The sequence below is a fragment of the Zingiber officinale genome, chromosome 2B, assembly GCF_018446385.1.
Source record: "Zingiber officinale cultivar Zhangliang chromosome 2B, Zo_v1.1, whole genome shotgun sequence".
In the NCBI taxonomy this organism is placed as follows: domain Eukaryota; kingdom Viridiplantae; phylum Streptophyta; class Magnoliopsida; order Zingiberales; family Zingiberaceae; genus Zingiber; species Zingiber officinale.
The window spans coordinates 143,082,745-143,154,833 of record NC_055989.1 but is presented as its reverse complement, the minus strand read 5'-3'; the positions used below and the strand labels follow the sequence as shown (position 1 = coordinate 143,154,833).

The 72,089-nt window shown below is 39.8% G+C and overlaps 4 protein-coding genes across 5 annotated transcripts in view; 2 read left to right on the top strand and 2 right to left on the bottom strand.

Moving 5' to 3' along the window:
* Positions 1 to 23,232: 23,232 nt before the first annotated feature.
* On the top strand, positions 23,233 to 34,832 carry LOC122047530 (3-oxoacyl-[acyl-carrier-protein] reductase FabG-like). The gene is made up of 4 exons (XM_042608886.1): positions 23,233 to 23,368; positions 31,753 to 31,952; positions 33,627 to 33,856; positions 34,435 to 34,832. Exons 1-4 carry the CDS (start codon positions 23,277 to 23,279, stop codon positions 34,711 to 34,713), a joined length of 801 nt encoding a protein of 266 aa, XP_042464820.1. The 5' UTR covers positions 23,233 to 23,276; the 3' UTR covers positions 34,714 to 34,832.
* Positions 34,833 to 46,978: 12,146 nt separating this feature from the next.
* Positions 46,979 to 47,981, bottom strand: LOC122049623 (protein HVA22-like). Its single transcript, XM_042610986.1, has 5 exons — positions 47,848 to 47,981; positions 47,724 to 47,750; positions 47,534 to 47,659; positions 47,286 to 47,439; positions 46,979 to 47,197 (listed from the first exon to the last, which is right to left on the bottom strand). Exons 1-5 carry the CDS (start codon positions 47,892 to 47,894, stop codon positions 47,186 to 47,188), a joined length of 366 nt encoding a protein of 121 aa, XP_042466920.1. The 5' UTR covers positions 47,895 to 47,981; the 3' UTR covers positions 46,979 to 47,185.
* Positions 47,982 to 58,172: 10,191 nt separating this feature from the next.
* LOC122047529 (probable histidine kinase 3) lies at positions 58,173 to 70,758 on the top strand. Of its 2 annotated transcripts, none has more exons than XM_042608885.1 (13): positions 58,173 to 58,574; positions 58,646 to 58,817; positions 60,948 to 61,453; positions 61,660 to 61,941; positions 65,679 to 65,848; positions 65,955 to 66,167; positions 66,272 to 66,458; positions 66,542 to 66,593; positions 66,665 to 66,894; positions 66,984 to 67,082; positions 67,160 to 68,265; positions 68,588 to 68,958; positions 70,389 to 70,758. In XM_042608885.1, the coding sequence occupies exons 3-12, from the start codon at positions 61,034 to 61,036 to the stop codon at positions 68,850 to 68,852; spliced, it is 3,024 nt and encodes a 1,007-aa protein (XP_042464819.1). In that variant the 5' UTR covers positions 58,173 to 58,574; positions 58,646 to 58,817; positions 60,948 to 61,033; the 3' UTR covers positions 68,853 to 68,958; positions 70,389 to 70,758. The 2 variants fall into 2 exon arrangements, with proteins under 2 accessions (XP_042464819.1, XP_042464818.1); XM_042608884.1 differs by having other exon boundaries at positions 60,912 to 61,453.
* A 343-nt stretch (positions 70,759 to 71,101) lies between these two features.
* LOC122048802 (probable mediator of RNA polymerase II transcription subunit 26b) overlaps positions 71,102 to 72,089 on the bottom strand; it is a 1,016-nt gene continuing 28 nt past the window's right edge. Inside the window, exons 1-5 of the mRNA XM_042610327.1 lie at positions 71,860 to 72,089; positions 71,710 to 71,778; positions 71,554 to 71,636; positions 71,273 to 71,474; positions 71,102 to 71,194 (exon numbers count right to left, since the gene is read on the bottom strand). The exon at positions 71,860 to 72,089 is cut by the window's right edge and continues 28 nt beyond it. Of these exons, the coding sequence (XP_042466261.1) occupies positions 71,102 to 71,194; positions 71,273 to 71,474; positions 71,554 to 71,636; positions 71,710 to 71,778; positions 71,860 to 72,089 (677 nt within the window). The remainder of the gene's footprint in view (positions 71,195 to 71,272; positions 71,475 to 71,553; positions 71,637 to 71,709; positions 71,779 to 71,859) is intronic.

Here is a 72,089-nt window from a genome sequence, read left to right as displayed (position 1 = left end):
GTTTATTTGGATATAAAATATAAAAATAAATTTTACTTTGATCTGTATAATCAATCTTAATCGACAATGTTGATTAAACTTTATTCATGTATCGTTAGCAACTACGAAACCGTATCTACTACATAGTTGTAATAGCTACACTTTTATAATTACTACAATGCACCCCATATGTAAGATTTAAGTGAAAAATATAAGTGAAAGATAATAATAAAAATATTATAGTGGAAGACAGTTGAGTCATTTTACAAGGTAAGCTGGTTGAATGTAGTAGTATCCTTTTGTTAAAAAAAATTAAAGTGAAACATCCTTTGACGATTTGGAAAAAGAGGGTTTTTGATTTTTGTCCAATTTTTATTAAACCCCTTCTTTATATGTAGTGGATTATTTTTCATTTATCAGTTGATTGTTATATATCCAGTCGATTTTTGATTTTTTATGCTCTATTTGTGAACTTTAGCCGACCGTGCTAATCAACTACAAAAATTTTATGTTGGGTTATCACAAATTTGGTCCAACAATTGATTAATCCTAATGCATCAGTAGAATGACTCAAAATGATGAAGATTTTAAAATGCCACAACTCTCAATTTAGGCTATAGGATTTAGGTTTGAGAGTATAGTTACACTTAGAAGGATTCAAAGGGTGCAATGAGCTTTATTTGAAAAAATTTATGGTATCTAAGATTATTAGCGACTTTTGATCAAAATTAGTTGATGGATCTATAGTATGTAGAATTTCTAAATATAGATATAGTTTAAACTTAGGGAATTCTATAAATGCATCGGTAGTGTTGGTAAGTAAGTATGACATGCCTAAGTCTTCTAATAAGATTGTGCCAAAACATCTCAAAGTTGTGAAGAATTCAAAATCCTACAACATCCACTCTAGACTATGAGGATATAGTTATAATAAGGATGTTGGGACCGAAAAGTAGCTAAAGGGTTGCTTGTTTCTTCAAGATGTGCAGCGGAAAATACAGAAACAAACCACACAACGCTAACAATGTTGGTTTACTTGGTATTCACCTCACAAGAGGTGACTAGTCTAAGGATCCACACCTACACACACACCCTCCACTAATAAAACTCTCCTTTATGGTAACTACCAATGGCGGAGAAGCCCTACAAGACTCAATACAAGAAGAAAGGGAAAGGTAATGAAATACAAGCTTACAAGCTTACAATGAGAGCAAAAACCCTAACCCTAGTTTCTTCTTCTTGCTTGATCCGCCTCTTGACTTGGAAGAACCTCCAAGAGTCTTCAAGAACTGGCGATCTCGAGCTTGAGAAGAGCTGTGGAGAAGCTGGTGAAGGTCTGAAATGAATCGGTGAAGAACTGCTGAAGGAGACGCCCGCCTGCAGCTCAAATACGACGCAACGCTCGGATCCCGATCGATTCGAAAACTCCCAATCGATCGGGGAGGCTTTGGATCGATTCACGGATCGATCCAGAGCGCCTCTGTGCTCTGGAAAAATGCCTGGATTGATCCACGGATCGATCCGGCGCTTATCGCGTGAAGCAGCAGCGTCCCAATCAATCGGCTGATCGATTGGGACCTCTGGATCGATCCACTGATCGATTCAGAGGCTCTGGATCGATCCACTGATCGATCCAGCTCTTGGTTTTTGCCCAAAACCAAGTCCCAAGCCTCTCAAACCAACATCCGGTCAACCTTGACCTGTTGGTACATCATACCTAGCATCTGGTCACTCCCTTGACCTGCCAGAACTCCCCACCAAGTGTCCGGTCAAACCCTTTGACCCACTTGGACTTTTCTCTTCGTGCCAAGTATCCGGTCACTCCCTTGACCTTACCTGGACTTCCACCAGATGTCTGGTTAACCTTGACCCATCTGGATTTCCTCGTGCCAAGTATCCAGTCAATCCTTTGACCTACTTGGACTTCCCAACACCAGATGTTCGATCATCCTTGATCCATCTGGATTTTCCCTTGCCTGGCTTCACTCACCAGGGCTTTCACCTGGCTTCACTCACCAGGATTTCCTTCTGCCTAGCTTCACTCACTAGGACTTTCCATCTGCCTAGCTTCACTCACTAGGACTTTCACCTGGCTTCACTCACCAGGATTTCCTTCTGCCTAGCTTCACTCACTAGGACTTTCACCTGGCTTCACTCACCAGGATTTCCTTCTTCCTAGCTTCACTCACTAGGAGTTTCCAGTCAGGTATCCGGTCACTTTTGACCTACTTGACTCTTCTTCATTCATACTGATCAGTCCCTGATCAGAATCTCCCCATATGAACAACTGCACCTGCATTGTCCATGTGTCTACATGTATTGTCAAACATCGAAACTATGACCAAGACTCAAGCTTGGTCAACTCAGTCAACCTTAACCTAAGGGATATTGCACCAACAATCTCCCCCTTTTTGATGTTTGACAATACCTTTAAGTTTGGACCATTCTGAGTTAAGCAAATCCCATAGCCTTAACTCCATTCATGCCAAAGTATGAATGTTGGTTCCCTTCATTCTCCCCCTATGACCTCCCCCATAGGTAATGAAGGTCTAACTTAAACCACACATTCTCCCCCTATTGGCACACATCAACCCGTGCCTCAATTCTGGGCACACTTCAACAAATGCCCCATTGTTGAAAACTCTCCCCCTGAAGAGTTGCTCATCGTTGTTCACAACTTCACTCGTTGTGACCAACACGATAATGAAGGACTCATTCCCTTCATTTTCAACCAATGCTCGCCCTGGAGTATTAACATGGTCTAATAACCCAAATGAAGGTCTCATACCCTTCATTTATCCTTAACCCTACATTCTTCCTCAATGTAGGCAAATGCCCATCCTTGAGCATTATCCACTTAACGGAAGGTTAACCACCTTCCAAGGTTCATGAAAAATAATTTTCATGCCTTTAAAGAGTCCCTCCCCCTAAAGACATGATGGTAACTTCTGTCATTGCACCAACAATGACTTGGAATCCCTAATCCTTTAGGAAACCCAAATTTAGAAGCTTTGAGGTTCAAATATTCAAAATTTGAAACAAACCTCACCCTAGACTTCAATATAGTCTTCCTTAACCAATCCATCCTTGTTTTCAACACGAAAACACCCTTTTTATGTATACAAATATATTTTGAGGAGTTTGGAATGGTTACGTAGACTAAAACAGGTTCAAAATGCTGAAATCAGACTTTCCCGGCCAAAATCAGCACCTTGGATCGATTGGAGTTGGGCTCCAATCGATTGAACCTTTCTGAATCGATCCACTGATCGATTCAGGCCTTGTGGATCGATCGGCTGATCGATCCAGCAAGCTTATGTTCGTGAGAAGCTTGCTCCCAATCGATCCACTGATCGATTCAGGCCTTGTGGATCGATCGGCTGATCGATCCAGCAAGCTTCTGTTCGTGAGAAGCTTGCTCCCAATCGATTAAGCCCCTTCAATCGATCGGGTGATCGATTGAGGTCTAAAAGTTGCTGAAATTCAATTTCAGTCAACTTCAGAAACCCCTAGAAAATTCTATAAAATTCCAAAAATCGTGAAAAGTTGTGTAGACATTGTTTAGAGCATATATTATCATGGAAAAATAGTTTTCTATGAAAATACTTCATGTTTTTCAAAGATTGACACAAACTTGAAAACTTACAAAAACTTTAGTGTTTTCTTCAAGTTTGTGTCTAACTATTCAATGGTGATTACTATCAAAAGATAGCTTTCACCAAGGTTTTCCAAAATTGTTTTTTTTTTAAAACATTTTCAAAACCAATATCCCACCATGTTCCTTGGGCTTAATGCACATGACTTGTACATTAGCTTTCCCAATGATGGGAAAACACATAACTATGTGTTTTGATGAATCTAAAACTCAAAAGAATGCACTAAATCAACATCTTGAGTTTTGTTCATCTTCCTAACATCTCACTTGTATCTAATGTGCACTAAAACACATACAAGCCACCTTATAGTCCTTGTGAGATGTGAGATTTTGGTTTTGCCCTATTCTAGGGATCATGCATATATATCTAGACATTTTAGAGATATTAGACATCCACCTAGAATGTCACTTGTTAATAAGTATTGTTAAATGTCATTTGTCCTTAATTACAAGGAATTAAGCTTAATGCATGAATATGTTATGGCATACATCAAAAAGAAATAATTTTTCAAACGAAAATATCCTATAACTACATGATGTATGAATGTCATGACATGGTATTTTTTTGGATTTTTAATAATAAAACATGAATGCAAAAATAGACATGATGTCATGACATATGATGGGCAAACAATCATGGTAAGGTTTAGCATAAATAAAATATACCTAGATTGCCTATCTAAGTATCCTTAACCACTTAGCTATCTCCACTTGTTCTAACTTAAAACGTTAAACCCAGATTGCCCTAAATGCTTAAAAGAAATGCCAAAACCTAAATTGACATTTCTATTTCTCTTGATTTGTTTATGCCACTTAAAAATTAAGCATATCATCAAATGTTGGCATATTCCATTTTTCCTCAAGAGTAATCACATAAATCAAGGCCCGGATTGCCTTAAATTTCTAAGAGAATACCAAAATCCCAACTTGGTATTTCTCTAGGTTTTCCCAATTTATGTCATTTTAAGATAAAATCAATTTTTCCACCATTAGGCACATTTTACTCTTTCAAAGAGTAAATAATAATTCAATTTCATTTTCAAAGGTTAACAAAAACCTTGAAAATGCTCCTTGAGTGTCAATTTCCTCAAAGTTGGGTTAACTACCCTTCTAATCGGAGTTGACACTCTCTAACCCATCTATGGGGTAGAGAAGATGCTCCTAGGAACCCAACACCTATTGGTGCTCCTTGGATGCTCTAGGTACTCACTAGGGATAACTTCCCTAGATACCTTCCTAGTGACCTTGTTGGGCTTCTTAGAAGCCTTGGTCACATTTTCTAGGTCAACTCTAGGGATAGCCTCCCTTGTGACCTTGTTAGTGACTTTCTTAGACTTCTTAGAAGTCTTAGTCCCTTTGGTTGCAAAGATACTTCTAGGGATATCTTCCCTTGTATTTTTGGCTTGCCCACTAGACTTAGGGCTTGTTCCATAACTATATGGAACCCTATGATAACTAGGCACATCCTTTTTAGCTTTGGGTTTGTATCCCAAACCTCTATGGCCATTGGATGACTTTTGTACCCCTAAACCTAGGTTATGCTCATTTTGCCCTAATAGGATATTTTTCATCCTTTTTAAGGTCTTTTCAATTTTATCAAGCCTTGATCTCAAGGCTTGATTTTCTACCATTAAATCCTTAGATTTTGGTTTTTCATTAAACCCATGAGCATTTTTATTTCTAGGCTTATAACTAAAACCCTTAGTTTTCTTACCTAGATTTTCATCTACCTTCTTAACCCTAGGTGTGGTAGTTTTAGCATGAAAAGCTATATGTTTTTCCTTAACACTATCATGCTTCCTATTTTCATGGTAAATAGCATTAAAATGATAGAAATTAGAACTATCATGCTTTTTACCATAACGTAAAGGGGTAGGCTCAATAAACGTTACCTTCTTCTTTACCTTGGAGGCTCCCCCTTGACTAGTGCCTCCTTGAGCCTTGACCATCTTCTTCCCCTTGGGGCATTGACTTCGGTAATGCCCTTTTTGTTGACACAAGAAGCACACAATGTGCTCCTTGCTCTTCTTTGTCCCGGGGGTGGTCTCCTTGGGCTTCTCCTTGCCCTTTTGTGTCACTTGACCCTTCTTCTTGGCCAAGTTAGGACACTTGCTCTTGTAGTGCCCACTTTCCCTACACTCAAAACATATTATATGATTTTTATTTTTAATTGAAACATTTATACCTTCTTGTGTAGGGATGACATTTTCTCCTTTGGATCCGGAGGTTGAGGCTTCCTCTTGATCCGATGATGATGCTCCTCCATTAGATTTTGCTTGACTTGTAGAGGTGGAAGCCTCTTCTCCATTTGACCCGGATGTAGAAGCTTCTCCTTCTTCTTGATCCGGCATCACCAAATATTGCTCCCCCTCAATCCTAGAGGTGGAGGCTTCATCATCTTGTACATGAAACAAGGAGTATGCTCCCTCCTTGTTCTCTTCATTGCACTCCCTTGAAAATGAAGCTTCTTCTTGGACTTCTTCTTCGGAGGTTGAGCATCTCTCAACCTCGGAGTCCTCCTCTTGGTCTTGCTCCAAAGAGTCACCCTCTCTGGATTCTTCTTGCTCTTGTACAGTGGAGGGGATCTCTTCATGAAGTTTGGCCAACTTACTCCATAATTCCTTTGCATCTTCAAATTCTCCAATTTTGCAAAGGATGGTGCTTGGCAATAAATTGACCAAAAGCTTGGTCACTTTGTCATTGGCCTCGCACCTTTGGACTTGCTCTTGGATCCACTTGCTCCTCTTGAGAACTTTGCCCTTTGAGTTTGTTGGAGTCTTGAAGCCTTCCATAAGAGCAAACCATTGCTCTATCTCCATCATAAGAAAATTTTCGATTCTTGATTTCCAAGAATCGAAGCTCGTGGAAGTGTATGGTGGAGCCACCCTCGCGTCGAATCTGAGCCCATCTCGGAATTCCATTGTAGAAGTTGAGCTTTTGAATTTCTTTGACTTTGACAATTTTGCTTCAACTTCTTCACCCTCTAGCTCTTCTTGTTATACTTGACCCTTCCGGCGATGATTCCAGTGAAGAGCGGCCTCGCTCTGATACCACTTGTTGAGACCGAAAAGTAGCTAGAGGGGGGTGAATAGCTCGTCGCGTGCTAGATGCTCGTCGTTGCTTGTTTCTTCAAGATGTGCAGCGGAAAATACAGAAACAAACCACACAACGCTAACAAGGTTGGTTTATTTGGTATTCACCTCACAAGAGGTGACTAGTCCAAGGATCCACACCTACACACACACCCTCCACTAATAAAACTCTCCTTTATGGTAACTACCAAGGGCGGAGAAGCCCTACAAGACTCAATACAAGAAGAAAGGGAAAGATAATGAAATACAAGCTTACAAGCTTACAATGAGAGCAAAAACCCTAACCCTAGTTTCTTCTTCTTGCTTTGATCCGCCTCTTGACTTGGAAGAACCTCCAAGAGTCTTCAAGAACTGGCGATCTCGAGCTTGAGAAGAGCTGTGGAGAAGCTGGTGAAGGTCTGAAATGAATCGGTGAAGAACTGCTGAAGGAGACGCCCGCCTGCAGCTCAAATACGACGCAACGCTCGGATCCCGATCGATTCGAAAACTCCCAATCGATCGGGGAGGCTTTGGATCGATTCACGGATCGATCCAGAGCGCCTCTGTGCTCTGGAAAAACGCTTGGATCGATCCACGGATCGATCCAGCGCTTATCGCGTGAAGCAGCAGCGTCCCAATCGATCAGCTGATCGATTGGGACCTCTGGATCGATCCACTGATCGATTCAGAGGCTCTCTGTTCGCTAGGAAAGGCCTGGATCGATCCAGCTCTTGGTTTTTGCCTAAAACCAAGTCCCAAGCCTCTCAAACCAACATCCGGTCAACCTTGACCTGTTGGTACATCATACCTAGCATCTGGTCACTCCCTTGACCTGCCAGAACTTCCCACCAAGTGTCCGGTCAAACCCTTTGACCCACTTGGACTTTTCTCTTCGTGCCAAGTATCCGGTCACTCCCTTGACCTTACCTGGACTTCCACCAGATGTCTGGTTAACCTTGACCCATCTGGATTTCCTCGTGCCAAGTATCCAGTCAATCCTTTGACCTACTTGGACTTCCCAACACCAGATGTTCGATCATCCTTGATCCATCTGGATTTTCCCTTGCCTGGCTTCACTCACCAGGGCTTTCACCTAGCTTCACTCACTAGGGTTTTCCATCTGCCTAGCTTCACTCACTAGGGCTTTCACCTGGCTTCACTCACCAGGATTTCCTTCTGCCTAGCTTCACTCACTAGGACTTTCCATCTGCCTAGCTTCACTCACTAGGACTTTCACCTGGCTTCACTCACCAGGATTTCCTTCTGCCTAGCTTCACTCACTAGGACTTTCACCTGGCTTCACTCACCAGGATTTCCTTCTTCCTAGCTTCACTCACTAGGACTTTCCAGTCAGGTATCCGGTCACTTTTGACCTACTTGACTCTTCTTCATTCATACTGATCAGTCCCTGATCAGAATCTCCCCATATGAACAACTGCACCTGCATTGTCCATGTGTCTACATGTATTGTCAAACATCGAAACTATGACCAAGACTCAAGCTTAGTCAACTCAATCAACCTTGACCTAAGGGATATTGCACCAACAAAGGAGACTCCTCGGAGTGCGTTGATTTTGGTTTAAAGAGATTTTGAGATGTCTAAGATCGCCGGCTAGCTTTAGCCATTAGCAGTGTTTGAGATTTTAAAATTTTCGTATATTTGAACCAAGGGAGACTTAAGAATTCATCAGTGGTATTGATGATGAATATAATACATCTAGGTCCTCTAATGAGTTTGTGTCAAATTGTTTCAAGATTGGAAAGATTTTAAAATCCCACAGCACTAAATATTAGAATTCAAGTATGAGAGTGTGGTTACATTCAAGAGGATTCAAGGAGTACAATAAACTTGATTTGAAGAAATTTTTGGGTGTCTAAGGTTATAAGTGAGTTTTGGTTAAAAACTCACTATGATCCTATAGTATCTAGAATTTCAAAATTTTGACATAGTCATAATTAAGAGAGTCATAGGAACCCTTTGATAATATTGGTGAGTAAGTCTGACAACCTTATGCACTTTAATGAGCTTGTATAAAATTGTCTTAAGATTGTGATATTTTAAAATCTCACAACTCTCAATTTAGATCATAGAATCCAAGTTTGAGAACATGATTACACTCAAGAGGTTTTTAGGAGTGTAATAATACTAGTTTGAAGTGATTATGAGGTTCCTAAAGCCAAAACTCCTTAATGACGGTATGGTATCTAGAATTTTAAAATTTTAACATGATATAAATCAAGAAAGTCGTAGAAACTCTTTGATAGTGTTAGTGAGTAAATATAACCAGCTTAAACATTTTAATGAGTTTATGTTAAATTATCTTAAGATCGTGAAAATTTCAAAAACTCATAACTCTCAATTTATATCATGGAATCTAGAAATGAAAGCATAATTATACTCAAAAGACTTCATAGAGTGCAATAATCTTAGTTTAAAATTGATCCGGTGGTAAGAACGGGGGACCCTCGTTAGCAGGAGGTCAACGACACGTGGAGGTCCATGGTCAAGAGGGTCAACCCCAAGGTCGTTCCGAGCAGATAGAGGTCATGCCGAGCAGACTGACGGACCGACCGAACATCCGGCCAGGGGTCTCCCAGGCCGGACGAAAGACAGCCCGACAGGGGTCGGGTTTCCGATGCTCAAGGTAAAAGAGTTTTTGGGTCGAGCGGACAAGTCGCTCGGCCGAACCACAGGGCAATAAGGCGCAATCCCATCCGAGCACATGAGCATGGCTTCCCCGCCCGGTCCGAGGTATGCTCGTTCCCGGAGGCCATGAGCGCCGAGCGGCCGATCCGATCGGCCCGGGAACAGGCAGGAGGTGCAAAGGGACAAAAGGGACCACTGGTAACATCATCCTCGAGACACCTGCCGCCGACAAACAACATGGTCGGCAGGCGGAGCGGACAAAGTATCGTACGGTGGAAGTTTCCACCGTCCCGTTAGGGATACGCTCGGACGATTACGAAATGACGTCAGACATGCTTTTCTGACACAACCCTACTGAGGTATGTTTGGGGAAGCGTGCACGCATCGAGAAGCGTGCCCTATATAAGGACCCCCAGACTTCGACGGAGGTATGCGATTCTCATCACTGTAGCCACAGTAGCGTTACCTTGCTCCTCTTCTTCTTCACTGCCTGACTTGAGCGTCGGAGGGTCGTCGCCGGGAAACCCCTCCCGGCTCGGCTTCTTTGCAGGTTCACCGAAGATCCACATCACCAGTCGAAGATAGCGGAGAGCGCCACGTCCCTAGTGTCCACCGACTCAGCGCTCGGACAGGATCAAATTGGCGCCGTCTGTGGGAACGTTCCTGAATCCGAGCAGAGACGATGGAAGAAGCTGGACGCCAACTCATGGTGACACTCTCTCTCGAAGAACTAGACGCGCTCATCCAAGCGCGGGCGGCCAAGATAGTCGAGCAACAGCAGAAGGCTCAAGCCGATCGAATAGCGCAACAGGCAACGTCGGCGTCGGGCGGCACTAGAAGACCGCCCGGAGCAACTCTCAATATGGGGCCAGAACAAAGGTCCGACCGGCACTCAGGTGGATGCCCCGCCCGCCCCGATACCTTTCCATAGGGCTCTATTCCAAACACCCTCGGAGGTCGCGCAAGCCAACCTCGACCAGGGCTCTTCATCCGATGAGGCTCCCCTCCGCGACGCAAGGAAGGGCAAGGCGCCACGGACAGACTCGTCACCCGAGCGGATCAATAGGCAATTCTCCGAGGCCATCTTGCGTGACCCACTACCAAGGCATTACGCGCCCCCTGCGATCGGGGAATACAACGGGACCACCGACCCGGACGACCATCTGGGTAAGTTCGACAACACAGCTACTTTGCATCAATACACAGATGGTGTGAAGTGCCGGGTGTTCCTCACCACCCTTGCTGGATCGGCACAACGATGGTTTCGGAGACTACCGAACGGATCCATCACGAGCTTCAAAGAGTTCCGCACGACCTTCCTCCATCACTTCGCGAGCAGTAGGCGCTACCAGAAGACCAGCGTCAGTCTGTTCGCCATCAAACAAGGCTCGAAGGAGTCGCTCCGAGCCTACATCCAGCGTTTCAATCAGGTGGCCATGGATATCCCAACGGTCACTTCAGAAACTATGATGAACGCGTTCACACAGGGGCTTGTGGACAGTGATTTCTTTCGTTCGCTCATCAGAAAGCCGCCTCGCAGCTACGACCACATGTTGAACAAGACCAACGAGTACATCAACGTGGAGGAAGCTCAGATGGCGAGGAAAAAGGAAGCACCACCCGAGCCACAAGCTCATGCCGAGTGAAAGCCGCCTTCCAATTATCAACCACCGAGGGGACCCCGCGCAGAAGCCGCCCCGCCTCATCAGCAAGCAAGGTCACATGTCGTTCAACAAGTAGTGGCCGATCGGCCTAACCCCAGGGGGAAGGTATGGACTCCCATGTTTTGTTCACTCCATCAGTCAGCAACTCACAACACCCGCGACTGTCGGAGCCTCCCCCCAATCGCTCATCCTATGCCAAGGAGCTATCGCCGTCGATCGCCCTCGCCGAATCGACGACATCAACACCAAAGCCCTGGTCGGTGTACAGAGAGAGGATCCCCTGAGCGGCAACATCATCAGCAGCCCAGGACTCAACCTCGGGCATCGCACGAGCGTCCTAGGCCATCCGCTCGGGAGGAAGAGAATAGAAGCAACGTGTCCCGAGGAGAAATTAACATCATAGCTGGTGGACCCACCGGAGGTGACTCCAACAGGGCGCGGAAGGCGCATGCAAGGCAACTCACGATCTATGCGGTTGGTTGCAGTCAAGAGCGAGCGAACGAGCCTGAGATTAGCTTTGGGCCTAGGGACCTCGAGGGAGTCGAAGTCCCGCATGATGACGCCCTCATCATCCGAGCGGTAATAGCTAACTACACTATTCACCGCATCTTTATTGATACAGGCAGCTTGGTCAACATAATCTTCTAGAAGGCCTTCGACCAATTGCAAATCGACAGAGCCGAGTTGCTGCCAATGACAACCCCCCTCTACGGGTTCACCGGTAATGAAGTTGTGCCGGTCAGACAGGTTCGACTGGCTATTTCCTTGGGAGAGGAGCCGCTCAGAAGAACGCGAACTGCTAACTTCATCGTAGTCAACGCTCCCTCCGCGTACAATATGATCTTGGGGCGACCGGCTCTCAACGAGTTCCGAGCGGTCGTCTCCACATTCTGCCAGAAAATCAAGTTCCCAGTAGAAGACCAAGTTGGAGAAGTCCGAGGGGATCAACTGGCAGCCCGGCGATGTTACGTAGAGATGGTCCGAACCGAGGCTAAATCTGCTCGGAAAGTGCCACGAGTCGAGGTAAACGCTATAACCGAAAAGTCACCTTCTCTAGTTTATGAAGAAAAGGAGGAGGTATAGATCCACCCTACCCGACCGGAGGCCACGACATTCATAGCATCCGACCTGGAGCCAGGCCAGAAGGAGGAGCTGATCGGATGTCTCCAGCGAAACTGCGATGTCTTCGCTTGGTCAACTCATGAACTGCCGGGGGTCTCGCCGAGCGTAGCGCAGCATGAACTCCACGTCTGACTGGACGCTCGGCCAGTGAAGCAGGGGAAGAGGGACTTCAGCGCTGAACAGAATGTCATCATCCGAGCTGAAGTTGAGAAACTGCTGGAGGCCGACCACATACGGGAGGTGCAATTCCCGAGCTGGCTCGCCAATGTGGTGCTGGTCTCCAAGCCAGGCAACAAATGGAGAGTCTGCATCGACTTCCGGGATCTAAACAAGGCATGCCCAAAGGATTTTTACCCTCTGCCCCGGATCGATCAGCTGGTAGACTCTACCTCGGGGTGCGAGCTGATATGTATGCTGGATGCATACCAGGGTTACCACCAAGTGCCGCTCGCCCAGGAGGATCAGGACAAAGTGAGATTCGTTACTGCGGACCGCACCTACTGCTACAACGTAATGCCGTTCGGACTCAAGAACGCTGGGGCTACCTACCAACGACTGATGAACAAAGTATTCCGGGAGCAGATCGGGCGCAACCTGAAAGTCTACGTGGATGATATACTAATCAAGTCACTCCGAACGACCGATCTTTGTACAGACATAGAAGAAACCTTCCGAACACTGAGGAGGTATAGAGTCAAGCTGAACCCCCAAAAATGTCTGTTTGGGGCAAAAAGCGAGCGCTTCTTGGGATATATCGTGACCGAGCGGGGCATAGAGGCGAACCCTAGCAAGGTGAAAGCATTGCAAGACATGCCGCCTCCCAGGAATCTGAGGGAAGTGCAACGCCTCATCGGCCGGATAACGGCATTGTCAAGATTCATCTCTAAGACAGCCGACCGGAGCTTGCCATTTTTCAAGATCTTGCGCCGAGCCACCAAGTTCCAGTGGGATCAGGATTGCGACCGGGCGTTCGAAGAGCTAAAAGTCTATCTCAACTCACTACCTGTATTGGCTAAACCAAACGTGGGTGAGCCGATCCGCATATACCTGTCATCAACCGAGCATGCTGTCGGCTCGGCACTGGTAAAGGGAGGCGGGGAGGAGCAGCCAGTGTATTTCTTGAGCCACATCTTAAAAGATACTGAGTCCCGCTATACTAGTCTCGAGAAGCTCACGTTTGCCCTAGTCCTGGCCGCACGGAGGCTCTGTCCTTATTTCTTAGCGCATACTATCATCGTTATGACAAACAGCCCGCTGGGAAGAGTACTCCTTGTTGGAGTGTATACTGAAAGCCTAAGCTTTGTAAACATTCATTATGAATAAAGAATCACATTTGGTCAAATTGTCTGCATTTAGTTGTAGTTGTTCAATTAATTTATATTGTAGATAACATAGTATGTGGTGCCACATGCAGAAGATGATGTTATCAGTACCTTATAAATTATAAACAGTAGCTCACGACCAAAATGGAAAGGAACAAACCATTAGAAGGTCGTAGTGTAATTAGGTATCAGTTTATCTTGACTGTATAATTACACTAGTACACTTAGAGTGTATTGAGTAGGACCATTTGAGGTCGTTTCTTTTATACTGACTTTATAAAGAAACAAAGACCTCGGTTATTATGGAAGTGTGTGCTCTTAATCCTAATATAATAACAAGCACATATATTTGATATTTATTTCTTTAATTTATCAATGGGTGAGATTTAGTTCGATGAATCAATAAGCCCGATAAGTTGGGAAATGACATCACTTATAGTGTGTGTTGTTGATTATAGAAGGAAACTGTGTCCTAGAGATACTAGGTTGATAATGTCCTCAAGAGGAGCTCATAAGGATTGTCATGTTAAACCCTGTAGGTGGACCTAGTCCGACATGACGATAAGGTTGAGTGGTACTACTCTTGGACTTAAATATTAATTAAATGAGTTGTCAGTAACTCACTTAATTAGTGGACATTCGATATCTTAAACACAGGGAGACTAACACGCTCATAATAAGAAGGAGCCCAAAAATGTAATTTGGGATTGGTGCGGTAGTTCAATAATAGTTCTCTAGTGGAATGAATTATTATTGATAAAATTAAGTTGTGTGTTCGGGGCGAACACGGGATGCTTAATTTTATCGGGAGACCAAAACCAATTCCTCCTCTCGGTCCCTATCGTAGCCTCTTATTTATAGAGTTCTATACCCACTTATACTCACCTTCTATACCCACCAATTGGGGGCCGGCCAAGCTAGCTTGGGAACCAAGCTAGGGCCGGCCTAGGTATAAAATTGGGTGGCCGGCCCTAGCTTGAACCCAAGCTAGTGGGGCCGGCCAAATTAAATTTAAAAGGGATTTTAATTTTAATTTTTATTATGTGGAAGAAATAATTTATTAAGGAGAATTAAAATTAAAATATCTCTCTTGTAAAAGATCTACAAAAGATTAAAGAAAGAGAATAGATCTCTTTCCTTATTTGTAGATTGGTGAGATATTTTATTTTCTCTTTAAAATTATCCACATGTTGATAAAATTAAAATTATAGAAATTTCCTTTTATCAACCATGAAGAGATTTTTAAAGAGAAATTTTATTTTTAAAATTTCCGGAAACAAATTAGGAAGTTTTAATTGTTGATTAAAACTTGTCTAATTTTTTCCTTCATTGATGTGGCCGGCCATTGGAGTTTGATTTGGGAAATTTTATTTTATTTTTCTCAATTAAATCATGTCAAAGAAATTAAGGAAATTTTATTGTAATTAAATTTCCTAATTTGCCTAAGCCAAGGAATATAAAAGAAGGGGTAGGGGTGCCTTCATGAGATACAACCTCTATTATTTTCTCTCCCTCTTTTGTTCCTTGGTGTGGCCGGCCATCATCATCATCTCCCTCTCTTCCTCTTGTGGTGGCCGAACCTCTCTCAAAGGCTTGGAGCTCTTGTGGTGGCCGGATACTACTTGGAGAAGAAGAAGGAGGAGGAGAGGAAGCTAGCATCTCTTGGAGCTTGGTTAGTGTTTTGATTTTCTTCCTTGGTGAAGCTTCTTTCTTTGTGGCCGAACCTAGCTAGGAGGAGAAGAAGGTGGTTGGTAATTTCTCATCTAGGAAGATCGTTGCCCACACAACGTCCGAGGTTAGAAGAGGAATACAATAGAAGATCAAGAGGTTTTTCTACAAGGTATAACTAGTAATTTTTCTTTCCGCATCATGCTAGTTATTTATGGAAATAATACCAAATACAAGAGGCTTACGTTCTAGAATTTTGAATATGTTTTTCGATGTTGTGTTCTTTTATTTTTTTTTTCTTTTCCTTGTGATTTGATTGTTCTTTTTGGTTAACCTAAAGTTATTTTAGGAAATTAAATATTAGATTTCTATAAAAGATTTTGTCTAGTCGGTGGTGGTTGTTCCCATATCCAAGAAGGTCGTGTGCCTCGCCACGTCAGTACTGGGAACTAATTATGGAAATTAATATTTAATGGAATTAATAACTTAAGGTGATTTGGGTCGAACGTGTTAAGTTCTGCAGGAGATCCAAGTCAAAACCTAAAAGAACAAATAGATTAAGTTTTGGATCAAACGTGTTAAGTTCCGCAGGCGATCCAAAATTTAATTTAAAAGAACACATGGTAGCTAGGAAAAGGTTCAGATCTTTGTACAAAATTTTTGTACAGTGGAACCTCTAGGTTTTCCGAGTAGCAACCAACACTCCTAAACCCTGAGGCGTCCGGACGGCTCATTAAGTGGACGATGGAGCTCAGTGAATTTGACATCCAGTATCAACCCCGCTCGGCGATCAAGGCGCAGTCTTTGGCAGATTTTGTAACTAAGGTATAGAATCCCGAGCCCGAGGCTTTGTGGAAAGTATTCGTGGACGGATCGTCCACTCGGCTCGGGAGCGGAATATGTATTTTACTACTTTCTCCTCAAGAAGAGCGGATGCACCTATCCGTCCGCCTGGATTATCGGGCAACAAATAACGAGGCGGAATATGAGGCCCTCATAGCCGGCCTACAGGCCGCGCGGCATGTGGGAGCCCACCGGGTGATGCTGTACTCTGACTCTCAATTGGCCGCTTAGCAACTCTCGGGGTCCTTCGAAATAAACAGCGCAAGGCTCCGGCTCTACGTGGAGGCCTTTGAAAAGCTCAGAACTAACTTCACCGAGGTTGTCATACAGAAGATCCTCCAAGCCGAGAACCAATCAGCGGATGAATTAGCCAAGCTCGCTAGTTCAATATCGCCGATCGTCATCCAACAGTCAATTGAGCAGGTGTCCTTGGCGGCGCACGTTGACCGGATGGAAGACCTCACGTTCCCAAATGATTGGAGAACGACCATAATAGAATTTTTGCGCTCGGAAGCCACGTCATCCGATCGGGAGGAAGCCCAGCTACTGAGGAGGAAGGCCGGCCTGTTCACGCTCATTGGGGACCAGCTTTACAAGAAGGCGTTCTCTCGCCCGCTGCTAAAATGTGTCAGCTCGGAAGATGTAGAATATATTCTCCAGGAAGTACATCAAGGATCCTGCGGAGGTCATCCGGGTGGGCGATCGTTGGCTAGGAAGATCTTGCTGGCCGGATACTTCTGGCCAACTCTACAGGAAGACGCCGCTCGGACCGTCGCTACCTGCCTTTCCTGTCAAAAGTTCCACAGCTTCTCCCATAGGCCAACGGAGAAGATGAAGGCGTCTTCTGTGTCCTGCCCGTTCGACCAATGGGGTATGGATATAGTGGGGCCTTTCCCTATGGCGACCGGGCAACGGAAGTTTTTATTAGTGGCGGTCGACTATTTCTCCAAGTGGGTTGAAGCCAAACCACTGGCCAAAATAACCGAGCAGATGGTCAAAAAGTTCATCTGGCAGCATATAATTTGTCAGTTCGGCATTCCTCGTCGGCTCATTTCGGATAACGGGCGATAATTCGTTGGTCAGGAGCTCGGAGAATGGTGCAAGGGATACGACATCGAACAACACTTCACTTCCGTGGTGTATCCTCAGAACAATGGTCAAGCCGAAGTAGCCAATCGGGAGATCCTGCGAATGCTTCGGGTTCGGCTCGATCACATGGGAGGAAGCTCGGTGGACGAGCTACCGGGCGTACTATGAGCCATCCGCACCACCCCAAAGGAGGGGACGGGGGTAACGTCGTTCCACTTGGTATACGGGGGCGAGGCGGTCGTCCCTGTCGAGGTCGGAGTAGAGTCTGATCGGATCCAAAGCTACGATGAGGATAATACCGAGCGGAGGCAGCTGGAGTTGGACCTGGTTGACGAAGCATGAGCTAAAGCAGCCGTCCGGCTGATGGCGTACCGGCAAAGAATGAAGCAGAACTACAACAGGCGTGTAATTCCCAGAGCGTTCCAGGTCGGCGACCTAGTGTGGAAGAAGGTGAAGCCGGTCGGCGATGTGAGTAAAATGACAGCTCCCTGGGCGGGGCCCTTCAGAGTCGTCGAGAAGCTCCGATCGGGTGCATACTACCTGGAAGATGAGGATGGATGGAGGCTAGAGCGACCATGGAGCGCAAACCATCTCCAGCCGTACCGAGCGGGGTAAAAGGTGCGCCAGTGTAATATATTCCATGTATGCCTCGTTCGTTTGTATCCTTTAGCTGCAGGAGTAAAAATTAAAAAAGACAAAGGATATGAGCACTTGTTGTCGAATGGCAAAACTCCCTGAAGACCGTCGAGCGGCGACGTTAAACTCTAGAGTTGAACCGGCGACTATAAACCCCCCGGTCGGAAGACCGTCGAGCGGCGACGTTAAACTCTAGAGTCGAACCGGCGACTATAAACTCCCCAGTCGGAAGACCGTCGAGCGGCAACGTTAAACTCTAGAGTCGAACCGGCGACTATAAACCCCTCGGTCGGAAGAGCATCGAGCGGCGACGTTAAACTCTAGAGTTGAACCGGCGACTATAAACCCCCCGGTCGGAAGACCGTCGAGCGGCGACATTAAACTCTAGAGTCGAACCGGCGACTATAAACCCCCCGGTCGGAAGACCGTCGAGCGGCGACATTAAAATCTAGAGTCAAACCGGCGACTATAAACCCCCCGGTCGGAAGACCGTCAAGCGGCGACGTTAAACTCTAGAGTCGAACTGGTGACTATAAACCCCCCAGTCGGAAGACCGTCGAGCGGCGACGTTAAACTCTAGAGTTGAACTGACGACTATAAACCCCCCGGTCGGAAGACTGTCGAGCGGCGACGTTAAACTCTAGAGTCGAACCGGCGACTATAAACCCCCCGGCTCGAAGACCGTCGAGCGGCGACGTTAAACTCTAGAGTTGAACCGACGACTATAAACCCCTAGGTCGGAAGACCATCGAGCGGCGACGTTAAACTCTAGAGTCGAACCGGCGACTATAAACCCCCCAGCTCGAAAACCGTCGAGCGGCGACGTTAAACTCTAAAGTTGGACTGGCGGCTATAAACCCCCCGGACGGAACAGCGTCGTACAGATAAACTGAGGCCCAGCATCTAGGGTCGATGATCAGCCAGCCTTGACCCCAAGGACAGGGAGAAAACAATGGCGTGCGCCGACCAGCGAAAAGCTAACGGAATAGAAGGTCGTTTGACCGAGCGACGCAATTGAGAAAAACACTTCCAACGAAAAATTAACAGAAGTTTCGTGCGGAATAAAGGTCGAGCGGTGCAGTTACAAGAAGCACTTCACGGAGGAGCAAAAATTGACATTCCAAAGTTACATTTATAAGTTCGTCGATCGGAAGGATTACAGAAAACACTTCATTCTAGATAATTGAAAACATGTTTCGGAATGGTGGTGAGAAGCGTCGCATGCTCCGTAGCAGGGATGACCACGGATTCGGGGAGCTGACCCTTGAACTTTAGATAATCCGCCGTGGCGGTGATGGCCAACTCAAAGGCAATAACCATCCGGTCGCAGACCTTCTCAACAAATTCCTCCGAGCGGATGTACGTCTGTCTCAAGGTGGCGACACGGCCTGACTCTGCCTCCTGGTACTCCTTGAAGGCGGCGCGGGAAGCGTCAAGAGCTTCCTGCAGGGCCTTCAAATCGTCTTTGAGAGTCGCCACCTCGACCGAACGACCCTTCTTCTCGCGGTCCAGCAAATCCGCCAACTCTTTTACCCGCTGTTCCAGGGCGTGGGCCTCCACGTTCTTCGCTTCCAGGTCGGCGATAGTGGTATTTTTCTGAGTGGTGGCGAATTCTATCTTGCGGTCATAAGTTTTGACCTGCTGTTCGAGCTGGGCCAGCATGTATGCCTGGTCAGCCGTCTTCTTCCGCTCGGTCTCCAGCAGGTCCTTGGTCTTCTTAAGTTCCTTCTGCAGCTCGGCATATGACGGGCTTTGAGAAGAAGACGGGCCGCCCGGACTCTTCAGTCTCTTTAGCTCCCCCTCCACCATGGCCAAGCGGTTGGCAACAGCAATTTCTTCCACCCATCTCTGATGTACACAGGAGTGTTAAAATGTCGACCGGGAAGACTACGTAAAAGAGCAGAAACGAGGCTTAGCCCTGTGAACTGCTGCATGTGGCTGTCAGCTAGCTTGTCGAGCGGTATCATGGCAACACGGGCCCGGGCGTCCGCCCACATCTCAGCAAGGGGCCCCTTGATAGTGATCATATGTTCAGGAGTCGTCGGCTGAGCTGACTCGGCCATAAACGCCTCAGTGGGGAGGTGCAGGGTGGCCCTAATGGTGCGGCGCCGGCCTAGAGTCGTGTGAGCGGACACCGAGGGATCGGAGGCCGGGCTGGACATTGTGGATAGAATGCCCAAGCGGCGGACTCGACGGGGTACAGGAGGAAGAGAGCAGACTGGCACCGCTTGGATGGGGTTCGCAGGCGGATCCAGTTGGGAGGGGGTCCGGTCGGATTAGAGCGCCTCGACCAATGGCGCTTTACCGCGGGGAGATGCGGTGCCCGTCCGCTCGGACGCTTGCACTGCGGAGGTGGCCGAACGGAGGGGAACCTCCACCCGGCGTCTCTTCTGGTTGAGGGGGAGTTCGTCGTCCGGCTCAGAGTCATCCTCCCGAACGGAAGGGCCCTTGCTGGAAGTTGCACCACCCGTCACTTCCGCAGGCGAAACCTGAGCGGCCGACTCCCCTGCATTTGCCTTGCTCTCACCCTCGTGAGAGCCGACCGGAGCAATGCCCAACTGCTCCATTTCCTTGGCCGCTGCCGCCTCGAGCGCGGCCGTTTTCCTCTTCAAAATCCTGAACAGCACAGACTCCATTACGATGTTCGCTGCAAGGAAAGGAGAAGGAAATCAATTAGAACTCAAGGCAAATGTACAAGCGAAGTCCTTACCAAAGCTGCTCGGGAGCGGGGTCCGGCTCGGACTCAAACCAAATATATACATCACTCCTTCGGGTAGGATCTTGTTGATGTCGAGCTTCAGACCGGCTAGCATATTCACGGCTTGAAGGTAGTCCGGTCAGGTTTTATACTTCTTCAGCTCGGGGGAGGTGGGCGGTCTGACCTGCCATTTAGTACGGAAAGGAAGCCACCCGGGAAGACGAAGAAAGAAGAAGTTCTCTTTCCAATGTTTGTTGGAAGATGGCAGTTTATCAAAAAAGACCAAACCAGGTCGAGCCTGAAACAAATAAGTGCCCGGCTCGGACTGCTTGGGATAGTAGAAATAATAGAAGACTTCCGGGCGGAGGGGAATGTTGTGTATCTTAAATAATACCACAACTCCGCACAGAAGGCGAAAAGTATTGGGAACCAACTGGGCGAGCGGAATGCCGAAGAAATCGCAAACTTCGGCGATGAAGGGATGAAGAGGAAACCACAGACCGGCTATGAATTGGTCGCGGAAGAAACAAATAGTGTCGCGCGGCGGTTTGTGCGGCCGAGCGGAAGGCGAGGGTAAAATCAGTTCGAAATCAGAAGGAATGTCAAAAGCGTTTATCAGGCTCTCGGCATCGCGCCGATCGAACCGCAACTCCATGGTAGTATACCATGGGCCGAGAGCGAGGTCCGCGGGCTGGGAAGAGCTAGCCATCGCCGGAATAGTAGAGGAGGCAGGGATCGGAAGAAAACGCAAAGGCTCAGGGAAGACGAACGGAACAGTGACCGGAAGGCAAGAACGCGGCAAGGAACGTGAGGAAAACACGAGAACCGAAGGGAGAAAGGCAGAGAACCTTACAGAGAAGATGAGGATCGAAAGAAGAGAGCAAGGGGTCGCCGGAGTGCCGAGGAACGAGGTCACCGGAGCAAGGAGCGCAAGAAGAGGCTTCTGAGCACGCGACGGCGAAAGTGAGGTGGAAGAAGGCGATGAGAGCTTTATAAGGATGGGCTCGATCCGCCCGAGCCGTCGGATGCAGGTCACATAGCCCGAGGCCTGCATCCCACCGTCCATTTCAAACCCATGAACGTCGCATCGAGCATAAGGCGGCGGTCGTACGATGACGTCAACAGCGCCACGTGGCACTTGGTCAGAGGAGGGCATTTAATGAGCCCCATCACGAGGCAGAACCCGCGTGCTCAACCATAATGGCGGAGATTTGCACGTATTTCGAGAAGATCCCGCGAACATCATCACTGGCCATCGACAGGCCGGTCGGGCAGCCCTCGACAATTAGCCGACCAGCACTATTCGACTCCATATTGGCCGAGCGGAGGTACACTTTCGGGAGTGGCAGGATGGCTGTCGCTTGGCCAAACTCATAGTCCAGTCAGTCGGACTTAGCGCCTCCTTCGACTAGACTTGAGGAGAAGACATGTGATCCGGTGGTAAGGACGGGGGACCCTCATTAGTGGGAGGTCAACGACACGTGGAGGTCAATGGTCAAGAGGGTCAACCCCAAGGTCGTGCTGAGTGGATAGAGGTCATGCCGAGCGGACTGACGGACCGACCGAACATCCGGCCAGGGGTCTCCCAGGCCGGACGAAAGACAGCCCGACAGGGGTCGGGTTTCCGATGCTCAAGGTAAAAGAGTCTCTGGGCCGAGCGGACAGGCCGCTCGGCCGAACCATAGGACAATAAGGCGCAATCCCATCCGAGCACATGAGCAGGGCTTCCCCCGCCCGATCCGAGGTATGCTCGTTCCCGGAGGCCATGAGCGCTGAGCGGCAGGTCCGATCGGCCCGGGAATTGGCAGGAGGCGCAAAGGGACAAAAGGGACCGCTGGTAGCATCATCCTCGAGACACCTGCCGCCGACAAACAGCATGGTCGGCGGCCGGAGCAGACAAAGTATCGTACGGTGGAAGTTTCCACTGTCCCGTCAGGGATACGCTCGGACGATTGTGGAATGGCATCAGACATGCTTTTATGATACAACACTACTGAGGTATGTTTGGGGAAGCGTGCATGCATCGAGAAGCGTGTTCGCGCCTCCCCGGGGTCCTATATAAGGACCCCGAGACTTCGACGGAGGTATGCGATTCTCATCACTGTAGCCACAATAGCGTTACCTTGCTCCTCTTCTTCTTCACTGCCTGACTTGAGCGTCGGAGGGTCGTCGCCGGGAAACTCCTTCCGGCTCGGTTTCTTTGCAGGTTCACCGTAGATCCACATCACCAATCGAAGACAGCGGAGAGCGCCACGTCCCTAGTATCCACCGACTCAGCGCTCAGACAGGATCAAAAATAATTTTGAAACTTGTTGATGAACTTAAACATCTAAGAATCTAGTATCCATCGATTCAGCGTTCAGACAGGATAAAAAAAATTTTGAAACTTATTGATAAACTTAAACCTCTAAGAAATACTTAAAATCAAATTTATTGTACTCATTACGTCATCTTAAATTTCATAGCCTAAATATAAAAATCTATGAATTTTTGAAGTTGATATAACTTTAAGATATTTTATCATGAATTTATAAGAAAGTTTAGTGCCCAATGGATAACTGTGTTTTAATAAATATGAAAGTTGAATAAGTATTATGAAAATTTAATTATCCGGTTGAATAAATTTTGCCAAATTCTATTATATGATATTTTAAATAAAATCCGTGCTCCGCGTGGGCATATTTATGTAGAATAATAAGAGAGGAAGCAACCGCACGTGCGATGATACGTCCATTCCATACCCAGAAAAAAAACAAAGAATGACGCCCGTCAGCAGCAGTGATGTAACCAACCATCACGCACTATAAAAGGTAGCAGCTCTGCAGCCCTACCGAATCATTCTCCGGCTCCTCCTTCCTCGCTTCTTTGCGATTGGGGATCGGATGGAGGGTTCCGGGAAGCGGGTGCTATTGGCCTCCAACGGAGACGACATCTCCATGGGCGTCGCCTATCACTTGGCCAAATCCGGCTGCAGGTACGCATTTCTTCTCTGCTTCTTCGATCGGCACTCGCTTCGATTTTTCGTGTACGCCGTTGGGACCTGTGCATCAGGGACCTTAGGGTTCGTGGTACATTTTGTCGATGCCTGATGGACTGCTTGGAGAAGTTACATCAGGCCGAATGGGGAAACTTCGCGAGGTTGGAATTGAACAAAGGGGTTTCCGAAAGCTGTAGTTGAAGAAAAAGAAAGGGTTTTGGAAGGGTCGGAACGTAGTTATTCTGGTGTTTTATCTTGGTTTTGCGTATTTCCAACCCCGAGAATGTTGCTGGTGTTTGGGTCATTTATCATTGATTTAAAACTCACTCCACCGGTTTCTATAATTTTTGGGATTTCATGTTGCGTGTTGTGCTTTACCCAAAGGACAAATAACCTCCAACAGCCACTACAAAAAAATATAGCATTAGAAACGGAATTTTTTGTCACAAAACTAGATTAGCGACTGAATATCGACGGATTATTAGTATCGCTACGGTTTTTGTTGCTGATTATATTTAGAGACGGAATTTTAAATTCTGTCGCTAATTAGAGACGGAACATAAATTCCGTCTATTAGGGACAGAATATTATAATTGTCGCTATATATGTTAACGGTGTTAGTCTGGTTTTAGCAACGGAACCTTAACAACCCGTCGCTAACTAGAGATGCTTTTTTAAATATTTGGTCGCAATGTATTTTGTTTGCAAGTTATGTGTTTGCTAGATTAGCGATGGAATTTTCTATTCCGTCGCAAGATATTGTGATTCAGGTAATTTATGAGACAAAAGTAGCGACAGAAATTTAAATTCCGTCTTTAGATAGTGATGGAAAAATAAATATCGTCGCAAAATATCATGCTTTTGGGTAAATTCTTGGACAAAGTAGTGACGGAATATTAATATTCCGTAGCTAATTGCAGGAACTTTCAACAGACACAATCTATTTCTACATTCATCCCTGTTTACATTTCATATCAATATAACCCATCACATACGATGGTTTTCAAACAGCATAATACATTCACAATTAAACAAACACAACAAAATAACATCTGAATATAAATATCCAACCATAAACATAATATTACATCTCCAATAACAATAATCTAAGAACAAAACTAAAACTAAATATCCAAACAAACAACAAAAGTAAATATCCAAACATCACCAACAACATCTGAATGTAAAGTACTACACCATCTGAACATTTAAAAACACAATACAATACCTCCTAGCAAGGAAAATCTAATCCAAAACTAACGAGTAGTAATCAATCCTGTAGAAATTTTAATATGATAGATTATTAATAAAACAAAGAAATAACTAATCCACAATTAAGAATAACATATTAAATTTAATAATATGATATTATTATACATACTTGAATGTTAGTTTGGATATCTGATGGTGTTGTATAAAATAGATATCAAAGTTCCTGAAAAGATATAATGCAGCGTTAGAGATGGTTTCATTAGTGAGCAAAAAACAAAAAAAAAACAAATGTCAAGACACCTATGGCAATCTACTGATAGGGGGTTATCGGGGTCCTAAGGGTTATTAGGGTCCCGAGTCTCCTGAGAGGCAAAACGATGCGGCGTTGCACTCATCTGAGCCAAGAAGGCCTACATATCCCGCCCAATTTGTGTAAGATCCATTCGGGCTTGTCGCTCTACTTGAAATTCTCTCTCCTAGCTCGAGAGTTGGGTTTTCAAATTTGTGTTTTCTTGCTCTAATGCATCTACTCTAGCAGATGATCCGGATGCGCTAGATGATGTGCTGGGACGACCCTTGGCCCTAGGAGCCATCTCCTGATCATATATGACTCTCACTTGGGGCTAAAACCATAAAGGGTGGAGGTCTTTTTCCTTCCACCGACCATATCATAATAAATTTCATTTATCTAGTCAGTGGATAAAGTCTGCTCCTCACCTCCCTCTAAACTGGGTTTAGACGTCTGTGCAACCCTAGCAGCATTTTGTTCCTATTTACATTAAAAATATATATATTAGATATTTATAAAAATGATAGGTAATCATTTTTAATATTTAAATATATTCAAGTGTATATTCTGACGTCTAATGCCGACAATCGACTATCTATAAATGTGTCATCTTTTGACTTGTATGTCTTGGTAAATAACTTCCAACAAATAGGAGGTCGCTGTAGCTCTTGTTCCTGAATATTAAAGAATGTAAATATTTCCTTGGTATTAGAATTCATTTATAATCTAAGTATAAAATTCTTATAGAATTTATTAATTGTAAACTCACCAAATCTAAGGCATGATCGACGATCAATCGGGATCCAGCGATATGCTTTGTCGCTCCGGTATTAGGGCTAACCAGCTCACTCTTTCTATTGGCCCGAGCTATCATTACATTTTCCTGCCATCTGTCTACAACCCAGATGGCTCGCTATGCATCCCAAATGTCCTCAGGTACATACGATTGTTTTATTCCTTTTTGTCTTGCTTTGTATATAGGGTTGTAAACGAAACAAGCCAAGCCGAGCTTTGGGGTATTCAAGCTTGTTTGATAAGGTAACCAAGCTGAGCTGAAAATGAACTAAGCTTTTGAAATGATTGGTCAAGCTTGGCTTGGTTTATTTTTTACGAGCTTAAGCTTGTTTGAAACTTGGCTTGAGTTTGGTTCGAGCTTAGTTTGTTTAGATGTTATCGAACTTTCAATTCAAGCTTGTTTAATTGTTTAAAACTTTTAGTTGTTTGATTGGTCATTGAGCTTGATAATTTAAACTTATTTATTTATTTTATTTTATTTTATTTTATTATTTATTTAGCAAATTGAAAAGAATTTTGTTAATGAATATGGTTCGTGAACATTGTTAACGAACGTTAACGAGTTGAACACATATGTGTTCAAGCTTGTTTGTTTAGTTTAACGAGCTGTTCAAGCTTGTTTGTTTAATTAATCTTGTGTATATTGAACGAACATAAACAAACTCTTACCAATCCTAATACCAAGCTTGTTCACGAATGCTTGATTCATTTACAACCCTATTTGTATAGCATGTCTTTGTAGAGTTTGGCACAAGCTGCGTTCCAGGTGTCATAAAATTCCGTCTCGTGCCCTGTCTCCCGAGTATATCTTTTCTGCTATAATTTGTTCACAAATTATTATAAAAAACATAAAAAAATATTAGAATTAAAATTACTTACGAAAAACTCATCTTAATAAAATTACTTCATTTCCTGGTCTACCCGCTTCCATGTAGTACCAGCAAGGCTAAATCGTTCTTTAAATTTGGATGTGATGTAGGCAGCTACTCTATGACCATTTGGGGTAAAACTGCATTTAACAAATAAAAATATTAGAAATATTTTAAAAAATAGATACAGTGAATAATAGTAATAACACCAATGCTTACCAACCTCCGATAATCTACAGAACAATCTCACCACCAACGTCAGACATGTCTATATCTGCATAATTACATTATAACACATGCACACTAGTTTTAATCATAAAAATAATAATGACTAATAGAGTAAGACTAGTGATATAACCAGGAATATTTAGATCTAAAATAAAAATTTACCTTAACATTAATGAATAATAGAGTATAACTAGTGAGATATAAGAATTTTAATCATTAACATTAACATTTTGTAGGTCCTCCTCACTAGACTCTCTTAGTTCAATAAGCTTCTCACTGTTGGGCATCTCTCCATCATCTATCTCCTCATAAGGTATATTAACATCTACAAGTAATTGAGATGTTGATTGAATCTGAGAATCTACTGTATGTATCTCCATCATTTTAAAATACATCATGGTTTTGGGTTGCAATAGAGTTCGACATTTCTATGGTAGAACGAGACTTTGTTCGACAAACTGTTAACCATTGACTAGGTCCTCTTCTCTTCGTGGGATATTCAAGATAGAAAATCTCCCCTGCTTGTACCGTGAAAATGAAAGGTTCATACTTGTTGAAGCTTTTGTTTGCATTTATCTCAACTAAATTATAGTTTAGATGTATTCTGGTACCTGTTTTTGGAGTCGGATCATACCAAGAACATTTAAATAACACACATCTTTTGATGGGTAAGGCATGATATTCAACATCTATGATTTCTTCAAATCTCCCATAATAATCAAACTCAAAATTATTGTTGTTGATAGATCCTTTCACACAAACACCCGAATTAAAAGTTAGTGTGCGTGAATCTCGTTGTGTCACGTGAAATTTAAAGCCATTAACATAGTAGCAACTATTATCTTACGAAGAGGTCCAGATGTAAGATTGATTATCCTGGAATCTTGCACATTAGATATTCTCCGATCGAACACCTATAACAATAGTTATGATATAAAATAAGCTTCTGATAATTTAATATGAATGTAAGAAATGAAAATTATCCTCTAACTTACATAGATTTGAAACCATAATGCAAATTCCGTCTTTAACTTTTTAGATATCTCATTTACATGAATTGATGGATTTTGTACTTGTAGTTGTTATTCATACAAGATGAAAAATAAGGTAATTTTAAGAAAATTGGGATTTTCAGAAAACAACTTAAATTTGATAAATGTTTGATTAAAGAAGTCAACTTACTTTATGTAGGGTTTGATTTCATCATAGTTTAAGAATATGTATGTCCGTACAGCATGATATTCTTGTTGAGTTAACCATCTAGAAACAAATGCTCCCATTGGCTTGCTAGGAAACTTGAAAATAGAAAGCATAGATTGGTCTATTGGTTGAGTATCATCAGAATTTCTAGGACACTTGCAATGTCTGATTTTCATATTATCAACAAAATAATAGGAGCAGAAAGAGGATGTTTCTTTAACCAGATAAGTATTACAGATTGACACCTCAACTTTTGCTTTGTTACGAATATTATTCTTTAATTTCCTTAAAAATCGTTCAAATGGATACATCCATTTGTACTACAGGACTAGCTATTTGTACCTCGTATGCTAAATGTACTGGTAGATGTTACATTGAATCAAAACAACTGGGTGGAAAAATGTGCTCTAGCTTATATAGTATGATAGGAATGTCTGTTTCTAGTCGAAGCATATCATTCATCATAATACATCTTGCTGTCAAATCTCTAAAATACAAACTCAATTATGTGAGTGCTTGCCAAACATTTTGAGGAAATAAGTCATGAAAAACTACTAAAATAAGTCTTTGTATGAATACATGACAGTCATAACTCTTTATTCCAAACATCTTTAGCTTGTTCATATCCATGCATCGAGCCATGATTTCTTTAAACCAATTATATAAAGCTTGCTTACAATTTTTGTCCAATGTATAACAAGGCTTTGGGAATTTATTGGTTGTTTCATCCTGATGCAACTCTGTTCTTTTAATTCCTCACATGATTTTTGTAGTGTCTTTAGTTCTTCCATGCACATTCATCATGAAAATATTATCAAAGATATTTTCCTCAACGTGCATCACATTTAAATTATGATGAATGAGTAAATACTTCCAATATGACAACTCCAAAAAAATACTCCTTTTCTTTCAACCACACTTGCATTGCCTAACGATGTATTTATTTATCTCATCAGAATTAGTCTCAGATATTGGTAGAAAATCATAGTTGTCTATTTGGTCAAGGATTTCTTCACCTGACTTAATTGTTGGAGGAAGTTTTTTGACTATAGCATTCTTAATGAATTTTTTTTTATTTCGCCTGAAAGGGTGACCAAGTAATAAAAATTTATGATGATTATCAAACCAAGATACCTTCCCACTGTAGGGTAATGAAAATGCATCAAACTCTGTCATACAGTGTGGGCATGCTAATTTACCAGCCGTGTTCCATCCCAATAATATTGAGTATGCTGGAAAATCACTAATCGTGCATAATAATGCAGCATGTAATCTAAAATTAGTTTTGCACATCATAAATTACTGACCCTACATTGCATAATTCATTCAACTCGACAATCAGAGGTTACAAGAAAATATCTATCTTCTCTTTCGGATTAGTTGACCCTGGAATAAGTACAGTAAGGAACATGAATTCATCTTTCATACACATCCATGGCGATAAATTGTAAGGTGTTAATATAACTGGTCAAGATAAATATTGCTGTCTCAACTGACCAAATGGTTGAAATCCATACCCCAAAAGTCTCAGTCTCACATTACGTGGTTCCATTGCAAATGAGGAAAATGTTGTATCAAGATGTTTCCATGCAAGGGAGTCACAAGGATGACACATTGTACCTTCTTTGTACACATGCTCATGATGTCATCTCATGTAGTTTACTATTGTAGTAGATGCGTACAAGCGTTGGAGTCTAATAGTTAACGACAAATAATACATAATTTTCCATGCACTCTTTTTCTTTTTCTTCTCTGGTATGCGACTACTATGCTTATAACAAGGGTGAGTACAAATTCTACATTCAATCAGTTCATTGTATTATTTTCCAAATATCATGCAGTTGTTAATGCGACAATCAATCTTCTCTACAGACAAACCTAAACCTCTCACCAATTTTTTTGTATTGTAGAAGCTATAAAACATTATGTTATCAGCGGGAAATAACTCAGACATCAATTGATATATGTTATCGTAACATTTTTCTGAAAAATGATGCTCTTCCTTAATATTCAATAACCTTGCACTAGTTAATAATTGGGAATAATCAGACGGAATCCCTTTCCACACTTCTCTTTCACTTGCTAACATGTCATACATTTGCTGAACTTCAATTGTTGGTTTTTCATCTATATTTGAATGATCAACATCATTCATAGCGTCAAAAATCATTGATTGCATTGCATTCTCATTAAATAATGATTCCACTAAAAGAGTTGTGCTAGATGAAGAAGCAACCGAAGTTCCAATACGGTGAGACAAAGCCTTCATGACAATACCAGTTGTAGTAATTTGGAAGAAATCCTTTTTTACAAAGATGTACTTTTACAATATCCTCATCACGAAAAGTTTTATTTCTACATTTGCAATGATTACACGGACATCGTAACGTGACACCATCCATTGCCACATGGATGACTCTTTGCAAAGTTCACAAACTCCTCAACTCTAGCAAAATATTCATTTCGGATAAATTCATTTTCCAATCTATTGTACATCTAATCTTTGTTCATGTACATTATATCCTAATAAACATAAGATTGATTATTTAGTAAGTATGCAATTAATACAATAGAGGTACTACACACATGATTCAATGTATTCACAAACCATACCATGAATACAAAAAATTGGGTATATAATTAAGAAGTTGTCCTTTCAAAGCAATGATACTAAATTAGAATTTTACAACTTGATAAACTAGATTAAAATCAACCAGAATATAATTCTACAACCTAGAAGCAACAAATTCTTAGTCGTCAGCTAAGGGTGGCCAAGAGGGTCGGCCAATCCAGTGGCAGCGCTGGCCAAGATGAAGCGGCAGAGAGTCCTGAGTTGGCCCAAGCTCGCTGCCATGATCTCAAGGTCGGCCAGAGTCACTGACTCGAGCTCAAGGCCACCCAAGCTCCCTACCGCAACCTTGGGGTCGGCCAAGTCCGGGGCCAGCTAAGGTTAGGGCCGCCAAAGGTTCAGGCCGGCAGAGGTCGCCGCCATGAGCTCGGGGCCAAGCAAGTCATGGCCACGAGGTCGCAGCCGACCAAGATTGCCGCCATTAGGGTTTAATTGGTAAAATGGAGATCGAAGAGGAAAAGAGAAATCATACCGATAGGTGGGAAGGTCACCAGAGGAGAGGACGCCGAAGGAGACGGATGTCGGAGATGGGAAGGTCACTAAAGAGAGCATGCTGGAGGAGACGGTCGCTAAAGGGTTTCACAGACACGAGCGGTGGAGAGGAAGATGGAGGCACGATATGCCCTAAATCGCGATATTAGCAACAGAACTAAGAGTCCGTCTCTAATTAGCTACAGAAGTAATAGTTCCGTCTCTTTTTAGCGACGGAACTATTCGCTAATATCGCGATTTAGGGCATATCACGGAGTTCTCGTCCTGTTGGCCACATGTCTAATTAGCGATGGACGTTTAATTCTGTCTCTAATTAGCAACGGAATAAATATTCCATCTCTAATTAGAGACGGAATTAAAATGTCCATCTCTATTTAGAGACGAATAATTTATTTCCGTCGCTAACCTTTACTGATTAATTTATTTTTTAATTCTAAACGGCCAAAATAGAGATGGAAATATAGTTCTGTCTCTAATTAGAGGCGGAAGTATAATTCTGTCTCTATATTAGAGACGGAACGATAATTCCGTCTCTAAGTCCGTCACTAAATGACAGCTTTTTTGTGGTGAGCCTTTGTAAAGAAAGTCTACTTGATTATTTTTCTCAAGTCCTAACTTTGCTGCTTAATAATGTCTTCTGATCCTACTTGTTGCTCTGTGACAATAGCTTGGTTTTGCTGGGTAATGAGAGTCAATTGCAAACAATGGCAGAGGATATAATGATATCCTTAAATGAACCCACTTATGTCAAAGTGGTTGGTTTAAATGTAGACGAAGATCATGAGGATAACTTTGATAAGGCAGTGGGTACTGCGTGGAAGATTTTGGGAAAGCTGGATGCTTTTGTCAACTGTTATTCCTATGAAGGTAAGTAAATGCTCTTGTATTGATGGAAAACAATTGTGAATCTTTTTATATCATGTTCTTTTTCACTCTTTTTATACCATGAAATTTCTGATGTGTGAGAAACTATTATAAGTGTCTTGTTTCTACCATAAGTTTTACGTGAGTTTTAAACCAATTTTATGATTTTAAAATTCAAGTCAATTGTAAGTGTGTACGTTTATTGGAAAACCTAAAATAGAGGGTGTAGTTGAAATGCATTCTATCATAGAAAATTCTCCAAAAGTCATCTTGGCTTGAGCATTGAAGATAGAGAACTAATCATTGTTTTATCTGGAGAAAATGATAACTTAGTTGTAATTCACTGCACATGAAAAATCATTTAATCCATAAGAGATATGAGTATAAGGAAATCTGTACCCAAGACTCTTCATCATCTCAAAGAGACAACCTGGGCATTTTTGCACTCTTGGAGTTCCCCTAAGTTTGTTTATTTTCGTTTTTCTAGATTTTGAATTATATTGGGTTGTTAAACTTTTGGTCAAAAGTGTTTGATGGCACAAGAGGTCTCGAGCCCATGGCAAATGAGTATTATTGCACTCTTGGGTTCTCGAGTCTATTTGTTATGCTCATTTTATATATTATAAACCCTATAGGGTTATCAAACACTCTTTGCTAAAAACATAAAAATGCTAGATGACACTAAAAAACTAGGATTCGTTTTAGATTGGCACCCTTGCACTCCTGAGGTTCCCCTCAGTTTGTCCATATTCATTTTTCTTGATTTTCAGCTCTCTATATCTATCAAATTCTTTTATATGTTTAGCCGTGTCTAGTCAACTAAAGTCACTTCAAGTTAACTAGTCGGTCCGCTAATGGCTTGGGCAGTATCAGATCTGAAATGGGTCAAACATAGGCAACCTTTGATAAAATCCAAAATGTGGCGCGCCCTTTGGCCGCTCAAGAAACTTGAGTGCATCCTTTGGTAAATTGTAATTTTTTTTGTTTTCTTGATGTTTGAAAATCCTCATCTTGCTTACTTTGATGAATTTAGTAGTGTAGGTTGTAGGTAAATGTATCACGTCTTAGTCACATTCCTACATAGATCTATGAACTGAACAACAATGAAAGAGGAAAATTGAACAAACTGTTGAATACTACTCTTGCATATGTCCTCTACACCAATTTTAGGCCGCAATATACGTAAGTCTTACATGTCGAGTTGTGAGTTAATTAAGAGTGTGTATAAGCATAGATGAGTGGCCTACTCTTTTGCTTGGATTCAATTATTTTGGGCCAGAATGGGCAAGTTCTCTCATAAGGCGCCCAACCACTACCCCAAAAGCTTAAGTGGAAGGCAATAATAACTCAGTCACCTAATATAACTTTTCTTAGCTAACCTAGGAACTTATCGTGTGAGAAAAAACTAAGGTGTAACTATATCAGATCTTTACTTTGTGAAAGCAACACAATCTTTAACCAAATCTACCCATTAAATTCTTTTAGCCAAATGAAATAAAAAAAAGTTTGCTGAAATCCTATTTTAGAAGCCTACACAAATATTCTTATCTTTAATTGATATCTTGATGCCACTCAAGTTCATTCTTTGGGTACTTTCAGCTATTGTTTGGTTTGTTTTTGGTTGATCACTAGATGAGCTTTTTTGTAGCTAAATATGCATTCTTCCTCTTTGAACAGGGAAAATGCAAGAATATCTACATGTGACTGAACAGGAATTTAAAAAGACGGTCGTAATTAATTTTATGGCACCATGGTTTCTACAAAAAGCAGTCGCAAAGCTGATGCGGGATCAGAAAGCAGGTGGATCTATTGTTTTCATATCCCAGATCCTCGGGGCAGAAAGAGGCTTGTATCCAGGTGCTGCTGCCTATGGCTCAAGCTTGGCTGCAGTGCAACAATTGGTTCGAGTAAGTATATTTTAGCTCCACATTCTTCTCAAAGTGCAACATTTATCAAGATGAACAAATTTGAAACTGAGTATTTACCATGAAAAACATGAAATTGTTTTCATCATAACACTCATCTCAACTTATACGAATTATGACTTACAATCTTGTTCAATGTGATTACACATGTTTGTTTATGTCCTTTATAAGGCATAAGAACAAGAGAATTTGTACAAAATACTTTTAATGATTCATGTTGAGCAATCAGTTAAAGTGAATCAACCAATGTTATCCCTTTGATGATATCGACGTGACTAACTGATATGGAAACAAGCAATGAACTCAGCTCATGGTTTTATAACTTTGTAGTAGTAAGAGGATAGAAAGTAGTACATGAGGTTGGAAGGAGATTGGGAAGTGTTGAAAGGTATGGTTGTAAGAGTACAATGCATATGAAGCTTGTATTGTCAACCAAGTGCATGACTATTGAATATTCTAGTGATCAATGTGATATATGCTCCAAACATAAGAATTGGATAAACTGAAAGTCTTCGTTCCTATTTCTGTTTTTTTTTTTTCCTAAATCTATCTCACTACAGTTATCAGCCTTAGAGGTTGGCAAGTACAATATCCGGGTCAATGCTGTTGCGCGCGGTTTGCACTTGGACGATGAGTACCCTCGTTCAGTTGGGAAAGACAAGGCCGAGAAGTCTACTGCAGATGTAATGCCGCTGTTGAGATGGCTCGATCCGAAGAATGACCTTGCTTCTACAGTGATGTACTTGGTAGGAGATGACTCGCGATACATGACTGGCACCACCATCTTTGTGGATGGAGCTCAATCCATTGTGAGACCAAGGATGCGTTCCTTCATGTAGGTCATCAGTAGTTTGTTCAGAGTGTCCATTTTCAATAATCCAACAAGATCTATTTAATGAGCTTGTTTAACCTTATGGTATATTTACATTTATATATTAATGCTTTTTATAGTGTGCAAGCTGGGGGTTTGATGTTGGTGTGTAAAAGCATTGAATTGGCTAGTGATGTGAGAAATTTACAAGTGTACGGTTGTGGTGAAATAATAAATGATCAATCTCATAGGACTGTAAATTGAGTACTAGTCAGAATTATAAAATAGACTATCTAAACAAATCAAAGTCAAGAGAATCGTCAAAGAAAGAAAATAAACTAAGAAATCGAGAAGAGTTTGTGAGAGAAAATTGATTTTAAGAATCAATTCTAGGATTTCAATTTCTCCACGATGATTATTGATACCTTAAATATTATCCATTCTTTTACCTTTGTATTTAATAATTATGAAGGTGGTCTATTATGAAGTACCTAATATAGACTTTTGGAATTATACTAGTGTGTCTATCCAAACATGAATACACGATGCATACTTTCGAGATAACCTTACTATGCTTCCTCAGGGAGACACCTGTCATGATATCTCACAATCTTCTAAGTGCTCCATTACTTTGTGATGTCAAATCGGGATAAATCCATTAAACTCTGTGATAGCTAAAGGTACCCTCGTGATGTTTTGAACTACTTTCATGAACAGCCCCTTGTGTCTCGGACTTTAAGAGTTGGAGAATTAGATTCACCTTTCGTTCTTCCCTACATCCCGTGGAATATGAAAATGCACACAAGTGTCATAGTCATATATGCATACTAAAACCGGATTATAAATCAAATATGTCATGCTATAAAAAGATATGAATAAACATGAAATAAGTGTTAACTGATAGTTCTTATAAAACCTAAGCCGCATGGATTTTAAGAATCGTATAAAAATTCACATATAGGAAATATAAGAACATATGAGCATGGATCTTCGTTTCATCAATTAAACATGGCATAAGAAAAATAAATACATAAACATAATAGACAAGGAACCTGATTGAAGAGTCATATTCTTGTCTTTAGCGTCGTCGGCTTAATTTCTGTGGAAGAAGATGCAGCGGAAAGGAAGGTCTTCAAGGGGCTTAAGGGATGACAGCGCTGTAAAGCTTCTTGTCAATGGGGAACAAGAAACTATGTCAAGATGATTCCCTAAACCTTGGGGACCAACCCTATATATAGTGGGCATTTATTATCAGCCCATAGATAATAATAGATGCGGGACTATAAGTCTATATATATATTAAACATCTATTATCAACATATAGATGATAATAGATATGGGACTAAAGGTTCTATACATACAAGGTCTACATCCAACAACTAAATCGAATAAGCCTAAGTTAGATCACTTTAAAGGATTTAGATTGTATTTACATATGCAACTTATAAATAACCCCACCTAATAGGGATAATGATATCCAATAATCTCCCACTTGGGCTATATGTGAGTTGTATGTGGAATACAAGTAAACTTTAGTTGATATCAAACTTTATGGATACAAGATACCCCTGCAAACAATCTAATCCATTAACTTCATTAGTATAGGACTAAAGAGATCATAGCTACTGTATATGATCGTAACAAACCCCAACAGTAATCACAATACCAATTACATTAATGACATAGATCAAGATGTATATGTGTAGAGTGAAAATTACATGAAATATGATCAATACATGTCAATTTTCAACTGGTCCTAAGATGACCTCAAAAGAGGTTAGATCATATTTGCAAAATACTTTATGCTAAACTGCAATAGCAAATCATGATCCAAACTATATGATTCCAAAAGGAATCTATATCTTATTTACAAACACCAAATGCTAAATAGCAATAGTAAATAATGATATCATAGTCAGAGTGTCAAACAAACATATAAATTCCTATTAATGTTTTGAACTTTAAGTATGTACAATAATCAAAACAAATGTTTGTTTTCATTAATTAACATAGAGCAATAAATATAGACTCCTACTAGATGAGTTCTTCTTCCATAATGACTCTCATATCCACAACATGCGCATGAAGCACCTTAGGTACTAGACCTTTGGTGAGTGAATCGGCCAATATGGAATCTGTGTTGATGTGCTCTACTATAATCTAACAACTCTGAACTCTTTCTTTAACCGCTAGAAACTTAATATCGATGTATTTAGGCTTCGACGAACTGTGGTAGTTTTTGACATAAAGTTCTACGACTTTATTATCACAGTAAATCCTCAATGACCTATCAATGTCATCAACGATATGTAATGTTGTGATGAAGTTCAGCAGTCAAATTTCGTGATTGGATGTTTCATAGCATGTTATCAACTCTGCCTTCATAGTAGAAGTGGCTATTAGTGTTTGCTTTACACTCTTCCAAGATATAGCCCCTTTAGCAAGCATGAAGATATAGTCCGAAGTGGACCTTCTGCTATCCAAGAATCTAGCAAAATCAGAGTCTGAATATCCAATCACCTCCAAGTGATCTGATCTCTGATACATGAGCATATGTCCTTTAGTTCTTTGCAAATACCGCATCACTTTCTTTACCGTTTTCCAATGTGACGGTTCTGGGTTACTAACATATCTGTTTAACATTCTCACTATAAATGTTATATTTAGTCGAGTACAAACTTGTGCATACATGAGACTTCCCACTGCTGACGCATATGGGAATTGCTCCATCTCTTTTATTTCAAGTTCAAGCCGTGGACATTGCTGCAAGCTGAACTTGTCACCTCTTTACACAGGTGTGTCACCAGGTGTACAGTTCTGCATACCATACCTTATAAGCACCTTTTCAATATAGGCATGATGTGAAAGTCCAAGAATACCTCTTGAACGATCATGATAGATCTGTATGCATAAAACAAAGGATGTTTTAGCAAGATCTTTCATTTCAAAATTATCAGATAGAAATGACTTGGTTTAATGTTGCATGCCCTTATTATTGCTTACAAGCAATATATCGTCCACATACAAAACAAGTATAATAAACTTGCTCCCACTAAACTTGACATATATGCACTGATCAACGGGGTTCTCTTTAAATCCAAATGAGGTAACTACTTGATCAAATTTCCGGTACCACTGACGAGATGCCTGTTTTAAACCATAAATGAATTTCTTTAATCTACATACTAGGTGCTTGGAGTCTTTAGACTTAAAGTTCTCTGGTTGCACCATATATATAGACTCCTCTATGTCTCTATTGAGGAATGCAGTCTTTACGTCCATTTGATGTACCTCCAAATCATAATGAGCTATAAGTGTCATGATTACCCTAAGGGAGTGAGAAAGTCTTCTTGTAATCAATGTATTATTTCTGAATGAATCCCTCGGTAACAAGACGAGCCTTATACTTTTCGACATTACTCCTTGAATCTCGTTTGGTTTTAAATATCCATTTACAGCCAACAGGCTTCTTTCCTTCAGGCAATTCGACAAGTTCCCAAACGTCATTGTCCGCCATAGACTTCAACTCTTCTTGCATGACGTTAATCCACCTTTTAGGGTTAGAACATTGTTTGACTTCTTAGAAAGATGTAGGATCACTCTCAAACTCAATGCCAAAATCATACTCTTAGAGATAAACATAATCACAAGAATTTGTGGTTCTCCATTCCCTTGTGGATCGCCTTAAAGGCACTTGTGTTTGAGGTGGTTGAGGTACTTACTCATCAATATGAGGTAATCTTTCAATTTCAGTGGTAGGCTCCTCTAATTGCATTGGAGATGTCATGGAAATATCATGGTTCACTACGCTCACTAGATGTGTAATGCTCATAATGTGCGGTATGGTAACCACGTCGCTACTGATCGCACTAATAATGACCACAGGAGGATTTCCAATGCATTCCTCAAAAGATATTTCCGTTACCTTATCACTCCCACCGTCCTTAATGAACTTGGCATTTCCTGTTTCGAAGAAGGATTTATTAGAGAGATCATAAAATTTATACCCTCTTGACTTCTCTGAGTAACCTATAAAATTATAGCTAACTGTTCTTGAGTCCAGTTTCCTTTCATTATGCCTATAAGGCCTAGCTTCAACTGAACAACCCCAAACATGTAAATACCTAATGATAGGCTTTCTACCTGTCCACATCTCAAATGAGATTTTAGTTACTGTCTTACTAGGTACTCTATTGAGTAAGTAAACTACAACCTTGAGTGTTTCCTCTACAAAGACTCTGGTAGAGAAGTGAAAGTCATCATACTTCTTATCATGTCCTTTAGGGTTCGATTATGACGCTCAGGTACAACATTCTAACTAGGTAAACTAGGCATGGTATACTGAGGCACAATTCCACACTCAGTAAGGTAATTCGCAAAAGGTCCTGGACGTTGTTCACCTAATCCATCATATCGACCGTGATATTCACATCCGGTTAGATCAGACAGCTTTAATTTTTCTTACCTAGTTGAAGTTCAATTTCGGCTTTGAAAATTTTGAATATGCCCCAAAATTATAATTTTTCATGAATAAGGTACAGATAGTCAAATCTGGAATAGTCGTCTATGAAGCTAATAAAATATGTGTGTCCATTCTAAGATGTCTTAGGGAATGATCCACAAATATTTGTATATATTAGCTCTAAAACATCACTACAATGGCTAGCCACCTTATTCCTTTTGTTAGTGGTCTTCCCCTTGATACACTCTATGCAGACACCAAAGTCTGACATGTTAAAGGAATCGAGAATCTCATGTGACATTAACCTTTCTAGGAGTTGTTTGGATATATGTCCTAAACGCTTATGCCACAACATGAAAGAATTCTCGTTAGTCAATTTACGGTTCGTACCTATGCTATGTATTATCACGTTGTCAACTGTAGGAGTAAAGGTGTTCAATTTATAAACCTTATCAACCAAGGAACCATTGCTATCAACCAAGGAACCATTGCTAATCAACACTGAATTAAAGAAAATACTGAAAATTTCATTTCTAAATGAACAAGAATAACCTAATTTATCCAAACAAGAAATTGAAATTAAATTTCATCAAAAAGACGGTACAATAAATGTATTTTCTAAATCCAGAAAGACATTGGTTCCTAAACAAAGTATAAAAACACCAATTGACTCGATTTTAGCCTTCTTTCCATTTCCTGTATAGATGTATCTTTCACCATCAAGCGTAAGTTGGCTCCTGAGATAACCCTGCATATCTATCCACCAAGTGTTAGTGGGTACAATAGCTAAATTGACTTCTGAACTAACAAAGTTGAGAAGTTTACCTTTTTTTACATGTCAGTTGGCGTACTTGAGGCAGCCTTTCTTTATATGGCCTTTCTTCTTGCAAAAGAAACAAGTACATTCCTTCTCCTGCTTCTTGTGCTCCTTATGGCCATTACCTCCAGAATCTGCAGTTTATTTTCTTTTTCCTTTGTTATTGATCCTCTTTCGTTTCTTGCTCGTACTTTGAGAACCAGATGCTAAGTGAGCACTCTCAGATGTCTCAATCTTTAGTCTTCCTTCCTCTTGAACGCATTAAGCAATGAGCTCTTCAATGTCCACTTTTCTTTTTAAGTATTATATGATATCTTAAAAGGAGTGAACCGTGCAGGCAGAGACATCAAGACGAAATGCACTAACATACCCTCAGACATATCGAGTTTTAATGCTTTCAGACTTGTCGCTATATTGGATGTCTCCATAATGTACTCCCTTATGTTTCTTTTACCATTGTACTGCATGGTTACCAACTTCGTAAGAAGTGTGGTAGTCTCGACCTTTTTATTTGAGGTGAATCGGCCTACTAATTGGTCCAGGAAACTCCTAGCATCTCCTCCCTCTGTTATTGAGCCCTTTATTGGTGTCGGTATGGAAAGTTTCATGATACTCAGATACATACGATTTGATTTCTCTCACAGCTGAAATTCAACCCTTTTCTCTATAGCGCTAGCACTGGTCAGAGGTATGGGACGATCATTCCTTAATGCATAGTCTAAGTCCATGCGGCCTAAGACTACGGTTATGTATTCTTTCCATTCAGTAAAATTCAAACTAGTTAGTGTTGGGATGTTATTAATGCTGGCAGTTATAGATTGCACTGAAATTAAAAAGGGAAATTTATTTTAGTTCACGATTTAACTAAAGCCAAGAACATATAAGTAATATAAAATTATGCAAATAAAATAAACTTTTAAATGTAGGGACTGAAATGTAGCTAGAGGGGGGGAGGGGGTGAATAGCTCGTCGCGTGCTCGTGGTCGGCGTTGCTTGTTTCTTCAAAGATGTGCAGCGGAAATATACAAGAAACAGCACACACAACGCTAACAAGTAGATTTACTTGGTATCTACCTCCAAAGGAGGTGACTAGTCCAAGGATCCACACACTCACGCACACCTCCACTAATAACCACTCATTTTCGGTAACTACCGAAGGCGGAGAAGTCCTACAAGACTCTCAATACAGAAAGAAAGGAAAGGGAACAAAAGTATAAGCAACGCTTACAATGAATACAAGAAACCCTAACCCTAGCTTTCTTCTTCTTGCTTTTGATCCGCCTCTTGACTTGGAAGAGCCTCCAAGAATCTTCAAGAACTGGCGATCTGGAGCTTAGAGAGAGCTGTGGAGTTGCTGTCGAGGAGTTGAGATGAATCGGTGAAGCACTTGCCGAAGGAATCGAACGCCTGTGACTTAAATCGACGCTAACGGTCGGATCCCGATCGATTGGATTGCTCCTAATCGATCGGGGAGGCTTTGGATCGATCGACTGATCGATCCAGAGCGCCTTTGTGCTCTCTGGTATAGCCTGGATCGATCGGCTGATCGATCCAGCCTTTATCGCGTAAAAACGCGCCACCCCAATCGATCCACTGATCGATCCAGAGGCGTTCTATGCGCTCTGCGACTTGCCCATTCGAGGCTTGTCGCGGGGACCTTCCCAATCGATCGGCTGATCGATCCAGACATTGGTTTTTGCCCAAGACCAAGTCCCAAGCCCCCAAACCAACATCCAGTCAATCCACGACCTGTTGGTTCATCATGCCTAGCATCCGATCACCCTTGACCTGCTAGGACTCCCTCACCAAGTGTCCGGTCAATCCCTTTGACCCACTTGGACTTTTCCTCATCATGCCAAGTATCCGGTCACTCCCTTGACCTACTTGGACTTTTCTTCCTCGTGCCAAGTATCCGGTCAATCCCTTTGACCTACTTGGACTTTCACCAAATGTCTGGTCAACCTTGACCCATCTGGATTTCCCCGTGCCTGGATTCACTCACCAGGACTTTCACTTGGCTTCACTCACCAAGATTTCCAACTGCCTAGCTTCACTCACTAGGACTTTTACCTGCCTTCACTCACCAGGATTTTCTCACTGCCTAACTTCACTCACTAGTTCTTTCACCTGGCTTCACTCACCAAGATTTCCTTCTGCCTAGCTTCACTCACTAGGACTTTCCATCTGCCTGGCTTCACTCACCAGGGCTTTCACTTAGCTTCACTCACCAAGATTTTCATACTGCCTACCTTCACTCACTAGAACTTTCACCTGGCTTCACTCACCAGGATTTTCTCTCTGCCTAGCTTCACTCACTAGGTCTTTCACCTGGCTTCACTCACTAGGAGTTTCTCTCTGCCTAGCATCCCAGTTAGGACTTCCCAGTCAAGTATCTGGTCAACCTTGACCTACTTGACTCTTCTTCAACCAAATTGATCAAGCCCCGATCAGTGGAGAATTGCACCAACAATCTCCCCACATGAACAACTGCACCTGCATTGTTCATGTGTCGTCTGCATGTATTGGCAAACATCGAAACCATGACCAAGACTCAAGCTTGGTCAACCAGGTCAACCTTGACCTAAGGGATATTGCTCCAACATTAAATGCATATAAATGATCTTTTTCTGAGATACCAAGTACAACATAATATGTCTTCCTTTGGGTCGACACATTATTTGTTAGCGATACTTTCTAATATAATTCAAACTTTAATTGGTCACATAATGTGTCTTCCTTTGGGTTGACATATTATGCGCATAATATGATATTTTACATGAGTTATATTTTGGTCTATAACTCACAACAACCTTAATCGGCCATATAATATGTCTTCTTTTGGGTCGAGATATATTTTGTGCATGATCTGAACAAAATAATATTTTGTTCCATAGTTGTAAGCTACCTTATGCATATATCTGGCATAAAAGTAACATTCCTTTGGGCCAATTACTTTTAGCATAGATATACGTTTATCAATCCAAAAGTTACTAAATCTACCTAAAGCGTCTTCCTTTGGGTCAACACATTAGTTCAACTTAGTAGCACGTTGTGTGAATAAACTCAAGAAAATTTTAGAAACTTAATTCGAATATAAATTATTTAATCATCCTTAACAACTCTAAATTAGATTTATCAATCGATTGATACCATATATGACAGTCGATTGATTTTATCTAATTGATTATTATAATCAATTTAAAAATCTACTGTATACGATTATATGATCATATATAAAACCTTCACTTATGAAGTTAAAATTCTTTAAGTTTTACAATTAAATAGTATTATTTAATATTATTTAATTTCTTAATTATTTCTTCATTAAAAAAGTTATATATATTTAATGTAATTTTTTTTTATACATGGAATAATTAAGATTTTTTATTCTTTTACTGTTTCAACAAAGTTTTCCGTTTTTTGCCAATACTGTTTCAACTTTTTTTTTAATATGAAACGGTATTAAAAAAAAATAATTAGTTGACTAATGAGTTTAAGATGGTTAATTGTTTGAATTTTAATTATTTCTATTCAAAATTTTAAATTCGACAATCGATTGTTCGATCAAAATAATCGATTGTATCATCATAATTTTATCTAAAATTAGATTAAACAGTGATGATTTTTACTATTCTTCGTATTGTTCGTAGAAATATGAAAAACTCAAAAAATAAGTCTATTCTAATTTTCTCTTATATGATTTTCGATGATAAAAAATTTATACTAACTAGAAAAACTTAATCTACCATACAAACAATAAATCAACAAAAATTTTAAACTTTATTGTCAATGAAAACGATGAAACAAAACCTTGGTTATGATACCAATTGATAGTTCTTATAAAACCTAAGCCGCATGGATTCTGAGAATCATATAAAAATTCACATATAGGAAATGCAAGAACATATGAACATGAATCTTTGTTTCATCAATTAAATATGACATAAGAAAAATAAATACATAAACATAATAGACAAGGAACCTGATTGAAGAGTCATAACTTTGTTTTTAGTGACGTCGGCTTGATTTTTGTGGAAGAAGATGCAGCGGAAAGGAAGGTCTTCCAAGGGGCTTAAGGGAATAAGAAACTATATCAAGATGATTCCCTAAATACTTGAGGACCAACCCTATATATAATGGACATCTATTATCAGCCCATAGATAATAATAGATATGAGACTATAAGTCCATATATACTGAACATTTATTATCATCTACCAAAAATTTTAAACTTTATTGTCAATGAAAACGATGAAACAAAACCTTGGTTCTGATACCAATTGATAGTTCTTCTAAAACCTAAGCCGCATGGATTCTAAGAATCATATAAAAATTCACATATAGGAAATGCAAGAACATATGAACATGAATCTTTGTTTCATCAATTAAATATGACATAAGAAAAATAAATACATAAACATAATAGACAAGGAACCTGATTGGAGAGTCATAACTTTGTTTTTAGTGACGTCGACTTGATTTTTGTGGAAGAAGATGCAGCGGAAAGGAATGTCTTCCAAGGGGCTTAAGGGAATAAGAAACTATATCAAGATGATTCCCTAAATACTTGAGGACCAACCCTATATATAATGGACATCTATTATCAGCCCATAGATAATAATAGATATGAGACTATAAGTCCATATATACTGAACATTTATTATCAACATATAGATGATAATAGATGCGGGACTAAAGATTTTACATATACAAGGTCTACATCCAACAGCTGAACCCAATAAGTCTAAGTTAGATAATTTTAAAAGGTTCAGATCATATTCACATATGCAACTTACAAATAAACTCATCTAATATGGATAATTATATCCAATATTAACAATTCATCAGGCTACTCCCTCATTATAGAATCAGGAGAATTAATTCATGGAAATGGAGTTACAACAAAAAAGACATGAAGGAACGCATTTTACAACTTAAATCGAAGAGAAGAGAGAATTAGTCATAGTGTTGATAATTGTCTTAGGATCAACTTCAAGCTCTCGGGAGAATAGAAACTCAATGGTTCATTGGAAACAATGCTCTCCTAGGATTCCTTATCACAAGAAATCCCCTTGATAGGGAGGGGTGGACCCTTGATTGCTAGATGCCTCTAATAGATGATCCTTGATCCTTTTATAGCCTCCAAAGTATTCCAAATTTGTCATAACTCTCCAGAATTGTCGGGGCGCGACAACAAAATATGACAGTATTTGTAGGCATGTCCCTGGCTAAGTCGACGAACATGGTTGTGCCTATGCGCACGACCTGAGCATATCGGCGATAGACCAAAAGAGTTCTTTGGTAGAAAAGGGCACGATCATGCTTGTAGACATAACTAGCCCGCATTAATGGTTGTGGCCTCTATAGCTACTCCGTTTCACGTCTAATTTCGACTAGAGGAAAACACGTGTATCATGGGATATGATCAGAGTACGTTCCTTGCCGAGGACTCTTGTTTCATGGCTTCTTACTCTTGAGCTCCAATTAAACTCTGAATTCGCGTCCGGTCAACAGAGAACATATTTTCAAACAAAAAAGATAAAAATAATACCGAGATAACGAATATATGTCAAATATCCTTATGCAATGAAAAGATATAAAGAGTCTAATTAAGCTTTGAATTCCCGTCCTGTCAACAAAACATGTAATGAACATATTTCGAAAAACAAAAAAAATGAAACTAATACTGAGATAATAAATATATGTTAAATATGCTCATGCAACGAAATAAAATGCATGTAAAACGATAGCAAAAACGATGTATGAAGCACACATCAACTGGTGAGCTTTTACCGTTGACTAAACACATTATATCCAAAATTATTGAATTTGAGTCTAATTTAAATATATTTAATAATTTTTTGAGTTGAATTTAAATTTATAATATTTTATTTAATTATTCACGACTCAGTCATAATTAAGTCAACTTGAATGAACCAAATTTTACATACTTTTATTCTATCGTACATGATTATCACTATTGATTTGGTTCGATATCAGGATGAGCTGATTCTTCAATATATCCACAATCGAGAGCTTTTTCAGGTAGTCGGATGCACGTCTCGACGGTTCTTCTAAGGTCAGTTTCTATCGGGTTGGTTTAGTCGGGTCAACTTCTATCAAGCAAAGCGATCATTAGGTTGGTTCTAGTCGGACAGAGGCATCGTCAGGTCGGCTCTGATCTAGCAAAGTGATTCAAGGACGCTGGCGAAGACCTCCGACTCTAGCTATAATTGTCGGTATTTATATGTACCACGCACTCTTTTTATAACAGGCGCCTTCTTTGTAATTATGGCCTTATTCGTCAGCCTTCTTCGTAACTGATGCCTTCTATGTGACTGCATCGTAAGTCTGGCTAGTCGAACTTGACTCAGACTAACTTGACTAGTTGATTTGACTTAAGTTGGACTGGTATAGGACTGACTGAAGTTGAACTCAAAAGAATTCGTCCAACCTGACTCGAACTCACCGTGAGCTAGGCCAACTTGACCTGAGCTATGTCTTGAATCGGGCTGATTGAGATTTACATTGACCGCCACGTGGGCCTCTCTCGTTCCCACCACATCAATAATCAACCGTCAAGAAACAAAGAAGGCTTTTTTAAAACTTGAATGCAATTAAATATATATAAACAGCGTGCGCGCGTTTTTAAAATTAATCTGTTCTGACTTCTGAAGAGCGCGCGCTCTCTCTCTGTCTTGTTTTCTGTCTTTGATCAATCTGTTCCGACGAATCTGTCCCTTGCGCCCTTTTTTTTCTTGATCGATCTGTCCCGAAGATCGTCTGTATGCTCTCTTTTGTTTTTTGATTGAGCGGTGAAATGCTTCCCATACTCGATCAGATATTCCTTTCTCCTCTGAGGCTCTCAGTTGCGAAGCGCCTGGCGATTCATTTAAAATTTATTTATTTATTGAGCAGTCCATAATCTTTATTTATAAACATTAACAAATTGAATATATAGAAATCCAAATTTATGTATTTAATTTAACTAGTTATTGACCTAGTACTTTGAATTCTCACCAAACTGAACATATTAGGGCTACTCCGCCACTTACACTAAACTAATTGATCACATTGATTGCTAAACATCTCAAACCAAACTCTTTGATATTTTTGTTCCTCTTCTCATGAACATAAAGAGTCTAATTTACAACTTTATTTCGTGACATTAAGATAATTAATCATCTTCGTGTCCTTCGATTCCTTTCTTCTCTTTTACTTCTAGTCTTCCACCTACAAAAGATGCTTTCCGAGTATTAAAATCATCTTAACAACTAATACGAATGCTCGATATTACTTAATTGTAAAGAAACTGAGTAACCTTTTGTTCAAGGAGAGGGTCGGAGCCCAAGTTACGGAAATATTTTTTGAGCTTGCCCTTCACGAGCTCCTCGTAAACAAAGGATGCACCCCTTAATTGCGGGAGCACCAACCAAGCCACAAACACCATCTTCACCGTGTGCCAAAAGGGTATCCTTGTTTTCATCCCCCGATCAAAGAAGTCAATTCGATGATGCTCGTAACGATAACCGATATGCATATATGATATTGAAGACAAATATGCTATACCAATACAGAATTGGCTCAGCTACCATCTCGAAGAGTGTCAAGAAGGAGTAAAGGATCCAATAGGCCAACCATTGTTCATCTTCCTCACGGTTCGACTTGTTTTCGATGGCGCATATCGAAGAATATCTGCACGTAGGCAAATTAAAGAGGGGAGGAATGTACGCGACAAAGATACAGAGAGAGGACTTACAAGGGGAAGAGAAGAGTAATTGCAGGCCTGCGATATGGTAAATGATCAAAGAAATTATACAAGAAGAAGATTATATTGATTAGAAGGCCAAGAAAATTGAGGAGACCATGCATTGATCGATTACCCTGCAAGCGAGTGGAGGTGCTTAAGCAAAGCCCAAAAGGTGGCCATTGAATTATAACTTGGTCGAAGTTCTTGGGGAGGAGGAGGTTTGGTTATATTGTTAGGGTTTAGGAGAGGAGAGAAGGAAAGGATGAAGTGGTTGAAGTTCAAGTATTGGATTCTTTTCTTCTCTGTGTAGTGATGTCAATACTCAAGCAAAGGTTCGACCATGTGGTAGTAGTGAGTGCAAAGTGTGCTATGTGAAAATGCCTATTTAAATTTCCTAAGTAATTGAATTCAGATCATATTCTGTTTGAATGTTCATGAATATCTCGTGTTGCGTCCGTGATTTATCTCCTCCGTGTTGGCTTTGGGATGGGTTGACAGGAGCAGTGGGGACGAGTGTATTCGCCTTTTGTCATCATGAATATCTCGCGATGATTCAAATATACTTAAATCAAGATTTGAATCGCTCAAATCAAACTTGAAATCCGCTCAAATTAAGGTTTGAATAGTATATATATATATATAAATAAATCGTTTGATTACTTAGAGCTCATCAAATGGTCAAGAAATGTCTAACACCCTGTGACGTTTCTTGTTCCATATCGCATCCACTACCTTCTCATGACATCTCTTCCCATCTGCAAGGTTTCTGTTCTGATCTCCCGATTCAGCACCGTCTTGTTGCAGTCTGCTTCCCGATTGATGATTACAGTGGCGACGAGCAATCTGGGATGTAGTTCCTTAATGGCTCATACTGTTATTGATCATCTCCAACTCTCCTCTCCTACTTTGCTTCTGAGACAGGTGAGTTATGTCCTTGCTGATTCCCGTGCTTGCCTTGAATTAAATTTCTCGGAACCCTAAAATTTTTCTTTTGGTTCATTTCATTCTTATAGGTACTGCAATAATATACCTTGGTTGATTAAGACACTTTTCATGATTATTCATCCAGCAATGCAATCATGGTTCGTCAGAACGGTTGCGACGGTTATCATGGACTCTGTCGGTCCAGTTCCAATGTCATTTCACGGAACAGTCACGACACAAATTTATAAAAACAATAATTAAAACTTATCATTTGGAATTTTTGTTAGAATAAATTTAGTAATTAAATGAATAATAATTTGATTAATAATTAGTTAATGAAAGGTAAAATAAATAAATTTAAATATATAAATTTTATTTAGAAAATTTTTAAATTTAAAATAGATTTGATATAATATTTTTAAAGGATAATTCAGTTAAAATATAATTAAGTCAATTTAAATTGGAAATTAATTGGCTTAGGTTAGGGTTTCAATTAATTCCATATGTTTTTGTTTCTTACCGCCTTCTCCTCACACGCCTGCATCATTACCCCAAAGGCCCAAACCACTTCTCTCCCGCTGGTTTTCACCTCTCCGGCATACAACGCCATCGCCACTGCCACCGTGACCTGTCGTCGGAGAAGACGATGCCGCCGCCATGACCTGTCGCCGGAGAAGACGATGCCATGAGGTCTGGAACGTTATATACCAGAAATTTGGCACGGCTCATGTCGTTCCCATGCCGAAACGCCCGTTCCGAGCGTTCCACCTCTGTTCTGACGAACCATGAATGTAACCTTACTGAATGTGTATTTGGTGTTTTTCATATCAGGGTTCTAGATCAAATAATTGTGTGAGTATACTATTTCGATTAAGGGATGAGATCCATACGACCAATATTACTTTATGATCATTGTTCTTGTCTAAGATCATCAGGTGAACCATCAGTGAACTATTTTCTATGTTGACAAAGTTACTGCGCACCAAGGAGAATGAAGAGAGGGGCAACCGGACCACCAAAGGCATCTACAAAGCTTGAGAGAAGGAGAGTTAGAATGAAGGCCAAGGGTGCCTTGCCTTAGCTATTTTGACACTCAAGTTAGTCTCCGATGGGGAGGAATAAAGTACATAAATAATAGTAGGTTAATGGAAATGGATGTATACGAATATGTACGTGTATGTTGGCTTACAGGAGCGGACGTTCTTTTATATCTTGTGGCTGTCAGAGAGAATGATGTGCTTCTGATAGCATGTCATATCCATATAAGAGGGTCGCATCATCCATATCTAGATCACGTGGGATCATGCTATATCAACCATATTGTTCCACGTGTCATGCTTGTCCACGTGCTATTGAACAACTGGATATTTGGGCTTGGGAGTGACATTGTGTTGGAAGAGTGAAACGGGAATAAGTAGGACATTGGATCAGAATTGATGGAGTCGAATGGAGATCTGGATCGACGAGGCTAAGAGGAGTACTGGATTGGCAGTGTACGGGTGGGGAAAACAGGGATGACCAGCAGCTGCCGACGGGGTTGGAGTTGCTTGTGGCAACATCTCACAACGAATGCATGGGGTGAATGAACAGGGAACGAGCGATGCAACGCATGGAAGAGACAACACTGACGATCTACGTGCACGTCGCTAGTTCGCTAGTGCTTGCGGCGACAGCAAGCACGACAATGTGAGGGTTGCTCGGACATGGTGACAAACGGCGATAGCATCACAGAAGGAGAAGAACTCGGTGTCAGTTGCTCGCGCAGACCGTGAAGCGGCGCTGGCCATCAAGCGTGTAGGGGGAGGGGGAGGGCGAGACTGCCACTCGCATGGAAGGGGCACGCGTGGCATGATTCGATTGGTGACCATAATTCCCTTGTTTTTGGAGAAAGAAAAAAACTCTAAAAAGGGGAGAAGTGGAAAAACCCTAAAAGACCCACTCTCCTCCACGTGGAGTCCTCCTCATATTCCTCCTATCAACATGTAATCTTGATGATCGGTTATAAGTTGACTATTTGATTTATCTTTCTTTACATAACCTGAGGACGGACTATAAGGGGGCCGGATCCTCTGGTCTCCTTGTCCTGGTCCACTCTTGGACCGGGACAAGGGGATTGGTGGGAGGCAATGGCCCCTACCAATGCAAAGGCTGGACCATGGATTGATCCAACCTTTACGGACCAGAGGATCCTCCCCCGACTATAAGGGGCGTCTGAAATAAACATAATCACCTTTTGATACAATTGAATTCATAAAGTAATATGACATTATCACTTAAAGTAAATGTGAATATCAACATTACTATTGTATCATTAATCTATACTATTGTTGTGCTAGATTATGAAATGTTCTAATATTCTAACCTACAACTTGATCTTGAGAGCATTAACACAGTAATATACTTGCACAAAAACAGCAAGCATGCATGCAATAGACATGTAAATAAAAGTAAGGTCCAGAAATCGTTATCCTCCGGTTGAAGCGTCGACGTGCCGACTATCTTTAGAGAATATATTGCCGCCCACGGTGCAGAGGCTCTTCAGCAAACGAACGTCGCACTCAGGACCCAACCTCAGATCGCGGAACACTAAGCCTCACGCCAGCGAACCAAAGACTGGCAAAAACAAACTAGGCCGCCTGTGAGTGTAAGGCCCACGAGCTAGGGGTTTGCACCCCCCCTTCGTGTGTCGCACCCGGTTTATGGATTTCCGGCTCGAACCCCAGAAACCACCTGATTTGGGCTCGGCCCGCACATACGTGTAGGTCCCCTTAACTTTGCTAAACAAGGATGGAAGGACTCCATATATAAGGTCTTCCGATTTTCTTAACTTAGTAATGTGAAACTAAATGCATACATATATGCATTACTATAATAACAACAAAAATCAAGAAAAATAGTTTGAATTAAAACACAGAACTCAACAATTACTTCTTACAACTATCTTCATCATGTTGAATCAAACTATGGGTGGCTAAGGGAGTTCTCTCTATTGAGTTGAGGGTGAATGTTACATAGGATGTCAATTCCTTCTGCACGGTAAGAACCTTCCCTATTAAGATCCTACTAAGATTATAATTCAATTGATTCTCTTTCACTTATTCGCCATTGTTGCTTGCATTTTCGGTTGAGATAAAAAGTCTCCAACTGGGCTTTCTTGGCCACCTGTGAGCTTGCATGCCTTTTTAGAGAATCTTGCTCCCGTGTCGTAAAACTTATAGCTCATAGCTCGCCGTTCATCTAGTAGGTTTCTGTATCCTTCCGATTTCTATTAGAATGCTGGCCCTTGCTATACCAAAGTGACATCCATGGAGTTGTTAGTACCAGGTGGGAAAATGATTTACATCTCTCTCTTTTACTGTTTCTTTATCGACATGCGTAACAATCTTCTCTTTAAATTTGATCTCAAACTTTCTATTGTCTACCGTCAAAATATTTACCAGTTTATGTTTTCAGACCATCTTCAGATCACTTAGCATCCTTTAATATAATCACCATGAACCACATAAATCTCAACTATTAGGATCGTGCACATGAATATTGCCTCTCCATTGAGTTTTTTGTAAGCTAAAGTTTCCTCTTTTCTTTTCCCTTTCTCTCTGTCATATTTCAACATATGTTTATATTAGTTTTCTCTCATTTTGTTATTTATGAGAGATACATTCTCATTTCTCTCATTTTATTATTTATCAGTGCACTAGAATTTAAAAAATATTTCATTATATATGATCTTACCTTATTTTTCTACATGAGATTATTTTTAAGAATTAAATTTATAATCTTTTAATCACATAATAATAATTTCATCGTTACTTTAACACTCTTATTTAATAGCGTAACCGTTTTAATTAAAATTATTATATCATATAATACTGAATATGCATCACGTACTAGATTATTTATTATATTATTATTTTTTGCATTGTATTAATTTTGATCGAATTATTGTATTATATAATTGTTTCGGTCAAAACTATTTAATTTTGGAATAAATGTTATATTTATTTTAAAAGATCCTACGGATGTGTATATTCAGCAATATTAATTTGTTTGGTATTATTTGCTTGTCCTTTAATACGTAAATGCAATGGATAAGGCACCAGGTGACCAAGTGGAGTCTGGGCCCCGCAGCTCCCTCCATGAACAGAGGGTGGGTCCCCCTTCGAGCCGCTCATATATCCAGTCCTCCGATGTGCGCGAATGGATAATTATTAACATAGCCACTAAAATATTTATTAAATATTAAAATGCCTTTTTTTTCTCTTCCTAAAATGTTTTTTTCTCTATTTTATAAATTAATAATTTAGAACACTAAAGCTGCGAGCTGGAAATTCTGAATGGGTGCTCTTGTCAATTTCATCAAACGCAAAAAGGGACCAGTTGTTCAATTGCGGTCCACCAATCAATAAGTTGGAGAGGCACATTTGGACACAGCCACCATGGTTGATTGTAAGCCAAAAGATAACGTTATCTATTTTATAATTAATTAATTAATTAATTAATGTTATAGTGTTTATGAGATAATGGTATAATAATTATAGGTGTTTGACTAAGTTTATTAAAAATAATTTATAAGTTCGTACAACTTATAAGTTATTTTAGGAGCTTATAAATTGTTAGATTTTATTTTAAAAATAAGTTATTAAAGTGTTTGGGTGAACTTATTATAATCAACTTAAAAGTATTGATGTGTTTGGTATTATAAGATCTTTTTATTAATAAAATTATCAAAAAGGGTATAATACTATTAATAGAGGATTTTGATATTTTTATTAACAGAAGGTTTTGGGCGAATTTTTGCATCGGGGGAGAGAAAATTGGAAAGAGACATTAGCCGAGAAGATGACACAGCGTTGGAAGAAAAATCGACGGAGATAAAAAGATATTAGACTTATAAAAATTTATGGAGGATAAGATGAGGATTTATGAAATTATATAAAGATATTTTAGAGAAAAAAATTATTAAAATCACATATTTTTTTAAAAAGTAGGGTCTTCCATATGTTTTTAAAAGCAGCTTATAAATTCCAAAACAGCTTATTTTGACAGCTTATAAGCTGTTCAAAAAAAAATTTATCAAATAAATTTGAAGAGCTAATAAGCTCTAAAACAGCTTATAAGCTGTTTTAGAAAGCTTATAAGCTCAGCCAAACACCCTCTTAGACTTTTTAATGAATAATTAAAAGATCTAATATTTGAATTTCAATTATAATATATTATAGGAGATTTTCTCTTTAGTGAGAAATGGATGAAAGTATTATGAATTAATCAGTTCAAAAAATTAGATACATAGATTACAAATAAAAAAAAAATATTCTAGTGCGCATATTAAATTAGATAGAGAAATTTTTTTTAAAAAAGATTAGTATGGATTAAATGATATAAAAATTTATTTAAATATAGATAATGATATAAAAAGTAGAGTCTAATTGACCTAAAATAATTTTGTAGCTTTTGATTAGTGGTGTATTTTTTATAATTTAAGTATTTCGATTTTACTCGATTAATTTTAGAGGTATCTAATTTGACTACTGCATATGTTTAAAATACAATTTATATAAATTGATTTTGAAAATGTTTATTTTATTTGAGATTTTTTTTTTTTCAGGCAAGTGTTTTATCACACCCCGGATTCAATTTATTTTTATTTAATGCTACTCGTAGTCAGGGATATATGTCTGTGATAAAATAGTCAGGGTATTTTGAAGTGAATGTATTCGGGAGATTCAGATCATTTTCAAACGTCTGAGGTGCATATGATGTCCTTTTGATATTTTGATGATTTTATTTTTTTTAAAAAAGATGTTTTTAAAATGTGTAAAAATGTTAGGAGTAAAATAAAAATTTTCTTTTAATGTTATTCAATTGAGACATTTTTATACTATTAAATGGAATAAAAAAGTAGCAGTTGGTTTGTTCAAGTAATCTACATGTGTTTTGAGTGAACAATATCGTATATAATTCCATTTGACTCAATTTGAAATAGAAGTAATATAAATTAATAAAATTTGCATCTAATATTAATATGTGTGGATTGACATAAATTGACGTATTTATAAAAATAATTTATTTTAATAGAATTATTATTTTATATATACGTGACATAACTTTAAAAGGAAGCTTCCAGAATTCTCATTGTGTGAATTTGACAAAATCAATTACTATCCCAAAATTTTTAAATTTAGATTTTATAATTTGACCAAATCAAATATGAAATTAAAACCCCACTTACCTGAACAATCGACAAAGAAGGAAAGGAATGAGCCTCCGACCCAATGATAAAATCTTTTAAATGCTTAATTGATATTTAAGAGTTGAATTTTAGGTATTTGTAGAAATTTTATTTAAGTGGGATTATAATTTTAAGAACGTTGTCGGTTGTCGATTTGAATACATTTCTATGAGTACTTTTTGATTTATTCTTATACATGAAACTCTCATATAATCAAATTAGTAAAAAAATTCTATAAAGTCGGACCTATCAATCCCAAAACTAGCTGGGTTTATCACTTGATTTATTTTTTTCCCATGAACTCATACAAACTTTATTTTATTTTGTTTTTTTGTTTCTTTAGGAAGAATGAATAGAATTTAGCGTAACAAAAGTAGGGAAGGGGCCCATCAAGAGTTCGAATTCGACAAGCTAAGGAATAGTTCGAATTCGAAAGCCCTTCCTAATAATAACATGTATGAGATACAACACTAAAAGGCAAGTGAATTTGGTATGTTGCTTTAGTAGATAGCAACATAATACCCATCCCATTTTAAAAGAGGGTGTGGACAATGCATCTCCTTCCATCTCCATGATTTATGCTTTCGATTGTAGCTATTTGTTTTATGGGTGCAATGTATGTAGGGTATAGTGCCAAAGGTTTAATTATTCCTTATCCGCCGCGTGGAAGCCAAAAAATAGAATGGGGGGGTCACTATACCATACAACAAGTCATATAGGTTAAAAAGCGAGAGTACTCTTGGTTTGTAGTTGGTTGGCTTTAAACAAATAAAGATTAACCAGGTCACGCAACTGTTGGTTGGCTTTACAAGAATGATATATAGGTAACTGAAGAAGAAGAAGCATTATTTGTAATCAAACTTTAGTTGCACTCAATGAGCAATTTTTGATAGCATATTGTGTTAGATCTAGTGTCATAAGCTCCGAATGATCCGGTCGGTATCCAATCCATTTCAAGTCAGCAAGATATATCTACGTGATTCCGCCTTGAGATATCATGATGAGTTACTGAATTGTCCGAGCTAAGCACCGAGGAGCTGAAAGGATTTGGGTGAACACTCGAGTGGCTAATAGCCCGAACGGCTAGTGCATGAACAATGCAGCCCCCAGCACCTGAGCACTTCGAGTGCCCGAGCACTTCGAGTGTCGAGTGCCCAACTGTTGCTCGAGTTTGAGTGGATTGCGGGTGCTAAATAGCTACTCGAGTCTGAGTGTCGAGCCCCTCGAATCCGAATGAGCTGTGTGCTCTTTGATACGTGAGGCCTCTGTACGAAAGCCAATTTGATCTGGCAGTTTATAATTATATAAGGTAACGATACCGCAGCTGGCATCACAAAGGAGTAGATATATTGATGTCACGATGCTAAGACTAATTATGATTACATAATTCCCTGCTTTCTCCCTTTACCCCTTACAATATTCCTTATTTACTAGTTACTACCCTTTGCCATTCTCCCAGCTCGAGATCGCTTTTTATGATCTAGAGGATGGTCCTTGAACATGTATTAGTGGAATATATGATCCTCACTTATAAAATAGGTGGGGATCATTTATCCCCATCAATACATGCTTAGGGACTATCCCCTGGACCGTAAAAAGCGATCTAGAGGATCCGAGCTCGTTCGAGACCGGATCCTCTGGTCCCCTTATCCTGGTCCATTCCTAGACCAGGACATAGGGATTGGTGGGAGATAATGACCCCCACCCATAGTTTGTAGAATCGCGATCCTACGTAGAATCGATTTAGGGTCAGGATCGGATCGGTCAGGATCGGATCGTAGAATCGTACGATCCTACCAAAAACCCTTAAAATCTTATCATACATGATTAATAATTAGAAAAAATACTTAAAAAACTCATTTACATATAAATAGATAACTAATTTTGCATATATATGCAATCATTTACACTCAACACCTTATATTACATTACTACATGTACAAATTTAAATTAACTAGTAATTTAACTATTATTCTCACATAGTAATAATATTTATATTTTCATATCATAAAATGAAAGAATATAAAATTTCTATTAACATAATAATAATAACACATTCAACGTCAAAAATATTTCCTTGGTTTATAAGATGATCCAATTTAAAGGCCAATAAAGCACATAACGTACATAACAAAAGTTATTGGATCCTTTGATTCAAATATGAACGTCGAAAATAATCTTCTAAAGATTGGTTGATGTCACACAATACTAGACAATAGACATCCAAAAATTCATCATTTTGGGGGGAAAATGACAGAATATTATTGATATAAAACTAACTCAAAAATAATTAAATATATGTTTAAATAATTTAAAACCCTAACAAGATGAAAAAATATAATAATAAAAAATAAAATCTTCTAGGCATCCGAAAAGGATTTAAATAATATTTTTTGGGTTTGAAATAGGGTGGTTAAGGATAAACTTTGAAATTTATTAAAGATCTCTGAACGAGCTTTGATTTGATATATTATAGGCCCCGTGGTTCAATCCGAGTCAAAAGTTATGACCTCTCAAAGCTTCCACCGATCCTGCTCCGATCCTGTTCCGATCCTACCGATCCTACCGATCCTGCTGCGATCCTGCTGCAAAACTCGATTCTGCACGATCCTGGATCGATTTTGGGTCTTAGGATCGTAGGATCGTACGATCCTACGATCCGGATCGCGATTTTGCAAACTATGCCCCCACCTGTTAATAGGTGGGGGCTATTATCCCCCACCAATGTAAAGACTGGATCATAAATTGATCCAACCTTTACGGATCAGAGGATCCACCCCCTTCTCCCCAGTTAGTAGGAATCCTCTGGTCCGCAAATTGAGGATCAGAGGATGATCCACTGCATAAAGACCCTTGATTTGGATGAATCATATCTTTAAATAGGTGGGATCCATCTAAATTAAGAATCTAAAAAATTGAATCATTTTCTAATCCGTAATTTACAGACCAAAAAATCCCAGCTCCCCTAGCTCCCCTAACCTCTTCATAGATAGGGTGGCAGACGCAGTCCCATTTTAATAAAAAAAAAACAAAAGTATTTTATGCAAATTCAAGAAACGCCCTGAATAATTTAGGAAATTGCCCAATCTTCCCCGCCACCGGTCCCCAATTCTCTCTTCCCCCCTTGCCATTTTCCTTATTTACTAGTTACTAAAAACAGCAAAGAAAGAAAACCGGGACGTTTTGGCGCTATTCGGATGGTGGGCCTTACGAAATGGGCGTTTGACACGTAGTGTGGTATAGTGCTCGGGACGCCCCCCACATCGCCTATAAAATAATTACTCGAAAAAGTTTGCCGACTAACTCGAGTTACTTCCTCCGGTCTCATCTCATCTTCCAACTAACCAACGCAGTTTCCTACTCACCAACAGCACGTCACTTTTTTTAACCCTCCGATCCGGTCCCCTTCCCTCTCTCTCCCCGATCGCCGCCGACTCGCTGCCGGCCGTCCCCTCGAGACCAGATCTCGCCTCTTCTGCGCTCTCCTCATCCGACGTCGCCTCTCCAATCGCTTCCTCCGCCACCTCCCGAGCTGAAACCTTGCTCGCTGCGACACGCCCTCGCCCGCCCGCCCGCCAGCCAGATCCTCTCCGCTGGTTTCTGTAGATGTTTTGTTGGCTCCGCCGTTCTTAGTAAGGGATCGAGCCTGAGGATCGAAGCCGGGAAGGGCTCGGGTTCCGAGTAAAGTTTAAAGCGAAAAGGAAAGAGTAAGTGGATTTTTGCTGCAGATTCTTGCTAGGTTACCTGATCTTAATGGTCCTAGGCGTTCTGGTTGCAGGTTGTTTTTGGTACTGCTTTCGGTGGCATCAGTACGAAGTTAGTTGGTAGAATTTGTTCGAGCTCCACTTGTCTGTGCCTATGTTATGTTGGGGCTTGAGAAGCCAATTTTATGGCTTCGCGGTTCTCAGGAAGGGATCGAGCGCGAGGATTTAAGCTGGGAAGAGAAAAGAGTAAGTGTATTTTTGCTCCAGATTTCTTGTTTGCTTACTTGATCTTAATGATCCCTGGCGTTCTGGCTGTAAGTTATTTTTGGTACTGCTCTCTGTGACATCAATACCAGTTAGTTACTATTGGAATCGTTTCCAGGATGTATATTATTGGAGAGCATTATTCTATTTACTTAATCTAGTTCATAATCTTGTGCTTTTAAAGATCATTTCATTTTGACAAGAATGGGCTGCCTTGAAAATTATGTGTTACGGATCTTAATAGCTCAGGGCCGCTGTAATACTATGATACTAATTAATTTGTTAAAGATTCAAGCTTCATAATCATGTTAAAACCAATTTGTTTGGACCTTATATAACTCAAATACCAATTTGTTGCCAAATCACATAATCTCTTTAATACACATTAGTTTGGAGCTGATATAAGTTTAATGTCAATTGCTACCAAATGTAACATGATCATCAAAGATGCCACTTGGGGGAAACCCATGGGTAGGAAGGAGAAGATCTAATTATGCACGAGATGAAAAAGACAGAGTACAATGACTCACTATAATGTCGAAGATGCTCACTATCTATCATGTTCACATAACGTCCTTATAATTCTCTTGATGTTCATATATCCTTGTATTATCTTACATCAACACTGCTATGAAAACTAAATCACACATGATATAAGTGAAAATGTGAAACCCCACATATTGTGTTAACGTTCTAATGGGCTTACTATCATCACTTAACAATGGCACTTACTGTTGGCTATTCTTAATAAAAATCATTATTTTATACTAAGTCCCATTGTTCTGTGTACCTGAGCTGAACTACCTTAATATGCTCCCCTCCAAGTTTTGAGAACCTGACAGACTAGTCTCAAATGCCTTGGCTCCACCAATGTGATTCTAAACTTGCCCGGCCTAAAGGTTGACTAACACAACCCAATCTTAGGGCAGACAACTGAGCAATTCAACTACTCTAAAACACCTCAGTCACATGCACTTCTTCTACATGGTAGTTTTTTGTATTCTAGAAAGAATAAGCATATGCTTTAAAATGGTCAACTGACTTGAAACTTCAACAGTTAAGTAGGTCAGACACATTTACTTCATACTTAATACTTCTCCACCTCCATTCTTAGTTTTCTGGTAAAGTGCACTGTCAGATTTGAGTTGTCTGATTAATTTCTCCTTTAGTATATCTGATTGGGCTGTTCTCGACTGTAACTTTTGAGTTGCTAAAACAATACTGCTTTGTCCTGCCAATTGCAATAGTTTGCTGAAAATTGTATCTTATGGATTCATTTCCAATTAGGGGAATTTGTTAAGATAAACAACTGAAAGTAAATTTGGATGGTCTAAGCCAGTAGAATCTAATTATGCTTGAGAAGTTTTTTTTTTCCCTGATGATGATGATGACCATCATCAGCCAACCATGTTTACTATTCGGGATTGCCTACTTGGATCTAATCCTTACATTGAGATCTATGCCAAGCTATATTGCATTGTTACTAATTATATTCAAATCAATTTAAATGATTTGTTATTATGTTATCTAAATTTTTTTTTTCCTTTATCCTATAAAGCTTCCATTCTAATTTATTCGTTTCTTTTAAATTTGAACATGTCAATACCTTAGTATATTTTCTTTCATTTTATCATCAACCAGAGTTGCACTTAATTGCTTTCAGATATTTGTATTTCATTTTTACCTTTTAATTGATCCCACACAAACATCTTAGTATTATCATCTCTGCTACATTAATTTTATCTTAGAGCTAATGTTTTCTTGATTTTTTGGAGATATTTGTCTTTCCATACACAAAGCTTCAGAATTCTGTAACATCAAGTTCTTAATATTGACTATTATTGCATATATAGCTATTATCTGACCCCACTTAGTTTGTTGTATTGCCTATATAGCTATAATCTAAAAACAAGAATACAGATTTTATATGTTCTGTTCAATTGAGAAATGAGAAAAATATTAGCATCTGATAAAACATGACATTTGACTATGTCTTTCATCACTCTGGATACTCTAATAAAAATTCAGTCTGTTTTCTTACACATGCTATTTGTTCTGGCTTTTGCCTGATACCAGATTCTTGAATTATGTTGTGGATTAACTGGCTTCCAGATAAAGGTGTCAAATGTATCATGATGTGGATGAGTTCTTTGCTTAATTGGTTCAGGATTTAGTCTACTATTACTATTTTTGATGGTATGTTGGTGGAATGTTCTGAGATACCCATGAGTTGGCTCATTGATGCTCAAATAATGGACCAGAAGACTGGTTATCTTAGTGAGAAGTTCAATCTGTGGTTGGGTTGGCCAAAAAAGTTCTCAGTAAGGGGTTTGAGGAATCATCTCTGTAGCCACTATTTTGGATCAAAGAAGTTGAAGGAGACCTCAAGGAGGCTGCTATTCCTGTGGTTAGCTGGATGGTTCGTTTGTGCCATATGGATTTTCTGGTTTATGAACTCGCAAACAGTAGAAAAGAGGAGAGAGATGCTAGCAAGCATGTGTGATGAACGTGCAAGAATGCTTCAGGATCAGTTCAATGTCAGCATGAATCATCTTCAGGCCCTAGCTATTCTGATCTCGACTTTTCATCATGCCAAGGAACCATCTGCTATTGATCAGGTACTAGCTTTTTCTAGAATGTTCCCAATTTTCGCTAGAAAATTCAATGTCCTATATGATGTTTTAAGTTTAAATCACTTCATGATTTGTTTAATAAGAATGTTCTATTTGGTTCAGTTCGATGTGTATATAAAAAGTAACATGTATTTTCTTGTTTTTCCACCCTTTGTTCTATTGATTGTGAAAAAGGACCTTTAATTGTGCAGATAACTTTTGCTCAATATGCTGAAAGGACTGCTTTTGAGAGGCCTCTAACTAGTGGAGTGGCATATGCTGTAAAGGTGCGGCATTCAGAAAGAGAGCTGTTTGAGAAACAACACGGATGGAGAATTAAGAAAATGGATTTAACAGAGCAGCCCCCAGTTCGAGAAGAAGATGCAGATCTCGAGAGCCCAGAGATATCTCCTATACAAGATGAATATGCTCCTGTTATCTTTGCCCAGGATGCTTATAAGCATGTAATTTCAGTTGATTTGTTAACTGGAAAGGTGAGATACTATATTTGCCTTTCTGACAGTTTTTCTTATGTTTAGAGTGCAACTGCAGTTTTACTAAATTTTGAACGTACGATAGGAGGAGAATAGGTTTTGTACATGGGGTATCACTTTAGTATTTTTATTGCTTTTGTTTTGTTTAAGTTCTGATGAGTTAACAGAATTGCCTTTTTTATTGTCTCTAATTACACACATTTAAATGTTATCTAAATTGTAAATCTTAGTTTTGATGTCTGAATCTTAGGATGGAGATTTACCATTGTTCATTGACTTATATCCACATATGAAATGGGTTAGCATAGTCTGTGCATTCCGGCCTGTACTTTTTGCTGGAGTTTTCAATTTGATTGAACTTAGTCTCTTTGCTCTTTAATAAACTATACTCTGAACTATCCTAACACTATTTTTCCCCTACATATTGTTTTAGTAAGAAGTATTTAAGGAATTCCTCATTGTGAAGTTGCACCTTTGAAGGAGTTATAATTCGAAAGATTAAAAATGTTAGAGAACATTCATATTCTTACTCGTAATTTTTCTAATTTAGTAGTATCACCTATGCACCCTTCTACCGGTCTCGATATAATGCTACAACCATATGCTTAACCCAAATCGCCAAATACATCGCTGAATTTAAATCCACCTGTGTTATTTGAGGTAGATATGATCCGAAAGCTTATATTATGATGATAAATTTTGAGTTCACTCAGTATTCTTAATATTTTAATCAGTTAGAGGTATTGCCAATGTAGTCAATAGCATACTTTTTGTTTTCTGGTAACTTTGTTGATGAATCTATTTTTCTGGACTCAGTACAAATGACTATATGAGGGTACAAGAGATTTAAGTTTTTTGTTTTCTCAGATGACTTTCAATTCTCACAGTTCATAAGATTTAGGATCAATCATTTATATTTACATGGCATTTATGTGCTTATGTAACATTTGTTAGCTGACTCTAGCAACACCTTATTCCATATCCATCATATGCTATTTTGACATGACAAACTATAATCTTTTTAAATTCAGTGTGCAAGCTTTTGACTGTCAAATGCTTTGTACATCCATTGATGACTAACTTCTGGATTTATAACCAATTAATAAAATTTCTGTATCTACTTTCGTATATTAAGCTGCCTTTATTATATTTATAGGCTTTTGGATTGCATGTTAAATTATTGATCAATTGCTTACTGTAAAAGTGATACCAAAGGAGTGTATGGTGCCGTTTGCAATGTTAATGTCTAGATACATAAATGCATAAATGAGCTACAATTCTGATTTTCACATACAAAATAAAGATGCATTCAGATAGAAAAAGAACTTCCTAGCACTATATGATATGTTTGAACTTTGACGTAGTATTATGTTTTCAAATTTTCTTTGTTTTATATTTAAACTAGAATAAACTGCCCTTCTTAAAGCAATTGGGAGAAACCAAGATTTTAAATACTATTCTTTGGCAACATCAGTTTCAAATAAGTAAAGGTGCCTCTATTGAAAAAGCAGAAGCAATATCTTAGGTGATCTTATGCAGGCAAGGGCTTTTTTTCCTCCTAACCAGTGATGACTGATTCCATAGTTACACATGGTATTCTGGTTGGTACTCTGGATCATCTTCTGCTGACTGGGCAACTTAATGCTGAGTTGCTAATCTATGCTTAAATATTGTAAATAGAGAAGGGTTTTTAGGGAGTTAGCTGGGTATGTTGGTCCAATTTTTTTTAGAAACAACAAATAGCCTTCTTGCTTATGAAGGATGTGACCCCTTTTCTTTATTTGTGTGATTTCAATTGTAGCAAAAGGTGATTACATTTACCTAGGTGTCTCTCATAGCTTGTCCTCAGGTTATATGAAAGGAGGTAAATCACGGGGTTAACTTATAGTCGACCGTCACGTGGCTACGGGATGGGAGGAGTTTTTCCCTAAGAGCATGTGCTCGTCAGGAATTGATCTATGACTCATTGTAGCAAATCTGTCACCCTCTAGCCAACTGGGCATCTCCGTGGAGACATATTTGTGTGATTTCAAGATATCATGTTGAGTGCGAGGTTTAAAATCTCAACCCGTGTTGAGGTTTCGGTTCCAGACTGGAACGATATTATTTCGGAATCGTGCTGTGCTGTGCCAATATGATTTCGGTATTTTTTTTATTTATACATAGTAGTTATTAGATAAATATGTTTATGGTCTATAATTTAAAAATAAATTTATTGATTTTATATAAGTTCTCAATTATTAAACAATTTAATATTGTTAGAAAAATAATTAAATATGATTTTCTTTAAAGAAAATTGTTTTATCAATAATTCGAATTAAAATTGATACCTTACTAATACCAAAAGGAGTTAACTTGAATTGGATGGATTCTACAAAGATGCTACTTTATATATAATAATTATATAAATGAATTATTTATTCATTTAATTAATTATTAATTTAAATAATATATATTTAAAATACTAAAAAAATCATAATATCAATAAAACAGTCAAAAAACAAAATTAAAAAAACAAAATATAAATATGATTTATTAGAATTTTTCAATAAAAATTAAAACAGTAAAAAAAAGAATTTTCAGAATATCAACTAATAAAATTTATTATTATTTTTTTAAAATTTTAAATATAGTTTTTATATATTTTATTGAGATAATTTAATTTGAATTTATGAAAGCCTATTCTAAATATCACACTTAAGTTAGGAATTGTTTGAATTAATTAAATCACATGTTTAATTTTTTAATGGGAAGCATCGTGCGACGTGCTTCCGATGCTGCCGGAGGAGTCCGACATTGCTTCCGGGACACGATACTTTTGTGAAGAGTGGCCAGAGGCGTCTGAAGCTTCCGGCGACGTCATGCCATGATTCCTTATGACGCGTGTCTATCGCGATTCCTTTTGTTGCATGACGCATGCTCGATTCCTTCTGTCGTGTGACACGCGCGATGACGCACGTGAAATTGTCACGCATACTGTACTGGTTTTACTCCTGTGTTGGAAAGGTAAAAGCCGTCCATGCCACCTGGCACGGAACGGTATTTCAATCGCTAGCTGAGTGGCCACATATTTGAGAGTGACCTTTATTTTGCTTATTTATGGAGAACCTTCTCAACTTACCCTATGAATTGCTAATGACTGATTCCATGGTTACACATGGTAAGCTGGTTGGTACTCTGGATCATTTTCTGCTGATTGGGCAACTTAATGCTGAGTTGCTAATCTATGCTTAAATATTGTAAATAGAGAAAAGGGTTTTTTAGGGAGTTAGCTGGGTATGTTGGTCCATTCTTTTTTAGAAACAACAAATAGCCTTCTTTCTTATGAAGGATTTGACCCCCTTTTCTTTATTTGTGTGATTTCAATTGTAGCAAAAGGTGATTACGCTCACCTTAGGCACCCCTGATAGCCCGTCTCCAAGTTATGTGAAGGGAGGTAAATCACTGGGTCAGCTTACAGCCGACCGCTAGATTGACTAGGAGGTGGGAGGAATTTTTTTTCCTGAGGGGATGCGTCTATCGGGAATTGATCCCTTATCCCATTGTAGCAAGTTTGTCACCCTCTAGTCAATTGAGCATTCGTGGGGACTATTTGTGTGATTTCATCATGCTGAGTGGCCACATATTTGAGAGTGACCTTGATTTTGCTCATCTATGGAGAACCTTCTCAACTTACCCAATGAATTGCTAATGATTCCTAGTCTTTCCATCAAGTAATGATAATTCCTTATCTACAGGAAGATTGTGAAAACATCCTACGGGCAAGGGAATCTGGGAAGGGTGTTTTAACTGCTCCTTTTCCACTTCTAAAATCAAAAAGGCTAGGGGTTATTCTCACATATGCAGTTTACAAGTCCGAACTTCCTTCAAACGCAACACCAGTTCAACGCATCAAAGCAGCAATTGGGTAGCACTTCAGATACTAATCGTGCATAATTTTTTTTTAGCAGAGCTACTTAGCAAACATCCCCATGCTTGACGATTTAACTTGAATTATGTTTTGACATTTGCAGGTATTTAGGTGGAATATTTGATGTTGAGTCTCTAGTGGATAAGTTACTTCACCAACTTGCTAGCAAGCATTCCATTGTGGTCAATGTTCATGATACAACAGATCCTGATCGACCAATTAGCATGTATGGTTCAACTGTGACAGGTACTGGTATATACCATATTAGTACCCTTCATTTTGGTGATCCAATAAGAAAGCATGAGATGCATTGCAGGTAATGTACAAATCTGTTGATAGATATTGCTCTAGATAAAACTAGGGTTTGCTTTGGATCTGAACTTCAATAAACAATTCTTACATGTTTTATGTTTTTAACAGGTTCAAACAGAAGGCTCCTCTGCCTTGGCTTGCATTAACAACATCAATTGGAACTCTTGTCATTGCTTTATTAGTAGGATACATATTTCATGCGACTGTTAGCCGCATTGCAAAGGTAGAAGATGATTATAGGCAAATGATGGTACTTAAAAAACAAGCTGAAGCTGCAGACGTTGCCAAATCTCAGGTACATTATCGTCTTTGGTGGTTTCTCATTGTTTTCATGTGGTTGCTTTGCACATGTAATATTTGATACCCTGTCTTGTTCAGTTCTTGGCAACTGTTTCTCATGAAATACGAACTCCAATGAATGGTGTCTTGGGTGAGTCAAAATTTATTTTAACTTGATTAGTATTAGAAAATAATCACTCATGATCAGATGCGACTTCTCAGGAATGCTTCAAATGCTTATGGATACGGATCTTGACATGACCCAGGAAGACTATGTTAGAACTGCCCATGCCAGCGGTAAAGCTTTGGTCTCACTAATTAATGAGGTTTTGGATCAAGCAAAGATTGAGTCGGGTAAGCTTGAGCTTGAAGCCGTGCCATTTGACTTGCGGGCAGTATTGGATGATATTTTGTCACTGTTATATGGGAAGGCTCAGGAGAAGGGCCTAGAGGTATTATGAATTTTTTGGTATCGTACTAGTTCTTAGATGTCCCAGAAACTAAGTCTCTTTCTCTTGTGCTGCTTGAATATTTTGTGTAGTTGGCAGTATATGTATCTGATCAAATTCCTGAAGTCGTCATTGGTGATCATGGAAGAATACGCCAAATCATCACAAATCTGATAGCAAATTCAATTAAAGTAAGTATCTAGCCTTTCCCTTGGGAAATATTCCTACTGAAGCTACTCGATATGCTTAGATGGTTTTGTTTCTGCAGTTCACTGAGAGAGGACATATATACTTGACTGTCCATCTTACTGAAGAGGTGATGAATTCATTGAACATAGAAACAGAATACCATTCAGCAAATAGCTTGAGTGCCTTTCCGGTAGCAGATAGAAGGCGTAGCTGGGAAAATTTCAAAATTTTCAAAAAGGAACTCCCAGCATCTGATCCATCGCTTGTATCAACAACTTCTGATCTAATAAACTTAATAATATCTGTTGAAGACACAGGGGTGGGTATTCCTTATGAAGCCCAGTCACGGGTATTCACTCCTTTCATGCAGGTGAGACCATCAATTTCTCGTATACATGGGGGGACTGGTATTGGACTGAGTATTAGTAAGTGTCTAGTTGGTCTTATGAAGGGCGAAATTGGATTTGTGAGTGAACCTCAGATTGGTTCCACTTTTACCTTCACAGTGGTCCTTACAAGATCATCTAATAACTCAAATGAGTATAAATCATTTGAATTTCATGGGCTTACTTCATTGGTAGTTGATGATAGACCAGTCCGAGCAAAAGTCACTAAATACCACCTTCAGAGGCTGGGAATAAATGCTATAATAGAAATGGACCCGAATCAAGTTCTTAACCGAATAACTAGTGGGACAGTAGCTACGAATTTGATGCTAATTGAACACGAAATATGGCTGACAAATGCTGGCATTTGGTCTTTCATTATGAACAAATTAAAGGATGATCAGTTGGATATCCCTAAGGTCATTCTTTTGGCAAATCCTGCAACTTCTTCAAAAAAGAACTCTTCTAGTTCAATGGAATTTGTCTCAACTATAATCACAAAGCCACTAAGAGCAAGCATGCTCCAAGTATCTCTGCAAAGGGTTATGGGTTGTGGAGATGGGGAACATTCCCGGAATGGACGGCTTCCTCAGTTGCCATTGCATAGTCTTCTTCATGGGAAACAGATTCTGGTTGTTGATGACAATGTTGTGAATCTAAGAGTAGCAGCTGGTGCTCTGAAAAAATATGGTGCTGAAGTAACTTGTGCAGATAGTGGGAAAATTGCTATAGATATGCTCAAGCCACCACACAGATTTGATGCTTGTTTTATGGATATTCAAATGCCTGAAATTGACGGGTACATCCCATTTACTTGCTTTGTCACTTGTCGTTTTCTTCCACAATTAATTCTCAGAATTCAGTGCACTGTTGAAAATCATGACATCCTTGTTACCATGTGTAAACTTTTGTTTTAGCATACAATTTGACTATACTTTTTACCTTATAGTTTACAATCCCTTCAGGATTTTTTTCCCATCAATGTATTTTTAGGGCTTCTCTAATAATAGAAATTCTCTTATGCAGAAGATGTGAAATTACTCACATCTCAAGTATACTTAAAGGATTCGTGAGCAAATTTTTTTGACCCATTATAGTAACTTTTGTATGTGTATCTTTAGATTTGAAGCTACAAGAAGGATCCGGGAGATGGAAACTGACATGAATCGTAAGATAAATAGTGGGGAAGTGCCACTGAATTTTCTGGGGAATGTAATACCCCAGCGTGTTCCCATCTTGGCCATGACAGCAGATGTGATCCAAGCAACACACGAGAAGTGCCGCAAGCTCGAAATGGATGGCTATGTGACAAAGCCTTTCGAAGGGGAGCAGTTGTACAGAGAGCTCACTAGGTGCTTTAAAACAGCAACAAAAAAGAATCAATAGTCATATTAAATGGGGAAGGTAGATCAAAGTAAGATCGTGGTAGCACAAGTATTCAACCACGTCAACATCAGGCACTTCTCAATGGAATATTGAGTTAATTCTTACAGTAAGCAGCTGTAACATATCTTCCTCTAGTTATTATTTATCCTTCGTTCTAATCTTGCTGCAAGTTATGTGAATACTGAATTGTAGCTTGCACCCATAGATTTATCTAATTAATGTGCATATATTGTAAGCAAAAGTAATTTGACATACAAGGTCATGGAAATAGTTCAACCCTGGCATTGGCATTCTCTGATTATGTCAAACTGCATCATAAAAGCATTCCATTGGCATGACCATCTAAAACATGTAAAGGAGCACCTCTGCCTCTTGACAATTTTTATTTGCTGGAAATTCTCAATCATTCAATAGATTATGGAATAGAAATTCTCAATAAAGAGTACAGAGTGGTAGCTGATAGGGTGCCTATCTGCCTTGAATAAGAGGTTCCATCTTTCTTGCCATGCTAGTTAGCTATCTACATTTGTTTTTTAAGTTTCAATCCTGCACAAGATTTAGATTTAAGTGTACCTAGTTGAGAATAGTTACATGCTAATTGGCTATCTTGCTTGTTATGCTAACTAGCTATCTACATTGGCTGTACACATGAAGGGCACACCATGGAATATAACCAAATAATCCATAGACATACTATAACACTCTAAACTCAACATTAAAATTGGCGTAAATATAAAAACATTGTTGAGAGTTCATCATAATTACTGCACACATGTCCTCAATCACCGTGCTTTTCACAATAACTATCAGAACTCTGCATAACCACCCATCAAATAGTAAGCACCAGAAATACAAAACAACAACTCAGGTAGTTCAGGAATTAGGATCTCAGTGAAGAACCACCTCAATTTATCACTGAGCTATTTTTAGCTAGCTAGTTAGCTAGTGAAGAAGACAAACTATAGTTTTAAGGCAAAACTAATGATTTTGATACTGACTTTTGACAATAATTTTAAGCAACATTCTAACAGCAAATCCCGCATACGATGGGCACCCCACTTGCCCACTTACGATGTCCAAGTAAGCATAATAATTTCATAAAAATGCATACAAATGCAACATAATCAAATTATTACTCCTCCCTAGGAATTGCAGTAGTAGTGACATTTTTTTTATAGAACTAAAACTTAAAGATGATTAAGCACCTGTTTGTATAAACATTGCTCAAAGTTTATATATTATTCTATCTTAACCCCATCAGATATGATAAATAGATACTTAAATCTACAAAATACGGGAAAATTTTCACAAATTTGAGAAATAAGTATATTTCTATCACAGTGGTATATTTCAAGCACAGTGGTTGGTATCTAAATTCCTCAAGCATGGTTTCAAAACCTTTGATGAACGTTTGTCATGTCTATTACACTCCATTTTAATCTTCATAACTAGCATGTTTTTCCCCTCTTTAAAGAACATTAGTTATTTTTTTGAGACTCCTATTCTGAAACTGATTACCCTTATTCATTTTCAAAGGGCAATAGTGGAGATGAATGATCTTTCGTCCATCAAATTGTATGATAACTCTCACATGAAGCGTCATGTGAGCTGCAAAATCATATGCGAAAATTTCTCATACATGGTGGGGGAGGATAAAATGCAGCTCTTGGTCTTGGATAGAAATGGACTACTGCCGCAGCAATGTTGTCCAATAACGTGGATTCCAGAAGATCCAAATTTTCCCTGTAGCATACATTGTACATAGATTAACAGTCTTTTTTTTTTTTTTCACTCGTCTATTAACTTCCCTTAATATTGTGATAAAACATGTCTTCTACCTCGAGTGAGAATTCATGTATGTAAATTATATGTTCAATAATAACAGGCTCATGAATTGGTTTCTGCACGCGCTACTCTGTTAGTACTCCTCGAGTGAGTGAACATTTTGTGAGCTCTAATCTGGTGACCTTTTGTATTTAGTTATGTATTGCATTTGCTGACACAAGCTGATTGAACAAATGGTATGTGTGAATCAAGGAATACTGTTGCTTTTCCTGTATTTTCTGTCGAATAAACATTCTACCATTTGGACAGGTTAGATTTGTCAAATTGAGCACTGAGCAGATCATCAAATGGATCTAGTGAATCATTGATTACTATTTGCAAAATTTGTTTTCCAAACCATGCTTACATTGAGTTTTCATCCTGCTTGAACCAGTCGGTTTGACGCTGTACGTAGTTTGCCTAGCCTATTCAATTTGCTCAGCACACTTCAACCCATCGACCACACTTGGCTTCTCGACCCCTCGAGTAGGGTTGTACAGTCCCATCTGGCACTCTTCCTGATCAAAGAAATACGTTAGACAACCACGTTATATATATAAACTCTGTCAGAGACTAGCATGGTGGGCTGGACTCACATCCAGACCAGGCTGGAGATCAGGTTGAGCAAGAACTGGCTCTGCTTGCTCTGTCGATGTTCTCTGTGGCTCTGCTTCCTCTTCGGCAACAGCAGCTCCTCTGGCCGAGGGAGTCGGTGCAGCCGATGAAGCTCCCTCCTCTATCTCAACACTGGCGGAAGGATTCAGTGCAAGCCATTCATCGACTAAGGCTATCCAGCCTCTGCACAGAATAAAGAACAGCAGGAACAATCTCTATTTGACTCGAAGTGTGAATTTTATGCAGGGTAAGAGACACTCACGAGACGAGAGTTCGAACGAAGCGGCGAATCTTCTTCGACGTGTGCTTGCGCAGAGAATTCACAGCTTTTCCGATCATCGTCGCCTGTGGCCGAAACAGAAATGGAGAAGATCGTGAGATTGATTCCAGATCAATTGTAGAAATGTTGAATGGGCACCTGGAGGACATCGACGGTGATCTTCGTTTGCTGCAGGATGCTCAATGAATCGAACAGGTCGTCCTCGCGCTGCCAAGAATTAATCGCCAAGTTATCGAAACGATTTGAACAAGAAGAAGAAGAAGAAGAAAAATTGTTTGAAATACAAACCTGGTTGGGAATTATCAGGATGGCCTTGATCCTCATGACCTCGTCGAGGACTTCTTGGCCTTCTTGGCCTTCTTCCTTTTTGATCTCTTCGGCGACCGCCTCCGACTCCTTGACTTCGACGGCCTCGCCGCTGAGCGTGGGGGAGAGCATCTTTGCAGTATTATCCCGGCGGCTCGTGGACTCGTCTGGGTGATCGAGCGGAGGCAGCGACAGGGATGGCTTGTCCGAGT

Bases quoted from the DNA above. Each gene is read 5' to 3' on its own strand.
- LOC122049623 (XM_042610986.1), bottom strand. From the start codon at position 47,894: ATGGCCACCTTTTGGGCTTTGCTTAAGCACCTCCACTCGCTTGCAGG. The intron at 47,751-47,847 runs GTAATCGATCAA...ACCATATCGCAG, and splicing joins CACCTCCACTCGCTTGCAGG to GCCTGCAATTACTCTTCTCT. The intron at 47,440-47,533 runs GTATAGCATATT...GATGAAAACAAG, and splicing joins GCTGAGCCAATTCTGTATTG to GATACCCTTTTGGCACACGG.
- LOC122047530 (XM_042608886.1), top strand. From the start codon at position 23,277: ATGGAGGGTTCCGGGAAGCGGGTGCTATTGGCCTCCAACGGAGACGAC. The intron at 23,369-31,752 runs GTACGCATTTCT...CTGTGACAATAG, and splicing joins TTGGCCAAATCCGGCTGCAG to CTTGGTTTTGCTGGGTAATG. The intron at 33,857-34,434 runs GTAAGTATATTT...ATCTCACTACAG, and splicing joins CAGTGCAACAATTGGTTCGA to TTATCAGCCTTAGAGGTTGG.
- LOC122047529 (XM_042608885.1), top strand. From the start codon at position 61,034: ATGTTGGTGGAATGTTCTGAGATACCCATGAGTTGGCTCATTGATGCT. The intron at 61,454-61,659 runs GTACTAGCTTTT...TTAATTGTGCAG, and splicing joins AACCATCTGCTATTGATCAG to ATAACTTTTGCTCAATATGC. The intron at 66,168-66,271 runs GTAATGTACAAA...TGTTTTTAACAG, and splicing joins AAGCATGAGATGCATTGCAG to GTTCAAACAGAAGGCTCCTC.